Source organism: Delphinus delphis, chromosome 14 (genome assembly GCF_949987515.2).
Source record: "Delphinus delphis chromosome 14, mDelDel1.2, whole genome shotgun sequence".
NCBI classification, from domain to species: domain Eukaryota; kingdom Metazoa; phylum Chordata; class Mammalia; order Artiodactyla; family Delphinidae; genus Delphinus; species Delphinus delphis.
In genome coordinates, this window is record NC_082696.1 from 8379893 (window position 1) to 8451981 (window position 72089).

Consider the following 72089-nt stretch of genomic DNA (forward strand, 5'->3'; position numbering starts at 1 on the left):
GATTAGTTGGATGGGTGGACTTGGATTGGGGTCAGCCCTCCCTTGGGTGGGACAGGAACAAGACATTTTCCTTTACGGTGTCAAAGTTTTAGCAACATAACTAGGTCGACTAGGTTAGTTCTACTGAATTCAAAGACCAGAAAATGAGCATTATTTTATTATTGCCTTTAAAAGTCAAGCCTGAGATCCCACATGCCAAGGCAGAAACCCTTCGGTCTCAGGTGTTGCTGGTGCTCCCTCCATGCCCACCTCCCTTCTCTCCAGCCATTGAGGAGCCTCTTTGCTGCTTTAGGTCCCCACTTGCCCACGACACAGTCATCTGCTCTATTTGTCCCATTCACTTCCACCAGCTGACACCTGGTTACTGGCTTGTGTGTCTTCTGCCTGCTCCGCGAGGATACAGTCTCCACGAGGGCAGGGATCGTGTGTATTTTGGGCACCTTGCAGCCTGGAAAAGGGTCTAGAAGGATGTCCGGCATGTATTTTGGATTCAGTTGACATCTGCTTTGTGAAAGAGAGGCATGGTTGTCACTAATGCAGTGTCCACCACCCAGGCCTCCATGGCCCTGGAAGGCAGACACCCTCCTGCTTCCAGCCCCATGGGGTGGGATGGGCTCGGATGGGGTGAGCTGGAAGCCTCCCTTCACCCAGGTCCAGCCTCATCAGCTCCCCATGGTCCTCCTCACCCCGCTGTATTCCCAGGGAGATGGGGAGAGAGAGGTCTGTGGGGCCCTGCTCCTCCTAGAACCCCAACCAGCATCCTCCCCCTGTCTTGGGGGGATGTCTCCTGCACTGCTCTTACCCATCTTCCCCCCACTCCACAAAGACCCCATAATACCCACCTTCCTCCTCCCCCACCTCAAATAATCTCTTTATGTGTTTAGGCTTTTGAAAGAAAAGCCAGGGGAGAAAGTGGCCAGAGTCACCCTGAAACACCAAAGCCCCTTAAGCAAGGACCAGGAAGGCTCGGATGCCTTTGGAGCTGGGAGGGAAGATCCAGGTAGGAGATGGCTCAAGGACACGCTGTCACGTGCCGCCGAAAGATCACAACAGAAATAGCCTGACCAGTGTCCACAGGATGTAGCCACTAGGAGAGACCTGGGAGAGCTGAGCTGTGAGAGGCCAGGGTGTGGCTGTGTAAGAAATACAGGGGAGTGGGGGGTGAGGGGATGGAATGGGGGTGATTAATTCAGGAACTGAGCTCAAAGCCAGCACGGTGTGAAGGGAGTAGCTGAAGGGGACCACGGGTGTTGAAAAATTTTTTAATTCGAATTAAAAATTTTTTTAAATGAGAAGCACTAAGCACGTCTGAATGTTGGGGAAGGATCTTTCAAAAGGGAGACACTGCAGTTCCAGATCAGAGTCTGGTCCTGGGCCGGAGGGGGCAGCTCTTTGTGAGGACGGCAGGATGGACGCGGCTGCAGGTGCGTGGAGATCTGCCATCTGCCTGGTGGAGTGAGGTGGGGTCTCCCGAAGTGGGAGGGGAAGCGGATAGAGGTGAGTGGCGATGCGGGGTGGAGCGTGAAGACCATGGGCGTGGTCTGACAAACAGTTGCAGAAAACCACAGGGAGCTGAGAGGGACTCAGACGGCTTGGCAGTCTGGAGGGGTGCGTGTTTGTTCATTGACAGGGAGGCAAGAACAACTGCTCGCTCACCTCCACGACCTGGCAGCACCTCCTGCAAGTTATTCCCTGTCCTGAGACCACGTGGTCCAACCTCACTTAAACCCTTTCCTTAACACTTGAGGGCATTTCTGTTCTTGGCCAACAAACAATCTCTTCTTGAGAGAGAACTGCTTTCCCAATTTGGACCAAGGATTTTTTGTGTGTGTTAAATTTATCAGCCTCCATTTCTGTGTTGATTTTATTTCCCTTTTATCATAACTCCTTATGTGCTTAGCTCTCATCATGATTTTTTAAATGTGCACATTGATCATCTTACAATTAATATTTAAACTCGATCGCCATTCGTGACAAGTACACTTTGTATTTTCATACAGTTTTCCTGACTCAGCCTAATCTGAGAATGGGGACATGGGGTGATTGGGAAGATATTTTTAGACTCACTTCTTGTCTCCAACTGCAAGATAGTTACATCTTAAGGAGATGATTTTAAGGCACCTACAACCTGTATTCTGTTGCAGAAGTGTGGGCTGATTCTACTGGTGGAATTGTTTTACTGTTGTTGTTGTTTTAGAAGTTTGTAAGAAATACACTTGTGCTTTTCATTAAGGACGGATTTTTGCATTGTTTGAGTTTTACTTTTCTACCTGACTTTAGGATAACTATATATACTGAAAGGAACCATTCTGAAGCACAAGGCTCATTCTGGCCGGATCCACCCAGTCTGAGGCTGTGTATCCTTGAACAGTCCTTTTCTTCAGTTTCCTCATCTTTATTTTTTTGTTTGTTTTGTTTTGGTTGCGCTGCACAGCATGCGGGATCTAGTAGTTCCCCGACTAGGGATTGAACCCGTGTCCCCATCAGTGGAAGTGCAGAGTCCTAACCACTGGACCAACAGTGGGGTTATAATTATACATAGTGACTAAGATCTGTGTTCTGTGCAGAGAGGCAAACGTGTTTTAACCCCATTCATCACCACATTCTCAAATTCCCCACCCTCCTGAACTGACCAAGATATCTGGCTTGAATAGGTCAAAAAGGGGAAAAAAATAAGTCAAAACTCATCTGGTAAAAGCTGGAAATTATGTTCTAACCAAATGGTTATATTAAATATGCATGAAGTCCCCTAGAGACCATAATACTTCCCGAGACCACAGCACAGGGGGCTTGACCGACAGGAAACTGGGGGACCCGGATCAACCGCTCAACGCAGAGTTCAGATTTGCTAGTTAGATAATAAATATAACTCAAGTCAGAGAAGGGCCAACAAACATCTATTACGTAGCATGTGCTAGTTTTAAAATCTGGACTTTGCTAAAGCCTTCTTTAAACCTCAAGAAAACTCTTATCTACAGCTATACAGACTGTCTTATAGGGTAAATATTTTAGGCCTTGGAACCACACATGGTCTCCATTGCACATCATTGGTGTTTTTGCTTGGACTGTTTGTTTGTTTTGTTTACAACCCTTTAAATGCATAGAAAAACCATTCTGAGCTCATAGGCCAATTAAAAACAGGCTGAGGGCCTCAAATTGCAAGTTTAGACATTTCCAGCTATATTTAAGGTTTTTTAGCAATGAACAGCTCAGTATTTTCCAACAAGGCTCATTTGGTAATTAAACTCTTCTAACTTGACATGGAATGGTTTCCAGACCCTCTACTATCTTGAATGTCCCCTTCTTGGCATCCTGCTGCCAATGGAGTCCCTAAAACGTGTCCTCCAGGACCACACAGCACTAGAAACTTGATGTGACCACTGTGGTGGACTCATTTGAACTATTGCATAACCTAATTTGGCAAGAGTATTGAGAATACTATCACCTTTTTGTATAAATTCAGTGTTTTTGTTTCGGTTGTGCTATCATCTGGGATTTGCAGTAATTTCTATAAAGAACTGCAAACATCTCTTTGTAATCAAAGTTCAGCTTTCCAGAATCAAATACAGTCTAAGGTTCCAGGTGGGGCTCAAAAAACATTGCCTGAATGAACACCAGTGAAATCTTTGTATTTCTGGGAAGTAAGGATAAAATCCTTCTGAGGGAAACGTGTCCTTCTGTGTATGAAATGAGTGTAAAACCTTTCAGGGTGAGGCCGACAGGGAACACGACGTTTAATGTATGAAAGTGTGAATCACGGAGGAGAGATGCCTGCATCTCTATGCTGGACCTGATCCCCCATCTCTTCTGCATCTCTGTGCTGGACCTGATCCCCCATCTCTTCCGCGGGAGGCCCCAGAACAAAGATGGGTTTATTAGGAAAATTCACTTATATTTAAAGATCTTATCCTTGCTTGTTATTGTGAAGCATGTCTGAATGTTAGTGTGGAAAATAGGTGTTTTTTAGACACCCTTTAAAACAATTCCCCTTTTATGTACAAGAGCCCCAGAAACCCAGAAGATTCCTATCCTAGTATTTTCCCAGACTGTCAGAACGCCTGCATTTTCTTCACTGTCGTTTACCGTAGAAGAGGGAACTGTGGCCACTGGGGAAGATGTCAGCTCCCGCTGCCCCATCACAAAAATCCCGCAGTGACTTGTTTCCTGTTTTATCTCCAAACCTACTGGACACATCAGGCTTCACCTCAACACGCTGCTGGCACCGAAAATAACTGATTCCAGTTGGCGGAACACTTTCTGCCATTACATCATTTATGTAGTGGTACAGCCCCCGGGCCCCAGAAGTGTGTCTGCCTCTGGCTCGTTCCCACTACTGGTTCTTCTACCCTGAAGCTTAGGAAAGACAAACCCTCCGTTCCCCAGAGCTGCCTGAGGACGCGGAGGTGCCACTCACGTGGAAAGGACACCACGTTTTAAGAAGAATTAAAGTGTCATTAAATAAACCCTCTCATGCTGCAGCTGAGAGGGTTAAGATGCTTCTATTTCAAGGAGTAGATACTGAGCTAGGCGGCAAAGGCGAAAGAAGTCTTTTTAAACTGGATTTCAAAATCATCTGGGACCTAAAATCTTCATCTGGAAACTGACTGGATATGTCCACACAGAGACCACCAGTCCATTTCTCACACGAGGATGGAAGGTGGCAATCACGCAGTTTGCCACCGGCTCACAGCTAGCATCGCTGCATCCCAGTCATTTCCACAGCTCAGCAGCGCTCACAGAAAGAACACATGCCTTGCCGTTCTTGCCGTGTTATACAGAGTACCTGTTCTCTGGACCCTTCTAAAAAGATGTTAATATACAGCACCTCTGCTCCAAAAAGTCCCACACACATTTATCTAGTGAACAAGTACACACTTAGCAATTTTAATCAGTCTTTGCAGACAAGTGTAGATATGTATATGCATATATACATATATATATATATCAAAATTGAGAATTTACAAGTAAGATTTGACACAATTGGTCTAGTGGTGGGTTAAGTCCATAGAATAAATCTTAAGTAGGCTACATTTCCTTTGGTGGCATTTTTAGTAATTCAGTTCTACTGCATAGAAAGGGATCCAAAGCTTAAATTTAGCTACTTTTGGAGGGGTCCAGTGAGAAAAAAGAACATGGGTGGTGTTCCACAAAGCAAGCACAGCGTGTGTATGCTGATCCCTGGAGATACCAACGTGTCTGAACTTTGTGCCTAAAAAGTATGAAAATCACACCAGGCGTCCTGGTAGCTGCGCACGTCTGCCGTCTCTGGGATGAGCTATTACAAGCAAAACATGTGGAGAAGCAAAGTTAACAGCAACATTGAATCCTGTGTGTGGTCCAGGCCAAGAAGTAGGACTGAGCTCCAGACCAAAGATGCCTGAAGTGTCCGGTGTCCACCGTGTGGCCTTGCTGACACTGGGGACAGTGAAGCTTGGGACACCATCCCTTCTCCTGCTCACAGGCCCTAGTGCAGGTTAGTCGAGGGGGCCGGGCAGGACGAGCTTCCAGCACGACCGTCCTGTGGTTACCACTTCCCTGGGATGGAAACCCCACACTCATACCAGCCCACGTAGTAGTAGGGGGTTCCAAAACCTATGTTGCCAAAGCTGACTGGCTCCTGGCGGTACTGGCGATAGTAGCCTGGAAGGTAAAAGGAAAGAAAGGGAAAGAATAATCAGTAATATTGTGATTTATAATAGAAAATGTATATTAGGTCTTCATCTCCATTGTTGGCACAGAGCTCCTGAAGCCCTTGGAATTTCCCGAGTGACAAGAGCTGTAAAGCTGTGTGGAACATCATGATGTTCACAGTAAACCCTGTTCAACCACGCGGAGTTTATGCTAATGACGTGACTTTCGGAAAGCATCTAAGGATGAGGGCGGGTCGCCAGAGGAACCAACCGCGTGATTGTGGGGGGGAACCTTCGACCCCGCCCACAACTTGCAGGGAGGAGAGAGGGGCTGGAGATTGAGCTCAATCACCACTGGCCAATGATTTCGTCAATTGTGCCAATGTAATGAAGCCTCCAGAAAACCCCCAAAGGACAGGTTCGGAGAGCTTGCAGGCTGGCGAGCACATGGAGATTCAGGCAGAGTGGTGCTTCGAAGGGGCCTGGGTGCTCCCTGCCTTTCCCCATACCTTGCCCTAAGCATCTCCTCCGCCTGGCTCTTCCCAAGTTCCCTCCTTTTATAATAAACCGCAATTTAGTAAGTGAAATGTCTCTCCGAGTTTTGTGAGCCCCTCTGGCAAGTTAATCAAATCCAAAGAGGGGGTCATGGGAACCTCTGATTTATAGCCTGTCCTTATCAGAAGGACAGGTGACAAGGTGGACTTGTGATCGGCATCTAAAGTGCATGAAGGGGGGCAGTCTTGTAGGACTGAGGTCTGAAACTGCGGCATCTGATGGTATCTCTGGGTAAATGGTTTCAGTACAGATTTGAACTGTAGAGCAGCCGCTGGTGTTGGAGAATTGCCTGGTGGTGCGGGAAAAGAACCCACACTTGGAATTGGTGTCTGCATCGTAGCATCAAAAGCATCTGAACCAACTGGAAGAAGCCTCATCCTAACAACCTCCTTTCGGACAGAAGATTTCTGATAAGTTGTTCTTGTGACAAAAGTTACTTCCAAATAAATACGACCATTTTTGTGTGGAGTCACAACACCCACCCTCGGAGGTTTATCCCAAGGATGATTTGTGGGGATAATCCAGTCTCCACATGTGTGACGCCTCTCTCTCTCTCTCTCTCTCTCTCTCTCTCTCTCTCTCTCCACAGAGGAGGATCATTTTAGTCAATCACAATGGAGCACTCCCAGTAGGGCAGGCCCTGAGCTGGGCAAGCAACCTTAACCAAGATTCCCACAGAATCTGGGGCCCCTGACTTGCCTAGAACCGCAGGCCTCCAAGATTTACCTCTCGGAATCCGCGGTAGACTTTCAGATCTTTCAAGTAAACCTCTCAGAGGAAAGAATCCTGTAGCAGTTCTGACCACTTCTCCTTTCAAGAAGAAGTGATGCTCCAACCTCCTCAAAAAATGTTGGCAACCCAACAACTGCTCTCACCCCTTTGGCCCTGTGTCCTCTTGTACGATGAAAGGTTACCTGCCATTCCGCCAGTGAGTTTCTGATGAACCAGCACCTCTGTTCAGAGCCAAAACCATGACAACAGTCACAGAAACACAGTGAAATACAAATGATGCATTTAATACTAACCCTGGGGCACTGCAAGATCCTGAAACAATTAAGAGATGTGGTGTATTATGCATGTTTATTGTGATTGTTAATTTTCTATGTCAACTTGGCTAGGACATGGCGTCCAGCTATTTGGTCAAATATTATTCTAGGTGTTTCTGTGAAATTATTTTCTAGATGAGATTAACATTTCAATCAGCGGACTTTAAGTAAAGCAGATTACTCTCCACAATGTGGGTGGGCCTCACCCAATTAGTTGAAGGCCCTAGTAGGAAAGGACTGACTTTCCCTGAAGAGAGGGGTCTTCTGCCAGAAGCCTGCCTTTGGACTAACTGCAGCATTGGCTCTTCCCGGGGTCTCTAGCAGGCTTGCTGGCCCACCCTGTAGCCTTTGGACTTGCCAGCCTCCACAATCATAGAGCCAGTTCCTTAACATATATGTTGTTCTGTCTCTCTCTTTCCCTCTCTCCACCTCTGTCTCTTTCCCTCTCTCCATCTCCCGTTGGTTCTGTTTCTCTGGAGAACCCTGCCTAACATACTTGTTTTACTGTTTTGTGTATTTTAATGTATCTTAATTTTTTGAAAATGGGTAATCTTTGTACCACCTATGGTATTTTTTTCCAAACTGAAAAATGTTAAAGATCAGAGCATCTTATATCTTTAAAAAAATGCCAGGTCACTAAACTGCTGGACTTCATTCAGTTGTTCTGTTTGTTTATTTGGGGGCTTGGGGCAGTTAGTAATGTATTACATGTTGTTAACTTTGAGATTAATACACTTACTTTCACCTTGCAATGCCATCATGAAATAGCTGATACATGATCTCCTGAAGCATATCATGGTTGGTTTGTATTTGTTTATTTTTTCTTTCCCTGGACCCTTGTTCATGGCATTCTCCACCTGGAAGGCCCTCTAATCTTTGCATGTATTTTTATGACTCAGCTCAGACTCTGCCTCTTCTGAAAACCTTCCCTGGAAGCCTCAAGCGGCAGCCCCGCCCTTTTTTTTTTTTTGCGGTACACGGGCCTCTCACTGTTGTGGCCTCTCCTGTTGTGGAGCACAGGCTCCGGACGCGCAGGCTCAACGGCCATGGCTCACGGGCCCAGCCGCTCCACGGCATGTGGGATCTTCCCGGACCGGGGCACGAACCCGTGTCCCCTGCATCGGCAGGCGGACTCTCAACCACTGCGCCACCAGGGAAGCCCAGCCCCCACCCTTTGAACTCAGAGAGTAACTATAATCTGCACAATTACCTGACAATGCGACAATCATGTGACTTAACTCTTGTCATTATTTGTACTTTAAGTTGCTTGCTCTTAGTTACCTTTCACATATTTATCCTCCCTTCCCAATTACTGACCATGTTTCCTGAGGGTAGAGGTAAGGTCTAATATTCCTTTGTGTCCCTACCTCTCCAAGGCTCACCCTAAACCCAGCATGTGGTAGGAGTATTTTGTTTCTTCCTTATTTTTATGCTCCAAAATTCTGCTAATATCCATCTTCAAATGGTAAACCAAATGCAGAGCTACAGTGAATTTTCTCCTTATGTCAGCCCTCCTCTCCACCCCCCAGTATATTACACTGGGCCTTGGTTCACATTACCTTGAGTGGTAGGGAGGGCTTCTATGTAGGACTGAGGCCCCGTTCTTCCATCCAGGTGTGAATCCACAAATTGACAATGGTCTTCACCTCTTCCCCAACTGTCCCCAATGCTGTAGAATGTATCTGCGTAAAGGAAGGCGATGAGTCACTGGCTGCTCCAGAACCGCCGCGCTGGCTGAGGGATTTGCACAAGCTTTGAAGTGGGCGCGTGACTTCAGCTCTGTGTGTCGCACTTTCCATGTTTGAAAGATGGTGATAATGGCACCGGTTTCAAAGTGTTATAAGGATTCAGCAGGCTCGTGTGTGCTAAATACTTAGCAATTGTTCATTAAATGGAAACTACTAATATTATAGGCATTTTCAGCCCGTAGATGGGAGACCTTTCTACTCTTTGGTTTAAAAACAAGGAGGAAACTCTGATAGGCAGAGAACGTATCATGAAGTAATTATGAAAAGCATGACTACCTAGAAAAATAGAAGAAACTATTTTCGTACATAACTAGAAGTAGGGGGTGTGTCTGCAGCATGAGGCGCTGTCCTTGGTCCTGAACCAGAGCTGCACAGTAGGGCAAAGGTGTTTCTCTCAACCCTGGGATACCAGACATGGCTGTGTAGCCTCTCCCGGAGCAAAAGGACAGTGTGCAAGAGGGAAAAAAGAGCAGCAAGAAACGAACAGACTGGTTGTAGGGAGAGGCATGTACATGGAGAAATTGCAAGGGTGGGGGATAGTTGGGGAGATTTTGACATTATCTAGAAATGATGAGCAGCAGCAAGAAACAAAACAACAAAAAACCTGACGTCTGACAACATATAAACCAGCTGAGGGCAAGTTTTCTTTCTTTTTAAATGTATGTACTAGAAAAATTAAAAGTTGTGCAAATTTTGAAATACAAAACAATTTTGGGTAAGTGGGTGAGTTAAAACCAGCAGGGGAGAAATGGTACTTTGAAATGTTAGTAGTTCAAAGTAAATACTTATGTTATTCTTTGTTTTAATCCCCTACCATGATGAAAACAGTGTAAGTTTTGGACACAGAACAAATAGTGCACCTCATATATGTTTCACCATCCACACTGTTTCTCTGTAAAGTTGTTCCAATGGCAAAAATCGTAGGGGGTACTTCTCCTCAATACTTCCAGCTTACACTCATACCTTAAAGAAACTTAAAGGCCATTTTTCTTCATTGTTAATGTTATGGGATTAACAACAAAGAAAAACAGCCTTTAAGTTTCTAAGAGAATTTTGGATTTCATTCCTAAAAAGTAGTAGATTTAAAATATATACATATATTCCTGGGTACCTATGTAAATACTAGTCACTCCAGAATAGAGCCTGCAAAACTGGCTTGCACTTGAGCCAGACTGAGATGTGATGGGTCCATACCTCAAATGCATTCTGATGCACCTGCTATGTCAAGTTAGCATCTAATAAACTAAAAGCTTTCCACACCTTCCCATAGCACAGCATCCCTAAAGACCTACCTTTCAGGTTATCACTGAGGTAGATCTTATACCGCAGTGAATTACAAAGAACGACTCCCACAAACTTTCTGTACCACGTCCGCTTCACATACTGTCGGCCGTGGCAGTCCGTGTAGCCAGGGTCATGTTTGAAAGCAAATGGGATCCAGATGGGCTCACCACCTGGACGACACACAGCACACCTTCTAAGTCATGGCGTTTCACAGTGTTTATTCTTGTACAAAATACCGGAGAATTTGATTTATTCACTGGGACTTCCCCTTCTCTCAGGGCTTTTCTGAGCAGTTTTCCCACCTCCCGGTGGTCTCTCTCTCTCTCTGTCTTTTCTCTTCTTTCTTTGTACTGAAGTACAACTGGGGAGTTCCTTGTACCTGAATGCAGTTAACGTGTTTGCATTTCTATAAAGGATTCTCAGAGTAAGAAAAAGCCTAATTTAAGCCAAGGAACATAAGCTATGATGGCAAATTTGACCTTGCAGGGCACGTCACCCTACCTCCCCACCCCCAAAATCCCTCAGCACGGGCACCTCCTGTTCTTGTCACTCATAAGACCAGTCTTGAACTTAAGCAATAGGTCTTTCTTGGTTTATTTGAAAAACAAAGTAAAATTTTGTCGTACACTTAATGCATTTTGCTATCTTTTCAGCAATTTAAAATATTCAAAGGGGTTATGAAAATAAAGTTATCTATTTTCATAGATACTGGCCACCCATAATGGTTTTTATAGATATTGGCTGCTATGGCCCTATTTAAAAATTTCCAGAACATGCTTTTCCCTAGATTAGGATGATGGGTGCAAAGAAACCATAGAAGTTGTCAGAAAATTACGAAAATACAAAAGCGGTTCAGCGCGTCTACTTGTAACCATAACAATCTCATATTCAATATTCAACTTGATTACTAGAATGTCAAGTTTATCAAGAAGACAAACTTACCTGGTGGCCTCACAACAAGCAAAGGATTATCTGTAGAAGGAAAAAGAAATAATTGACTTCACTATTACATCACACAGCCATGCAACTGTTGAAATGGTTTTTTTTTTTTGTAATTAAAAGAACTACCCAAGCTAGAATAGATAAAGAAAGTATAAGATTCATTTGACAGATGCCAAGACATTCCCTTAGTTTTTACTTTCTAGGCATTTCCTTTCAAGAAATACTCTTTTCTATTTATATTGTCTTGTTATTTATATAGATGGTGTGGGTCCTTGACGATAATATTTTGACATTGGGTACCACAAAATAATTCAATACTCATTATGTTTTAAAATGTGTCCATCTTGGAGAAACAGTTCAGCGGTTTCTTAAAAAAGTAAAAACACACACCTACTATGCAATCCATCCATTCTACTCTTGCGTATTTACCCGAGAAATGAAAGCATATGTCCTTAAAAATACTTGTACATGAATGCTCATGGCAGATTTATTTGTAATAGTCCAAAAGTAGGAACAATCCAATGTCTATTAACAGGTGAATAGAGACAAACTGTGGCACATACAATGGAACACTGCTAAGTAATAAAAAAGAATGAACTACTTATAAATATGACAACATGGATGGATCTCAAAAGGATGCTACGTGAAAGAAGCCAGACGAAAGAACTCACACTGTATGATTCCACTGATACAAAATTCTAGAAGGTGCAAATGAATCCATAGTGACAGAGGCCCGTGAGTGGTTGTCTGCGAAGAGGGGAGAGGATGGGCACACGGGGAGGGAAGGGAGGGCTGGATTGTACAGCAGCAGGAAGAAACTGTCGGGGTGATGGAGCTGTGCACCAGCATGACTGCCGGGATGGCTCCAAGGGTATAAACATACCCCAAAACTTCCTCAGCTGTACGTCTTGAGGATGAACAGTTTACTGTGTGCCATTTCTACCTCAATAAAGCTGTTTTAAAACATGTCTATGTCTTAGCCCAAATAGTGCCACTTAATATGAAACTACATTATAAGGAATTCTGCTTTAGAAGAAGTTCATTTTTATAAAATACAGGCCAGGTAAACATGGGCCATCCTTTTTTTTTTTTTTTTTAATTATCACAGAGTAAAATTACTTTTTTAGGGTACACATCCTATGAATTTTTACCACACGTATAGACTCATGGAACTCCACCACGATCACACACAGAACATTTTCGTCCCCCCAGATCTGCTTTGTGCTGCCCCTTTGTACAGACCATTCATTCTGACATCATCTGCTATCTATAAAATAAAGTGACATACCATTAGCTGTAAGTGTAAATGCTTGTTTTACTCTCCTGCTCTTAGGAAATAATCTAACCAAATGGAAGCCACAGCCACGTTAGTGTGGAGCCGACCCAGCTGGGCTTCTGTAAGTGCCTATCTTGGGACCATGGGTACCAACTCTCCGGCCTGGCTTCCTACACAAGAAAGGCTGCCAACCCGGCACCTGCCACCATGGGCCAGCTCTGTGTGTACCGCCTCAGACCATGACCACGGGGACATTTCACTGAAGGGCTGGAGAGCTCTGCATACCAGCATCCCAAAGTAGGGACATCCTCTGAGTGATATTGCTTGCAAGATGGACAGTATTTTAATTAGACCCTCCATGTTAAGTAGAGACATTTTCATCTCCTAGTAAAGGAAGCAACTTAGAGATGTGACTAATTGAAAGAAGCAACGGTCCCTCAGGTCACATGACATTTATGCTCTTCAGCTGTTTGCAATTAAAAGAACAAAAGGAATTTATCTCTGTAACTAAATCTCTACAGATAGATTCAAACTTATCTTTCCCACATGGTTGAAAACTAGATTTTCTCCCCGCCTTTTGATTGGAACTTGACCTTTTCACTTCCCAGGCAGTTCCAGTGAAGATTACTTTAAATTTTATTATCCAACTTTTAGCTCAGCAGAAAGAAAATCATGTTTATCTTATAAAATGACATCCAATATGAACTGATTAAAGAGAAGAGGATTTCACTTCTTCAGTTTTTATTCTATTGTAGACATGATTTCAGACTATTTGTTTTCAAGAAAAGGAAAAAAACGAGGACATGAAGTCACCCATACCTGATTCTGTGACAAATGAGACCGAAGGGCTGATAGGTCCATAGCCGTGAGGATTTTTGGCTTGAACTTTAAAATAATACCTGAAATTGGAAGAAAACATTTTTTGAAAGAGAACCTTGTTTAATTTTTGTGTAATGAGACAAACACCCAAACTATTCAGCACCTACTCCGTGGCAGGGTTTGAGTCCTGTTTTTCACAGATGCATACACCACTGCTATTTCTTCATGTTATTTCTAAACTTTCTCATTTTCGAATAACTTTTCAAAACAATACATGTGACTAATGGGAACAGAGGGGCATACTGGGCAAACAGGCCACTTAGATTGTGTGTGTTATTTAGAGCATCAAGGGTTGAACTGCCCCGCGCAGGCCCGTCCTTGGATGCAATGGTCTCCTCTTGTCCCATCTTGAGTTCTACTGACTGGAGGGGGAAGATGGAGCGGTGAAACGCTTACCAAGCAGAATTCCAATTGTAACCTAATTCTAATCACTGGACTGTGTGTGAAAAAGCAGGATGTTTGACAGTGTGATGATGCAAACCCATTGTTGGCAGGGAGAAGGCTAAGCAGTCCTGAGGCCGGTCTCCTCGGGGGAACTAACACGACAGCAATGTTCTGGGTGCAGGACAAGTGCTATGCTTGGCTCTGGAGCCGTAAAGTCACTGAGTTTCCAGCTTCTGTGCCTCGAGGAAAGAGAAGCAAGTCCGGGAAGGGGAAGAGGAAAAGGCCTGGAGACGCTTTGCTGTGGATTAATCTTTTTCTTGGAACAGAGAATGTGCTAGAAAGCACATTGTCTGAATCAGCCTGTTCATCTAGAGGGAGAATGACAAGCAGGTAGATTGGGAGTCCCAGAGCATCTTACTTTGGACTCTGATGAGCTCTAGGACCAAAAGTGGTGATGAGAAAATACTGGAAACCAACACAGTTCAGACCCACTCTACCTACTGCGCCTCTCCGTGTTGTCCTCCCTTCTGGGATTCCAGGTGTCATCTGTGCTCTCTTAGCCCCTAACTATCAACACTTCCAGGTAAAGAAGGTGGGTAAAAAAATCCCTGTGCGGGGAAGCTCTCCACCACTTCAGAGAGTTCAGAAGGAGTCTTGGTTTCCAGCTAGCAGAAGCTACACTTCAATGTTACAAAATCCTGTATTTGATTGTCAGACACACAGATCACATGCATTAATTAAGACACCCTAAATTTTTAAAAGGAGAATTATTTACATTTAGAGAGCAAAGGCATGTGTCCGCGGCACCTCTGCCCTGGCACCAAGCCTCCTGAGTTTCTGAGCTTCTGAGAACCCCAAGGGAGCCTCTGGTCTCACAGTTACACAGAGATATTTGACTTGGGGTTTGATTAAACAGAGAGCAAAGAAAAGCCCATTCGGTAAAATCAAGTCTTCTTTTAAGCTTTCCAAGAAAGTATATTCACATCTCATTTAGGACAGAATCCTTTTTTAAATGTCATTTTTTTAAATAAAAAAGATATGCACAATTAAGAACATAGGAATTCCCAAATCTCAATTCACTCAGCATTCCGTGTTTTCTCAGTTGTGCGTACTTTTAACTTAGCGGTCGTGGAGTTAAAGGCAGACTTTGCTAGCAGTTCAAGCAGTGGGTTGGGCATACATCAATGATAACAGTCCAACTTTACAGATACTTTTTTTTCCTTAAAAAAATAGGAGGGCTTCCCTGGTGGCGCAGTGGTTGAGAGTCCGCCTGCCGATGCAGGGGACGTGGGTTCGTGCCCCGAGAGGCCCGCGTACCGCAAAAAAAAGAAAAAAAAAAAAAAAAAAAGGAAATCGAAACCTAGAGAGTGACACTGATATTCAGAGGCTACAGGGGACCTTTCTGTTGAATATTTCTCAAGCCATCCCTGGAGCCACGCTGCTACCTCTTCCCCAGACCCACAGAGGGAAACACCCTGTGCATTTGAGGAGATGGCAGAGGGATGACCAATTGCCTGAGAGACTATTCCGATTTCTTGGTTGTATCCATTTTGTTTTACCACTGAAACCTACGTATTCTCCAAATCTACCCTCCTGTCCACACAATAATTCCAGTGCTCCGCAAAGCCCACATGGCCCAGTTCTAAAGATGTGTTTCCACTTGAACTCGCCTAATATGTCAAAATAAGTTTAAATATGCTGAGCTGAAAAACAACATGGGATTATGAAAGGAGTAAAATTCCTATTTTTGAAAACCACATAAGACTTTTTCTACAGACTAAAATGTACATTTCATACCCTGAAGAGTCTCTGTCTCACCCAAGTAACAAAAGCAATCCATGCCTTGCCTTCTTCTACAAGCTTCTGGTGCCTTCCTTTCAACAGCCTCCATGGTGACAAATCTCTGTACTTTAGGTATGGACTTACAATATGAAGATTCCAGAAAGTGATTCAGGGCTGAGTTGGGTGAATAAGGTGGGCAATGCCCACTTAAACTTGTCAGAAAAGAAGATCCAGTTATAAAGAACCAAAGCCAGTTTTTACATCCTGTCTTCTCCTGGGCTGGACCGACTTCTGCGTCTCTTACGAGGACTCTGAAGGGGGTCCTGAGAAGCCCTGAGGACTGTGCAGAGGGTGGGGAGACGCAGCCTCCGTGGAATAAACACGTGGACACCCCAGTGAGCCCATCAGAGACGCCCTGCGTTAGGGGAAACGCGGGGAAAAATGAGCGTCCTTACATTGTGGCACGCTGCCCGGGCTGTAAAAGTTCAGCAGCTGTTGGGGGGTCGGAGGAAGCCTCTGTAGCAGGAAGCACACGCCCTGCTTTCCAGCCGGCCCACTCCCTCCGCAGGACGCACGAACCACGGGGCAGAGGCAGCTGCTGCTCCCAGCCTGTCTATCAGGGCGCTCAGTGTGGGTGGACGCAGGACTTGAGCCTCAGGGGACACTAGGGCCCTCTGGGACCGGCTGGTCCAGCCTCCAGCCTCCTCTCCTCCCCATTCCCCCCCCGCCCCCGACATCAGCCTCCTACTCTTCCTTAAGCCCACCGGCTTCCCAACACCCTTCCTGCCTGGAGCAACTTGACCTGCTCACCCACCTTCTCCAGGTGAAGTGCTGCTTATCTTCCCCTATGGAAGCTCACCTGACTGCACGCTAACCCCCAAGCTCAGGCAAAAAGCCCCCTATCGTACCCTCAGAGCACAGTGTACTTCTCCCTCACAACACTGGCCGGGGAAGGTTCATACTTATGCATCTATAAACTATCTGTCTCCACCAGGCTGTGCGAGCCATGAGGGGCCACGGTGTACTGTGCACCCCTGCCCCACGTCCTCCCCACGCCCACTGCTCTCTCCTGCGTGGAGCCCGGTGCCTGGCCTGAGCAGACACTCAGTAAGCACTTACCGGTGGATCGCGGACACTCAATCATACCTACTGAAAGAACGAATCAACCATCCTACGTAACCGGGCCCTGATATTATTCACAACTCAGCACCAGTTTGGTACCAAAAGTTGCTACAGGAACGCTGGACTGCGGAGGGTGCAGGGCACTGGGATTTGCAAGGAGCCATGCGGCCAAACATCCCAAGGCCTCTTTCAGCGGATACTGAGGCTGTGCTGTAAGAACATCCACTCTGCCCACAATAAAAAAAATGGGACGTTGACTTCGTTTTCTTTAGTTTTATTCTTTTTGCAATGAATCAACTTTTCGTTACTATCAGAGAAGAGCTAAGAAAAGTGCTCTCTCAGTTTCCTGTTTTTTACTTGCTGAATCTCAAAATTTATAACAGTTTATGAGAGCGCAGTCCAAGGGAGCCCAGGACATTAATAGGCCCTGAGGAAAGTTCTCCGCTAGTGCAGAAGTCTCTCAGTGCCCGAGGATACTGTCCAATTTCTATCCCTTTCAACACATTTCTGTTTAAGGAGAGTATTTTGTTCCAATCTCCTCTGTGTTCCTCTGACTCTATAAAAAAATGGGAGACCCTGGGTCCGAGTCACTCTCTTAGAACACTTTGCTATGGAAACACGGCGGCTTGACGTCCACGGTGTGCTAGGGCCGTTCTACAGGCTTCAGAGAGCCGATCGCTAACCGTCAGGCGTTCCGCAGAGCCAGGGTAGCCCAGAATTGGCCATGGTGGGAGAAACTGGCAAATACCATAAACCAGTTGTTATTGCTTTGATTTTTTTTTTCCCAGAGAGCCAGTTTACAAGCATACCACAGCTCGACCACTGTGTTCTTTCCTGATGGCTGTTACCAGCAAAACCAGATAGTATAAAAGAGGAAATGCACGCTCATGCTGTTTGTACCCTCGAAGCAAGTTCTGCGTATTTGACGCTGGGGGCTCACTCTCAGATGGCCCTCTGGCTAGCGAGCCACTGCCCCGACTAGGTTACACGCTTCTTGTAACCGTTATTAATGTGTAAAATACATCTTTCTTGAATGATCTGAACTTGTACAGTATAGAGTCTGAGTCATTGCTGCTCCATCCATGTCACGTACAAAGCTTGCGTTGCCTAAGCCACCATGGGGTGAGTACAAACAGATCGATCCCCTTTCAACACACAGAGCAACCTTTCCTTCCCCAATGGTGGGTAGCTTTAGTCTCCGGAAAAGAGGGAACAAAATAGAAATACAATAATCTAACAATTACGGTGCCCACAGTGCTTTCCCCTAAGAAAAATACATGACATATGGTGAGCATTCATTGACAGTCTATGAGAGCTAACTAGAGAACTCAAAAGAAACCAGAAAGACATTTTTGATTAATCCTTTTCTTTTCAACCTAAGGATATCCATGACCAGGCACATAGGTCTCGTTTTCTGTTTGTAAATGACTGACACATCATACCTTGTGTTTGGCTTCAGGTTCTCAATGGGCAGGTGAGTTACTGACGAAGCTTGGGTGGACCACTTGTTCCTGATGAAGTCTTCATAGGATGCACTGTAAACCAAGTAACCTACAAGTGGAAAGGAGGCAGAACCCAATGAGCATCAAGGAACCACATCACACCAGAGGCATAACCCAGGGGAGGATGACGGGAAGGAAACAGTGGCGTGGAGGCAGCTCTGTGCGAGAAGTCAAGAAGGGGAGTGTGTTGGGTCAGATGGGATAGGACGCTGGTACCCACTGGTGAAACCAGATGACAAAATTAAAGACACTTCCTGATGACGAGCTGGTTCCCTACTTCTCTTCCATGTCCTCATCTCCCACATTCCCTGGCCTTCCTCATCTCCTTAGAACCGGTAACATCTGTGAGCGCGCAGCAGAAGAAAGGAGCAGTGACCTCCACACAAGTATTTAAGAAGCTCCCGGTAAAGATATATACAATCGTCCTTCACGTGAAACGAAGAAACCGTGATGGTGAGTGCGTTGTGTGTGTGTGTGTGTGTGTGTGTGTGTGTGTGTGTGTCTGAAAGACCCCAGACTCACAGTGGGTGATCTCCTCACCTACTGCTATCAGCTCTCCTTTAGTTTCTAGCTGTTGAATAGCTCTGCCTGCCCTTGACCTCGATGTCTAGTGACAACAGTCAGGCAGCTCTTTTCTCTGCCTTATCTGCTGTTAATGGGCCTCAGCGGGTGGGCCCTCAGCCCTGACATCTGCCCAGCCTTCAAGGCTGCCTCGTTAGGCCAAGGGAAGCTCACGTCACAGCTTCACACATTCTTTACTTACGTTGGAAGGAAATCGTTGTCAAGTACTTTCTACGTGCCAAACGTCATGTCGAATCCTTTGGATTAAGTCTTACTTCGATGAATTCTCCTGGTCCTAGTACATGGGTTTCCCTGCCCTCATTCTGACACACGAGGAGACTGAGTCTTAGAGAGGGGGTAAAAATCCGGTCCAAGTTCACATTCGTTCATTCATTCAACAAACATTTACTGTGTGCCTTCTATGTGTCAGACCCTGCACTACGTGCTGGAGGTCAAACGGCGACTCGTTTTATCTAAAACTCCAGGAGCAGTAGGCCAGCAGACACACAGGATTACACAGCCGTGATGAGAACTGAGGAGCAGTCCACGTGCTGGGGGACAGGGGGCGGGCAGAGCTCCCCCAGGGCCCCGAAATGGGGCTGATGACTGAAGGAGGGGAAGCAGCTAAGATGCATGATAGGAGGTGGAGTGGATTCCAGGTAGAGGGAATTCCTGGGCAAAGATGCTGAAGAGGGAGGAGCCAGGAGAAGGCGGAGCCTCCGAGTGGCAGGGTGGGAGGAGGGGCGACAAGAAATGAAGCTGAGGAAGCACAAAATGGAAAAAATATGCAGGGCCCTTTGGTCACGAAGGCTTTTGCTTTTCATTCTAGAAGAAAGGGAACACGTTGAAGGGGTGACACAATAAGACTGTCTTCAGCGCATCTCTCTGGTGCAAAATGGAGGACCGACACGGTGTGGGGCATGGATGGGATGGTCTAGCTAGACAGCTGTCACAATATCCAGGTGAGAGGCGGTGACAACTCAGGTTCCGTGGTGTTAATGGAGGGAAATGGATGCATGCAAGAGAAACCTGAAAGGTGAAGCCGACAGGATTTAGTGATGAACTGAATATGGAGGGGAAATAAAAGGAGATTTTAAGATGACTCCAAACCTTCAAGCTTGCAAAAAATGGGTGGAAAAGTGAGGGCTCCTCTGAGATAGGAAGCCCAGGTGAGCAGGTTTGGGGCTCTGAAGGATCATGAGTTTGATTCTGGACACGCTGAGTCTGAGACGCTTTGGAGACATCCCGGTGACGATGTCAAGCAGACATAATTTTACTGTTTGAGGCTCAGAGGAGAGGCAGGCTGGGCCTTGAGCTATAAACCAATGACTCCCCTCCCAGATGAATTAAAACCGTGTGCGTGGGTAACATCCTGGAGCGAGAGAACGCAGAGTAAGAGGAAAAGAGAACTGAGGACCAAGCCCTCGGCAAGTCCGACCTTTAGTGTTTGGTCAAAGAGGGTGAGCCTGCGAGGGAGACTCGGGTTGAGAGAATTGGATCGCAGGTCAAGGAGGAAAAGATCAACAGCATCAAAAGCATCTAAGAGGCAAACGACTTCATTTAGCAACCTGTTCTCTCTGACTGCCTCCATTAAGACCTGTTCTGGTGATGGAAAGGGTAGATTAGAGTCACACAGCTAACTGCCGAGCGCACAGGGAGCAGAAGCAGAGGCACTGGGCTCTGAAGCCTTTCCACGCTGCTTTCTGGAGGAATTCGTTCTTCTCTTTTTTCAACAAATATTTCATGGCGACCTGGGAAGGGTTGCTGCTCTCGCCACAGGGTTCCCTCCTCCTCTGAGGACAGCCGCATCAAGCCACACATGCTGCATATAACAAAGGCACATCCGCACACATGTGCCCGAGGAGCCCCGTTGTGACGGGTCTGCCCGGCTAATCCGCCTTGAAATCAACTCCATCAGAACCCTGTGCTTCGTCCCACATGCTACGCGGGTTTCTCTGCTTATCCTTGGGTCTGAATTTTTATAATGTGCTATTTGAGCACGTGTAACTCCTGCTTTCTCTGTTCTTATCAAAACCTGTCCTGAAAAACTCAGAGGCCATCATGTGGGTGATTTCCTATGGAGTCACTCCCGATGGAGTAACTGCCTCATTCACTGGGACTGATCAGGGAAAGCAACGGGTTGCAGGCCTACTCACTCTGCAGGAGTTTCATATCGTTTGGATACCACCTGGTTACATGTTGACTCAATCGCCTGTGCAAGAGAGTACAGCTGGTGGAAACCAGCAGAGCGCTCCATATCTCATGGAGCTACCAGGACCCAAATGCCCTGCAGTGGGCCCAGAAGTGTGATGTTCTGTTTGGGTCTAGGAGGTATCTGTGTATCCACTTTGCCTCGCTGTTCTACAGCGAAAAGAGCTGGTGGTTGTTTCATTTGCTGATGAAGCGCTCCCACGATATTCTCTTTTAGCCTCTGGGGTCTAAACAGCCCTGCATATCGCAGGGCTGTCGTGCGCTGAACTATTCCACAGTAAACAGCTTCGCAGTACCAGCACAACCTTCTATCGGGAGTGCCCGAATCCCTATAAATACTTCAGCCATGTTATCTATGCTCGTGGCATGAGTACTCGTGATTAGGGCACTGCGGTTTGGTTTAGGGTTAGGTGTAGGGTATGTGTTGATGAGATGACCTCAAAGTCTCCAGGAAGGCTTGGGATGTGAAGTTAACAAGAGCATGTGTTTCAGAAGCACGCCCTCTATGGGATGATACAGGAACTGCTTCGGAGTTAAGCCCGGTGACATTTACCGGGAGTTCTCTGAAGGCTCCTCACGCGGCAGCCCTTGAGGCATGTCTAAGGTGGCTGGCGCTCTCATCCTGTATCCATCCTTCTGTTTTTCAGAAGCCCCGTGGCTCAGGGCACAGTGGTATATTTATTCTAAGTAACATCTGTTATGCAAGAGATCAAAAGCTAAATAGCTTAAGCTAAGGTTTTCCATTATTTTTTTTCTGTATGCTTACTTGCTTGCTTTTCAAAATTGCCATTCATAAAATCATATTCAGTTAATAAAAGGATTTTCTGGCTGCTTTGACTACAAGCTTTCCTCCTTCTGTTGATTTATTCGTTTTCTATTAGGAACATGCTGGACTTCACAGAAGCTGGCCTCTGCAGCCCATGCAGCTCACAGGCTGGGGGCGACCGTCACTTACAGTTAGACCAAGACTCCGCCCCCTCGATCTGTACCCTCGCTCTCCCCTGGCCCTTCCACCTTACCCGGCACAATACCCAGGCACTCTTTCCTGTGTTCCTTATCCTGGTTTTTGGGCTGCTGTGCAAACTCCATTAGAAAAGTTGCTCTTTGGATGTGCTTGGATATTTTCTTATCATTTTAAGAGATAATGTTGGGGACATAAAGCAAAAGCACTAAAAATTTTGAATTCGATGAACCACACTAGCATAATAGTGACAGATAATATGTCAAACTCTGACTTAACGGCACCATCCCCAGTCCCGAGTCACACACACACACATATGTTCCTTCCTCTTATATAACTAACTGACCCAAAAAGAATCATTTGCAAAAGAAGGGTCTATTCAAAACAACATTAATTCTTTACTGTAGGAACTTATCTCAACAAATTTATCCTCAAATATATCCTTGGCAGAATCAAATGAACTCATGAACATCTCACAGGCCAAGACCTAGGAGGAGGAAGATCCCTGGGCACTTTGCCATCACATCTGGGGCCCATCTAAGGAATTCAGGGACACGGAGACTGGTTTGGAAGCACCCAGCAGACATGGAAAGAAGGGAAGAGGCTATCACGACCCCAGGGTTGACTGTGACTCCGGGTAGCACACAGTAGGAGCTCTTTCATCACCCATGCTGTGGGATCTCATCTTACGTGTGGCTCTGTGGACTCCCTGGCTATTTGCAGGATTACAGAGTATAAGAGATGTAACGACATTTTGCATAGGAGGAAAGCAAGGTCCAGAGAGATGAGGTAGGTAGCTCAAAGTCATAAAAGCCAATTTGGGACTAGGATTCAGGACTTCTGACTTTCATCTAGTGCTCTTCATACTACCCCACAAGGCTTCCCACACTGCCTCTATTTCATCCTTTTAAAAGAAGACATCTGCGTTCATCCATCCAATTCATCCTCCAGTTCATGCATCTGTCCATCCATTTAACCTACCCATCCATCCTCACATCCATCCATCGTTCATTTATCCAGTCCATCCATCCTCACATCCATCCATCATTCATTTATCCAATCCATCCGTTCATGTATCCATCCATCCATCCATCCATTTTCCATCTATCCACTCATCCATCATCCATCCATCCCTTATTGTCTGTATTTCCCACCTGCTGGTTGACAGGAACTCTGAGCATCTGCCTTGGACACACCTGTTATCATATCTCCCGGGGCGGATTTGTCCCAGTCCACAATGACAAATGAGTGGCAGCCTTCCACGGCGACCACAGTGATGTTGCGGGGGGCATGCTGAGGAGGCAGGTCACTCTTCTTCAGGTCGTTCGGAATGATTTCATCCAGGCTGTCCACTTGGAAGTGATCCAGAGCGTCAGTCAGGGAGCACGGGGCAGACGGGTCTTTATTTAGGTACGTCACGTAAGGAGCTGGAAAAGAACAAAGATACCCAGTCGGATTGCTGAAGGCTTTCTCTGGAGGCAGAAACATGATGTCTGCTCCAGGAGGAGACCCCCTGATTCAGCCTCTTCCTACTAAGCATCCAGGGTCATCAGCCCTGACGCCAAACTCAGACGCGCATCCCTAGCCCTCTTGTATGGATCTATATATTTATATCTTTCAACATCATGGTGTCAAAAGAGCTTATCGCCCCATCAGCGTCAATGATTATGATCTTTTAACATCATGGTGTCAAAAGAGCTTATTGCCCCATCAACGTCAATGATTATGACCTCGGTGGTTTTGAAACATCTCTGAGCTACAATCTAGTATAACATAAGCCTGCAGCATTCTGCCATTCCTACGCCCCAAAACTTAGAAGGGTGTGAATCAGCCCAACTTAGAGTTCTCTCAACCTCAGTTCATTCCCTAGGCTGTCTTGGGACCAGAAAAAACCATACACTGATCAAGATACACAGCCTTAGCCTCAGTTCTGGGTGGCCTTCCCTGGGACTTCAGGGACTCACAAAACTACCTGCAATGTCTGCACAGGCCAGGCCTGAATACCCTTCTACAACATTACCACTCAGGACGATGATAGCTACCTCACATTTATGGATAGGCTCAAGCTTTCTCTATACACGTGATCTCAGTAGATACACGGGCCCCAGAATTAAGGCAGGACAAGAACTGATAACCCACACTCCAGCCGAGCCTACGGATGCTGACAGAGGCCCCCAGAGCAGCGGGCAAGCAGAAGCTTTTCCCTCTAGTCCACAGCTCTTCTTATTACATATGCTCTAGAAGTTAGAAAATCCAAGGAATTGGATTTGAGCTTGATACATTCAAGACCCCCAAGTGCTCCCAAGTAACAATTTCTAGAACTTTCTAAACGTTCCATTGCATCTTTTCGTACAGGTTCTCATTCTCAGTGGCTGTGAGGACTGAAAGCAATTTTTAGATCCCCTATATTCCAATACTCTGTATAAAATTAGGCCTTTCGAGCTCGTTCATGATCTCATCAGGAAGTTTGGGGGAGCCGTCTACTACGCTTTATAGAGTTATAGGCATATGAAAATAGCCAGACAATAGTAAGCCTTTCAGGCTTTTAAGAGTTCTTTGGAGCAGTTAATAATAGCACTGAAAGCATTTCTATTTCTGTCACGGAACCACAGAGAGAAAAGTCAGCACATTCGGGGGATTCAGCCAGGCTCCTGCGTGCCATGGCCCAGCATTACCATTTGTCTCAGGACTCCTCCTTCTAATTAAGATTCTTAAAATTCAAAAAAAGAAAAAAAGAAAGCACTTCAAACAGATAACACACACACACACACACACACACACACACACACACAAAGATTCTTGTTCTTCAAGTACGTGTGGTTCAGACACTCAGCACTACATCTTGGCTGGCAAGAGTTGTTCTCTGCTGATGCCAGAACATTTGTTTTGGAAACAGAAAAGTGTGATATTAGTTTAAGCTGTTGCCTGTCTCCACTCAGTAATAACTTATTGTTTTTCCACTTAGTAATATGTTAATCTGTCTTGTTAGCAAAGTTCATTAAGGGCATGGGAAAAGAAGACTCCCAAAGGGAATGAAACACAGTTTAGTGAAACAGAATATCCTCCTGAAATTGTTTTAATAATTGAGAAAGAAGAATAGAATCAGTTTCTAGGTCGCAAGTCCTTGAGGCTAACAAAAACTATAGGAAATAAACTGAAGGGCAAACGAACCTATTTACAAAACAGAAGTTGAGTCTCAGATGCAGAAAACAAAATTGTGGTTACTGGGGGGAAAGAAGAGGGAGGGATAAATTGGAAGATTGGGATTGACAAACACAGTACTATACAGAGAAAAGATAATAAGAACCTGTTGAATAGCACAGGGAGCTCTAGTCAATACTCTGTAATGACCTATATGGGAAAAGAATGTAAAAAAGAGTGGAAGAAAAAACTGAAGGAATGGGCTTCCCTGGTGACCACTAGTTAAGAATCCGCCTGCATATGCAGGGGACACGGGTTCGAGCCCTGGTCTGGGAAGATCCCACATGCCGCCGAGCAACTAAGCCCGTGCACCACAACTACTGAGCCTGCACTCTACAGCCCGTGAGCCACAACTACTGAGCCCGTGAGCCACAATACTGAAGCCCGCACCTAGAGCCCATGCTCCGCAACAAGAGAAGCCACCGCAATGAGAAGCCCGCGCACCACAACTAGAGAAAGCCCGCGCGCTGCCACGAAGACCCAACGCAGCCAACAATAAATAAATTAATTTAAAAAAAACTAAAGGAAAACAGCTTCAGCTCTTTGAAACTCTAAGTAGCCCAATTCAGTAAACCGCTCATCTTTTAGGAAGAAGTTAATGAAGTGCAGGCAAGGCCTAGTGGAAGTCTCATCTCAGAAAAGTTGGCTACAGTAAAAATACTCATACTCCCTGGACTGGTGATTATCGAAAGTGTTCCTTCCTCTTTGTCCACACAAGGCAGCCTCTCTGAACTCTGTTCTGTCGGATCCCAAACGTTCTCCTGCATTCATCCCCCTTCCCGACTTCTGCAGAAAGCAAGCTCATGTGCATCTAAACAGGAATGACTCGCTGAATCAGCCCAAATGGAAAATTCATCCGGGAAAATAAGCCACTGCTGCAAGTGCCTTGGCCAGTCCAAGGGATCAGCTGTGCTCTTCTTCAAGGAACGAAAGTTAAAACCCATGGCTCTCTGATTCAGGAAGTTCTATTTACCAACAAATCGTTTCTTTCCAGCCAGATCGAACTCTTCTTCAGGGTAGGAACTGATGGAGCCTTCCGGGGGGATGACAGCAGGAGTGGCAGCAGGGGTGGAGGGCTTGGTGGTGGCCGGCAGCCTTGAGGTCTCAACTTCATAATCTGAAACGATGCGATGGTTTTGTAATTGGGCACTTCCAGAAAAGGGGCACCGTGTACCCTCAAAAGAGACCTTCTTAAGATTGATCTCTACACGGAAGCACGTGTGCGCACGCAGCCCACCGCTCCGTGGAATAAACGCTATGCCTGAACAGACTTTGATGCTAACAAAACAGTATCTCCTCCCACTTCAGTCCTCCCGGAAAAGCAGCTCCTGGTGAAAGAAAGGAAGGAAGAAAAGAAACACGATGACCAGAAAAATGAGATTTTTAGAATCAAAGCTGGACAGAAACTTAGAATTCACCCCGTTTTGCAGGCTCCTGTTACCGGTCCAAGACCATTCTCTGCCTAAATAATTTTCCCTTCTAAAGCCATAAAAAATTCACATGAGAAAAGAAACTTGATTTTTTAAAAAATTTATCTTCTGTGTATGGGCTTTTCTCTGGGGAGGGGTGTAGGGTTAATCCTATTCAGAGAACTAATCCGTTAACAAAAATGAAAACTCTGCTCCCTTTCAACAGCTCCAAACCATAAGAAAGGTGCTATTTTCAAAGATGCTAAGAAAGCTTCCTTTGCTTTCTCACATCTGTTTTTCTTTTAAGTCCTTTTTTTTTTTTTTTTTTGAAAACTGGGGGATTATACCACTACATGGAACGATCGTGATGGCATCAAAGGTGACATTATTCCCACATTCGTGATTTAAGAGCCTTGGAACTACAGACAGCAGCAGGCAGGCAGAGCACAAAAATGGGGACAGACATCCCGAGTGTCAAAGGCCAGCACTGGGGTGGGGACAAGATTTCCACGTGAATTCCTTCAATTTCGGAGGCAACTTACAAAACACACAGAACCATCGCAGGGTCGTAAGTACAATGACAGGGTTAGTTACCATTGATGGAGTGAGTGTTCCAGGTGCCATGCAAGGCGTGTGTATTCTTTATCTTAGAAACTTACCTTGACATGAAAACAGGCTATGATAAAAAAAAAAAAACGAATCAGCACATCTAGAGCACTGCATCTTTTTATGTAATTAGAAAAGGAGAGGAAGGAAAGAATGAGAATGGGAAGAGTCAAGGCTGGAGGCCGAGACCTGGTTAAACCACGTCATTTTACTAACGGTGTGGATGGGGGACAGGAAGGCTCAGAATGAAGCAGCTCCAGGATCTCTAGAGGAAGGAGGGGCTGAGAGGGAGGGAAAGGGGGGCTCAGGGAACTGGTCTGCAAGCTGCATCTGTGTATCAAGAACACTGTTCTCCTTTAGGTTAACCTGTATTGGGGGGTAGCTTGGAGGGGGACGGTATAACCACCCTTCCCTAAGCATTGCCACCCACCCCTGAGTTCCGAAGGAAACGGAAATTGAAGTCATCCACTTAGTCATTAAAATAAGATTCTCCCATCAGAAAAGTACGTAAATAATGTGTTTAAAAACATTAGTACCTTCATCGTAGATCACGTACGCCTCTTCCGTGGGCACTGCCGTGTCAGTCTCCAATCCTGAGAACTCATCTAGTGAAGGAGGAGAGGGGAACGGTCAGCAAACGCCCCAGGGTTTCTTCTCAGCATCACGCCGAGGGCACAGTGATCCAGCCCCATGATGGTTCCAGGGGAGTAAGTGCCCCCTGCCAGGGGCTCCTCAGCTTCCTCAGAAGGAAGGGAGCTGGAACCCAGATTTTCTCTCCTTTGTACTCAGAAAAGGGCCCTGGGGCGCCCTCAAGGATCGAAACAAAGATGCCTCCCCAGCATCCCCGACCAGCTCAAGGGGCTGTTCCTGACCTTCCTCCCACCTCTGCGGCGCCCAGGCTCCCCCTGGCCCGGGATGTTGCAGGCCTGAGAACAGGCATTCTGGGAGAGCAGAGAGTGGCAGCTGGTACCCAGGATGGGGACAAAACCCCTTCTTCCGGGAGCTCCTTTGTTCATGGCACCCTCATTCTCTCCAACCCCTGGATCCTGCCACTCACATGTTCCAGAAGCAGGGTGACCTCCTGCCTCTCCTCTTTCCCAATCTGGCTTCACTGCCCCTCTAAGCTCCCAGCCTCCCTCACCGACTCAGGAGGTAAATCTGTACTGATTAGACTTCTTAACTTGCATATGAAGTTTGGAAATAATATTCCAATGACTACAAACTCCTTTACAAACGGGTAGGGCTCTATTTACAAAACCATGAGATCTATTGTGACTACAAAATTATCCTCTAAATGCAATTAATAGACTTTTATATGTGATTTTTTGATGTCTTCCAGAAAGCCCTAATTATAAGAACCATGGTTAAAATGACTATTATTAATGACTGAACTGATATCACGAGCATGGATGACAACTTGGTTAAGAAAGGTGAGTGAAAGCAAAAACCACATTTTTTGCGTCCACCATCTGGGTCCTTTCAGCAGAAGCTTTTTTGAGAAGGTGGGAGGAGATCAATATATTACTTCTCGACCTGTGGGAGGAAAACGCAGCTGCAAAAAGGAGACCGTTTCTTTGTAGCCGGTAAGATCTTGAGGCACCTTAAAAATTCAGAGGAATTCCTTTCTTCCTTTTGACCTGAAGCCACAGCAATTATACGGAACTCTCAATTCAAGGCACACTTAAAAGGCAGAGGGGGTGTGAGGGTACAGCAAGCAGGAACTAGGATTTATCACTTGCCTTCTGGGCATCAGGCACTGTCACATATATATTGTTCGAGTGAATCCTCACATAAGATAAATGGGGTTCATTACACCCACTTCTCATCCAAGGACACCAAGGATTTATACCATGCCTGGAGCCACACAGCTGGTAAAGGATAAAGCGCTGAAACAGACTTGGACTTGAAGGCCTCGGCTCCAAAGACTACGTTCTTCATACTTCATCACTGCTGCCACTGTTTAAAAGTTGGACTAACCAATCTTTTGCTTGTAAACCTTAAGGCACTTTATTAGAATCGTCATTCCGCAGCATAATGAAAGGGGAATTGAACTAGAAAGTATACCGACGCCCTTCACTCAAAATAGTACAGGCACCAATTTTGAATGGTTTTCTTGCTAGGAAATCACTGATCATTCCTGAGAGATACACCAATGTAATCATTCTACTAGCCTTGTCTGAGCCTACTTTGAATAACTTCAGGAGTGCGATGCTGCCGAAACAAACTCCACCAGCCGAGGACAGTGGCAACCTTGCCTCGCCTGTCTGGCCCCTCTGCGATGAAAAGCCCCACATACACCTGAGGCCCGTGACACGCCCCCCCACCTGCCTCACCATGGAGGTGGTGAGGCTGGGGATGTTCTGACAGGGCCAACGAAAGTCAACAAAGAGAAGTTGTAAATGATCTGCCTTTCAGGATGGGCATTTCGAGAAAAACGATTAGACGCGATGTTTTTTTAGGTCATTCCAATGTCAATATGTCTGGATCCAAGAGGAATGACTTCTGGGCTGGTTTCAATTAGACAGTTTTCAGGTTGACACCACCTAACGTTTGGAGTTACCTGGCTGTTGTGTCCCAGAAACCATCTTCCTCCCTGTGTCCATTTAACTTTCAAGAACGTAGTCTTGTTTCACCTCATTATCAGCTCAGGTTCATTTCCTTTCATTATTATTCTTGCTCAGGTCAAAATGAATAAACTGTACAATGTTTGCCTCCCGGAGTGAACGAGAAAAGGGGAAACTATAGGGTTTCTTTCATGGACTCCTGATACTAAATACAATTCCTTGAGGAGCTGAAACACTCTGGTCCAGCACCAGGCCACAGACACGATGCCTTTCACCTGCGAACTTGGATCACTTCTTGAGATGAGTGACAGTTAAGTCTTCTGGCAAAAGTAAACATCCTACTGAGTGATTTAGTGCTCCTTTTTTTGTTTTAAGACCAAATGAAGTCAGGCATAATTTTTCTAAAAGAGCACCATCTTGATTCCAAGTAAAAGAAACTTGCAGATGTAATGAAACAGTTTTACAATTTTGGGGGAAAAGCTGACCCTCAGAATTTGCCCCACCTGAATGCCATTTTGAAGCATTTGGAGCTACATAAAACTGGATGTTTTATAAGCCAACCCAGAATCAATGTCAAAAGCTTCCACCTCTTCGTATAAAAGTAGGTGCCAGCCACCAACCATGTGGTCCTCAAGGTTATTTTCTGAGTAGTTTATCCAAACAGTCATGAAAAAAAATGAGCGTAAGATGTTCGGGTCTTAGCTCCAGAGATATATTTTTTAAACTATAAAAAAGATTCTCATTAGAAGTTTAGAGAGAAGGTAAATTCCAGCCGTTTGAAACCCAAGGATATTTGCAAATTATTTGGTTGAATTTGAAGTGAATTTTCAAGTGAATTTTCAATTCCAGCTCAAGTGAAATTTTCAATTTCCAGCTCAAGTGAATTTTCAATTTCCAGCTCAAGTGAATTTTCAATTATTCTGTGTGTATTTTCTGTCTCGAGAGTGAGCTGTGGCAGGAGGGAACTGTTTTCCACGATGACTGATGGTCTTCTAAAACATGCCCCAAGGTCACGTTACAAATTGTTGAAGACGTTCAGCTGGCTCGTAACATTTCCAGACACACACGATACCATCAGATCTGCTGTCGAAACGGAACCTGAAAAACAAGGATCGCTGGTAAAAGACTTCTCAGTAGAAAACAGAGAATGCCTATGGCTTGGGGTATGGTGTAGATATCCAAAGCCGCATAATTAGGTACCACGAGGAATCTGAGATGAAGCAGAGGACGCTATCTCTACTGCAAGGAGTTTATTATTTAATAGAGAAGTCATAGCAAGCAAAAAAGTGTGTGTGTGTGTGTGTGTGTGTAAGAGAGAGAAAGAACACCAATACGCTGGAAACAAGCATATAATATGCATCTATGCTTACAGGAATATGCAAACAATATGGCCTCTATAACAAATGCTTAAATGACTGGAATGATTTAATGACACAAGGTTATTCCCAAAACACTATTTTAAAGCAGTGTTTTCAAGGGAAAGAGGGACATGATTTAACCAGGGGAGCCGAGACTAAGAGACGTGAAAAGATGATTTTAAAATTGGAGGGCTAGAAACAAAATGTTAGGACTTTGCCAATGGAAGATAATGACAAATGGTCGGCTATATGGGGGTTGAAGAGGGGACTCTTGGAAGGGGAGGTATTCTCTCAGGGATCACAACACAGGTTCTAAATCATCATCCCTACAACAGCAATTTCAGGTCACTAGGTTGCAAAGTGCCATGGCCACAATTTGCCTGGTAAATAAACATTGGTTGTAAGCACATGGAGCCCCAGCACTTGTGGGTGTGCATTATAAACCGAACTACAGTCGTCCCTAGATGTACACTGGGACTTGGTCCAGGAGCCCCTGTGAATACCAAAATCTGTGGATGTTCAAGTCCTTTTTATAAAATAGAGTAGTACAAGGAATCCAAGTTTGGTTGAATCCGTGGATGTGAAACCCACGGTACAGAGGGCCCACTGTACACCGAATACAACAAAAAAAGTACTGGAGAGAAAACACGAACACGAGAGCAGAGCAAGAAGCAGGGAGACACGGTACAGGTGGTACTGGGAGTGAAGTGTGAGGGGGAGAGTTGGGACTGTCGCTCTGCTGACATCAGCACCTGTCCTGAGTCTCACTGTCCCATTTACAGGATGTGTTTTTGCAGGTCGAGGCCACTGGAACGTGTTCAACTAAGAAATGGCAAACTCTACTGTACTTTAGAGATAATACAGAGGGTTTTCGTGAACAATTTTGACTGTGATTTTCTAATTACAAGCCGTCTTTAGAAGCCAATTCCCCCTTAAGATGCTCCCTTCCCCCTCTACCTCTCTCCAGGATTAGCCCTGACAGTTGCATTCCAGTGGTGGAGGAAGCGGGGACAGCGCTCTCTATTTCTGAGGCAAGTGCAGGGCTTGGCTGAGTCACGTTCAAGGAATGTGTGTCGAGCTGCACATCTGGGTAGGAGGCACACGGAGGCTGGTGTAAGGAAGCCCAGTAAGGAGGAATCATTTGAGTGTTGGGCCAATAGGGTCAGCCTAGCAATGGAGGTATGAAGTCTAAGAAATGTGACGGAGGAAGAATCGGTGGGAACTGATGAGACCTGACAACAGAGATGACAGAACCAAAGGAGACACGAGACACCAAAGCCTCAGGCCTGCAGAAACGGATCTTTATCCCATCTTGCTCTGCCGTAAACAACTTGGTTTCCTAATGAGAGGGAGCTGTTTCTATCTACTGTAATTTCAGGTAGATTGTGCATTAGATTGTGAGGTTTCAGAGGCACAGCTACGTCACCGACTTTTCTATGTTTCCCACAGAACCCAACCCATGTGGAGTAGATGATTAATGATCATTTGCTGACATTATTTTCCAAAGTTATGAATGAAGCCAGAAAAACAAAAACAAGAGCTACTCCATCCTCTTCAAATTACCACACGGGCTTTCTCATAATGAAATCACGGTACACTGATAAAGAAACATTTATCAAATGAATTCCCTAAATCAGGGTTTATCTAGACACAAGACTTAATCATGCTCACTTTCAATTTCAGAACCTATACACAGAAAGTATAAAAAATAGCTATGTCAACATCATTAGTTATTAGGGAACTACGAATCTAAACCACAATGAGGTACCACTTCACACCCGCTGTGAATGAAAAAGACAGATAGTAACAGGTGTTGGTGAAGATGGAGAGAAACTGGACACCTCATACATTACTGGTGGGAATAAAAATGGTGCAGCTGCGATGGAAAACAGTTTGGTCGTTCCTCAAAAAGCTAAACAGAGAGTTACCATTTGACACAGCAACTCTACACAAGAGAATTAAAACCAGGAATTCAAAAAAAAAAAACAAACCTGTACGTGAATGTTCATAGCGGCACTAGTCATAATAGACAAAAGGTGTTAACAACGCAAATGTCCATCAACTGATAAATGGGCAAAATGTGGTCTCTCCACACAACGGAATATTAATCAGCAATAAAAGGAATGAGGTACAGACATGTTCTACAATGTGGAGGAAACCTGAAAACAAATTATGCTAACTGAAAGAAGCCAGACACAAAAGGACACATTTCACATGATTCCATTTACATGAAATGTCCAGAACAGGCAACTATAGAGGCAGAAAGTAGATGAGTGGTTTCCCGGAGTTGGGAGGAGCAGAGAATGGGGAGTGACTACTAATGAGTCTAGGGTTCGTTTTGGAGGGTGATGAAGATGTTCTGGAATTTGATAGTGCTGCTTGTTGCACAGCTCTATGAATCTGCTAAAAACTGTACACTTTAAAAGGGAGAACTTGATGGTATGTGATTTCTGTCTCGAGAAAGCTATTATTAAAGATGTTTTTTAATAAAAACAATTATGATTGGAAATGATACTAGGAAGAAAATGTTTAATGAAGTTGTTAGTGGAGCAGCAGAAATAAACAAGGAAGGTAAGCCATACAGAAGTATTTTTAAAATCATAAATTATAGTACATTATGATATTGTTTGAGGATGATAGGTTGCTCTCCCCAAATTTAATTGCTTTTCCAAGACTTTGTACTTATTTTCGAAATGCTGTCTAGAGATGAATTGTTACTTTTTTTTTTTACTACCATTGCATTTCTTTTTTATTTCTTTTTATTTTTTTATTTTTATTGGAGTCTAGTTGCTTTTAGAGATATATTATTATTAACACTTGGACACTAATTTGGCTTGGGCTAGGCTATCAGACGAATGGACAGGAGTGAAGTAAAAAATACACATCTCTAGCATGATCTGCAAAGAAAAGAAGAAACAAAAATACCAAGAAAAATATGGACCTTCATGCCAACTAAAAAGCCCCGAAATACAACGGAAATGCAAAGAACATGCAATAAAGCCTACATCAGAGGAGACAAAAGAAAATGTAAAATATTAATAATAGTAGTAGTAGTAATTAGAACCAAATCCAAAATAGTCACTCTTCTGTTTACAACCAGTTATTAAACAAATACCTGTTCTAATTATACTTCAATTAAAAAAATGAAACACATCAACGTACGCAGAAGTAAGGAAGATACATAATATTTTCATACCGGAAACCCAAAGGTAAATTCCAATTTGTACTCACTGGGTTAGCTGGTAGTGTGAGAATTTTCTTCCCAATCGTCCTCTTCTTCAGTGTGTTCCTTGTTCTTTGGTGTGAATTTTTCAGATATGTCAAATGTTCCTGTTTCTTCAGAACTTGTCCATGGAAAGACTAACTTCAAACAGAATTCCCAGTTTGGAGACAGCATTCATGTTCAAACTGATTGGGTTTATCAGGTCAATGATGCTATGTAAGAGTTCGGGGCATGAGTGTGATTTCCTGAAATGAAGGGTCTTCACTCTGCGTTAGCTTAAAAAGACAGAAGCTTTACAGTCTGCATTGCAATTCATTTCAACCCGAGGGAAGGGGGTGAATTTGCCTTCTCGAGCCTGAGGCAAATACAGGATGACACAGCAGGGGCGCAGGACAGCCCTGGCTGGGTGTCCCAGAGCAGGGAAAGGGCTCAGTCTTAGCCAGTGGACGGCCCCTGCTGCCACGCAAGGATAAGCGTTTTCCAAAGGGACTGCTGATCAAACATGCTTGGGAAATGCTACTTTACTTGAAAATTCACAATGAGACTATTCAACAGTTAGAGTCCAACAGGAAGAAATTCCTTTAACCTTGTTTACATCACACAGGTAATCACAGAACCTTTTTTAAAAAATTACTATATAATAATAATTATTATTATATTTTAATTATTATTATAACCAGTACTAATCTACTAATACCCAGTGGGACACACTTTGGGAAGCACACTGGTCCAAACTAACAACGCCCCATGTTTCAGCCAGATTTTTGACTTGGGTGGTGACAAAGGTTGCCAGATAAAACAGAGGATGCCCACCTAGATTTGAATTGTAGAGAAGCTTTCATATAAGCACGTCCCACGCAATGTTTTTGTTTGCTGAGTCTGACCATCCTAGTTGTGACACAGCGCGGTCAGTAAACCCCGTGAGCTGTAAGTGCCTGCCGCTGCCTCTCCACTGTGCAACCCCACTCCCCGCCCCGCTGTCTCTGCGGCCCTAGTCGGCAACGCAGCGCGCCATCACACGAGTTACCGGCACAACGAAGACGGTTACCTTCCTCGGGGTGGCACTCCGGGATCCCATCTGAGCCCACGACGAGGTTGCCATCCTCGTCATGTCGCTCCAGGGTCCCGGGGCGACAGGTGGGGATGCGAGCGGCGGGCTCGGGGGCGGTGGTAGTGGTGGTTGACTGCGTAGTGGTTCGGGTGGTCGCTGGGCGCGTGGTGCTGGTCGTGGTGGGCTGAGGGGGCGTGGTGGTCGGGGGTCGCGTGCTGGCGGTGGAGGAACTGGTGGTTGTCTTGACGACCCCCAAGCCCACCAGGGGCTTCCCTCCGAGGCTCAAAATGGGCTTATCCTGGGGACTGGCCAAGGGTTTGCCATATCGCCCCTGCCCGAAGAGGGGGAGGCCATCGGGGCTCACCACGGGGGTCCCTCCCAGATCTGAAACAAAAATCAAACAAAATCTGTGCAACAAGGTGAAAGGACACAGGGAAAGCAAAAAGCAAGTGGAAAATGTCTTCTCAGAGGCTTCTATCTTCATCAGTAAAAGGCAAAGAAATAATGAAAGGGACATCAGGTGAGGGAGCAGTATCTGCTGCTATCCAGAAATTTCTAGGCTATTTATATTATCCATTACTCTGTACTACCTTATATAAATATATAAATATTTCATTGTTATGCCCCATTACCTGCAATAACTCGAAGCCTCCAGTAAGGAAAGTAATTCTTTCCCCCTCTTCATTCCTACCCCTAAAGACTTCAGTGTTACTGTGGACAGTAAGGTGGCAAACTTACTCTGTAAAGGGCCAGAGAGTAAGTATTTTAAGCTTTATGACGCCACTACTCAACTTTGCCACTACAGGGCAAAAAAGCCACGGACAGTACACCAGCAAATGCATGTTTCCATGCTCCACTGAAACTTTGTGTGTGGATGGTGAAATGTGAATTTAATATACTATTCACATGTCACAAATGTTATCATTCCAGGATTTTCTGGCAGACATTTAAAAATGTAAAAACGATTCTGAGCTCCCAGGCTGTATAACAACAGGCAGCAGACAGGGTTTGGCTTCAGAAGCTGCTTTGCTGACTCCTGCTCTCGGCTGCCCAATCCCAAGAATGAAGTCAAGAGCCACCTTTTCTAGAGGGTGGAGAGTCTGTAAGAAGACAGTTGGATCAGGGAAGAAGCTAAGTTCTGCCCCCTTCTGAGGCACCTCCTTTCCACATGGCTCAAGGGCCCCCATTAAAAATGAGTAGGGGGCTTCCCTGGTGGCGCAGTGGTTGGGAGCCCGCCTGCCGATGCAGGGGACACGGGTTCATGCCCCGGTCCGGGAGGATCCCACATGCCGCGGAGCAGCTGGGCCCGTGAGCCGTGGTCGCTGAGACTGCGCATCCGGAGCCTGTGCTCCGCAACGGGAGAGGCCACAACAGTGAGAGGCCCGCGTACCGCAAAAAATAAAAAAAATTTTTAAAAAATGAGTAGGAGGAGAAAGAGAGAAGTTGTCACTCTACAGCTAAGTCAGGACACTTTTGCTCCTTAAAAAACACTCTCACTTACCCACAATGGTTCGACCATCTCCTCCTAGTTTAACTCGAAGGGGATTTCCTTGTGAATCCTGGAGGTGCCTTCCTTCTCCGTTCAATACTAACCCACGATCAAGATCCACGACCTAAATCCATGACACAGATTAAAAGATATATTGAACGTTTCAAAATGTTCACCTTAATCCAACTGCATGAACATATGTGAAGAGCAAACATTATTTTTGTCAGCATCATTCATAAGGTTTAGTAAGGATAAAGTACGAAACAGTCACATTTCATATTATAATTGCTTATCTATATAATATGTAAATTGTTTTAAGTTTCTCAAATATTCAAAAGATGTTCAAAATACTTTTACCATTTAATATGTTGTAGTATGTAAAAAGTAGGAAACAACCTAAGTGTTCATCAACAGAGGAAAGAGATTAAATAAACTATGGCCCATCCATCCAGTGAAATACTATGCAGCCCATGAAAGGGATTCGGAAATTCTATATTTATTGACATATCCTGATGCAGACTTAGATTATAGGACCGATTATGTTGCAAAACTAAAATGTATTCATTTGTGTATATAAACTTAAAAGTGCAGAGAGAAAATTCTGGACAGATTATATCCCAAACTGTTAACAGGGGTTATTTCTAAGAAGTGGTTTGGGATGCGTATTATCTTTTTCATATATTTCTGAATTGTTTTAACTTCTTGCCATGAACATGACATGTTTCTATTTAGCTGTGAGTGTTAAAAATCCAAGCTGCTATAACAAAACCAATTTAATTTGTAATTAAATTGCCTAATACAGTATGCATGCAAAATGTTCATATTCTAAGGAATTATAAAACTTGAACAAAAGGTATTATTACCTCTGTTAAGAAACAACTCATGCTCTACACTGTTGGTTCTCCAAGTGTGGTCCTGGACCAGCTGCCCCAGCCTCACCTGGGAACTTGTCGGATATGAGAATTACCTGGCCCTACCCAGACCGCACTGGCAAGCCCCCCAGGGATTCCGATGCTCACCAATGTTTGCAAACCATGACTCTGCACAATCAGGCCATTGGAGGAGCCCCTGCAAGCAGGCCACTTTGTTGGGTGCTGTCTCAGTAATTAAAATAAAACTTATTTATATAAACCCTCCTTTTGAAATCTACTCCACACCGTTTCAATTCAAAATTGTTTACAATGACGCTTCGCTTTAATATGCATCCTTCCTTCCATAAATTTCTGTTCCTTTGAGAAATGATAAAATGGATCTTTAGGTCACCTGTGACTGAAAATTCTTCGAAGTTCTTCAGTACGTTTTCCTAAACCTTATTGTTTTAAATGGGAAGTTTTGACTGGGAATTCTACTATAAATAATTTTTTGACTCTCTGAAAAAATATTTTAAAACTCTGAACATTGTAAGGTGTTCTGCCTGTCACCCCCAACCCACCAAAAACTCCTAAACATTTATCTTAACCCCAGGAAGTTAAAGTCATTTAGCTTAAACATACATAAAGCGCTAATACTTATTTTTTATTTTGGTCAAATTGTTGGAAGATTCAAAAGGTGATCTGATTAAAAACTGCCTATTTGATTCCGGGATTTTTGGCTTGTTCAATTGTTTTTACCCTGCTTCCTTTTACAAAGGATTTGAGACAATTTACAGAAAATATGTATACTCTTTAATCGAACAATAACAAGAAATAAAATAAAGCTATCAGGCAGGAGTGGGAAAACAGAAGTTCATTTGAGAGGCTGGGCCTCAGGTTTTCTGTAACTGTTTGGCCCAAACATTTGTGTGACCTTCCTAACCTATCAAAGCAAATGGGAACAAAGGCCCATGTCTGACCTAATTAGTTATGAGAAGAAAGCAAACTCGTTACTCAGGAGAATCAGGGATTTTTCTGAGCACTGGAAGAAACAATATAGTATAAGTATGTCGACACACAAGTGGTTAAAACTAGAGAAGAAAAAAAAAGACCGCTTCGTTTTTTATTATACAATGCCCACCATTTTTCTCTTCCCAACAGCATGAAAATAACCAGTATGTGTAAAGAAGTTTACCCTACCCACTTTGTTCCTTGAGGACCATTGATAATTCTTTGTCCACTTGGTTTTCCATTACTACCAGGAAGTACTCTCCCTTCTGCATTTGGTCTTCCATTATAACCTACACAATACAAAAAAAAAAAAAAAAAACCAAAAAAACAACAAAAAACAAAACAGAAACAAAAAAAAAATCCAACAACAGAACCTGGTAAATTCAACATTCCTGGAAAGTTGGCTTCATACCAAACTATATCTAGTAACACATCTTTTCAAACAGGAACACTAAACAGAATTTTAAACCAATAGCTCAAATATATTAGATAATGATAGTCTTAAATTGTGACTTGTACATGACACATATGAATGCCTATGAAAAGTATGGTAAAGTCACAGTTTTCTGACATTACTGGGGGAATAAGTGTGCTCAGCATAAGTAAATTTTCCAGATAAGGCTTAAGACCTTAAAGCTAGTAGCTGTAGCTTTATTTTAGCCAGTTGGAAGGGAGAGGGAAGGAGAGTCGGAACGATGGGGAAAATTCTCTCTAAAGTGTACGAGATGCTGTCCTGCTCTCCTCCACAGAGTATACTTAACACGCTCACTATTTCTAGCTGACTTGGGTCCCGCTCATCAATTGCAGAGCATAAACCCAGAGCTGACTCAAAGCTCGACTTCAGTGGGGCTGCTTGGGTAGTATTTGTTCAGAGAGGAAGTGGCAGGCCCAGTTGGCTGGCCTTAGTTGCTGTCTGTCTGCTCCTGGCACCTGCCCTCTCTCTTCACCTCACACCCTTTCTGATCAGCTGCAGTTTGGTTGAGGCCTCCACTGGGAGCATTCTGCTCCAGCCTGGCCCACCAGATAAAGTGCTTGGGCTTCCTGACAGCTATCTGCAGGTCAGAGACATTTCTCTCGCTCAAATAGTTAACGAAAAATTAAAATTTATTGAGTTTTTTCTACGTACAAGGGAATGTGGGTTTTACTTCTATTGTCAGGGTCTTAGGTTTGTGTAAAAGAGTCCGTTTTAATGGAAAACTGAACTCCACGTGGGGTACTGTTCTATGTCTTTAAGCTGGGCTAAATTAACAACATATTGCACAGATTAACAAATATTAATACATTCATTCAAAAGTGTTCTAGTAAGCCCTGATTCCATGCAAGGAGAGGGTAAGGCACCAGTTAACTGAATGCAGATTTCAGGTAAATACCTCAGGTCCTGCCCTGGGGTCCATGTAGACTCCAGTTCACAGCTGCCTACATTCTGTCCTCAACCTAAGTCACACATCGGCCTGCTACTCCGCTGTGTGACATTCATCTTCAACATGCCTTTTCTGGAGGTTTGAAGCAACATTCACTGATTGCAATGTCTGAGCAATCTTCACCCAAGACATTTGAGTTTGTCCCGGGGTATTTTCAGCTGAGGGTTTTATATGCAGAACAACAAGCACACGATCCAGCCCACACAGGGAGGTACTCCTTCCTGTGGACTCCTTAATATGCCCTGGCACAGGGACAGGTAAAAATAACGTAAAACACAGGAACCTGAGTTTGGCATCATGGCTACGACATATTTTCAGATTTAGAGCATATGTTAAGGAACTCAAAGAAGCAGTATGGGATAGCGGAATGGCCGAGAGCTGTGGAGTTAGTGTTTGGGAATGGAATTGCAGCTCAGCCACTTCACAGCTGTCTGGCCTCCAGCAAACCACTCAGACCCCTAAGCACTGGTTTCCTCATCTGAAGACCAGGAGAAGCAATGCAAACCCAGGCGATGGTTATGAGTATGCGCTCATGTTACATCTGCAAAGCTCCTGACACAACGCTTGGACAGAGCAGATGCTCGATAAAATAAAAGGCTCTCAGGAATTTCTACGAACCCTGCTGAGAACCGTGAAGAAAACGTTAAGTTAAAAACAAATTACCTTGTCTGGAAGGGGGTCTCACAGGCGGACGTGAGAAAGGGTTCCGGAATCTTGAGTTCATCATGCGCTGGCGCAAGGAGAGCATAGGGGTGGTGGACGAGTAGATGGCAGGGGCGCGCGTGGTGAACCGCGGCGGGGAGGGGGGGGCCTCCGTGGGACTTGGGGTGGCAGGGCTGCGAGGGGGGTGTCTGGGCGGGAGGTGCGTGGCTCTCGGGGAGCTGCCCGGAGGTGGAGGAAGAGGACGCTTCACTGGGGTGGCGTTCTTGTCCTGCGGGGAGCTCACTCTGGGAGGCGCAAGCACGATAGCAGGCTCTGTCTCCCCCTTAGCGATGTTCCCATCCACGTGCTTGCCGCCCCTGGGGATGAAGGAGGAGGGCCACTTTGGAACAGAGGAAGACAGTGGGTCCTTGTCCTTTCCTCCGTTAAAAAACATCATGTCTTCATCTTCCTCCTCGGCCGAGACCGACTGCTGCGATTTTGACGGCAGGGGCTCCCTTTTGGGTGGCGTGGCCTGGGACGCACCGTCCTTCTTCCCCACCGCCTGGGGCCCTGCTCTGCCGGGGACCCTGGGGCGGGCTTGGGGGTGGAGGCTGCCGGGCCTGCCTAAGGGTCTGCGGAGGTGACTGTCGCCGGCGCTTCTTGCCTGAGCCTCCACCTGGCGGTGCTTGGGAAGGGACGGGGCGGCGACCTTGGCAGCCGCCGAGTATGCGGGCGCCCGGATGCCCCTGGTCTCCGCTTCTGAGCTGTCGTCGGAATCCTCGCTCTGATTCTGGGGAGACGCGGGAAGCCCCCCCTGGGAGCTCGCCGTGAGGGAGGACTGCCTGCCTCTGGACGAGTAAGGGTCTGAGAAGGAGGCGCTTTCCTGCGACGTGGGGTGGGGACGCCCGGCCTGGGGATTGAAAGGCGGACGCCCTTCTTCCTTGCTCTGCGGGCCGCGGGGCTGCTGCTGGGACGCGGAGACGGCCGATGAAGGCTGCTTTTCCGGAGCGGCGGACCCGGCACCCATCCTTCGGGGCACGCGGGTCCCGCGGTGGTGCTGCGAGCGAGGCGCAGGAGACAGCTGCGTTTGGGAAGAGCCGCCCTCCACGCCCGCGTCGGTGCTCTGTTGAACATCCTGCGCCTTAGAGGGCGGAGATTTGGCCTGAGGATGCGCCCCTGCCCAGGTCCCCGCGGATTTGGGGTTCTCTTCGAGGGGCTCCTTCCGCTGCGGGCTCGCCGCTCTCTGAGGGCCTCTTCTCAGGTGGTCCGCACCCCGGGAGACAAGCTGCCCGGAGGAGGAAGACGCGTGGTCATTCGCCACGGTGGCCGGGAGCGGCTGTTCGTCCCCTGCCTCTTCTTCGCTGTCTTCATGGCCGCCCAAGCCTCGCCTGTGGTCAGAAGCTGGGTGAGAATTCACCCTCGAGTGAACCCGGGGGTCCACGGTGGACGGCGGGGAGCTGGAGGGCCGTAACCGGGGTCCTCGGCCGCCGCCAAACCTGTGTGGATATCTGCCGGGGGCAGCGAAGGGCCTGTTCCTGAGCGCACTGGAATGTCCAGAGACAGGCGCCCGGGACCGAAATGTCGGGGCCGTGGCTTCAGCCTGCTTCCCTTTCTCTTCAGCATCCTTGTCACCGCCGCCGTCCGAGTCATCTGCGCCTTCAGAGGCCTGTGTCCTTGAGGAGAGACGAGAGGAGGCCGAGGAGGGCTGGGTAGCCCGTAACGGCGCGGTGGACTTGGCGGCTGGGGCCTCGTGACCATCCTTCCAGCCCCTGGAGAGCGGGGGCCCGGGCTGTGGTTGGGTGGGCAGCAGCCGAGATGGCCCCCCGTGGGATGGAGACAGTCTCGCGGGTGGGCCTGAAGCCCTGGAATTTTCCTCCCCATCCTCAGAGTGGGGCGCCCTCCGAGAGGGCAAGGCTGGTTTTATGCCGTGGTTCGCGGAGCCTCCGTCGCGCAGGGCGCCCCAGGCTGGGTGCCGGCCGGGCGCCAGGGCGGGCCGGGCGTGCGCTGCGCTCCGGGGAGGCGGCTGCGGGGAGCCTGCGGCTGGCCCTTCCTCCTCTTGGTCCACGGAGTCATTGTCATCAGAGCTGGAAGGGCGGTGAGCGGGGCCCTCGGGGGGTGTGGCTGGGACCGAAGAGGCGGAGGGGGGCGCCCCTGGGCGAGGGTGAGAGGCGGGCGACGAGCCACGCTTGTCCGCGCCGTCCTTCCGCGGCAGCCCCGGCGTTCGGGCTCTCCCCGGAGCCCGCCCCGCAGGGAGGACCGGGTGGACAGGTCTACTTGGTGGTCTCTGCTGGGGCTTCTGGCCTTGGGTCTCCGAGGGCGAGGTTGGCGGGTGCCCTCGGGAATCCAGCACTTCCTCCTCGGTGATTTCTGTCGACTGAGGATCCACCCCTTCACTCTTCCGAGGGGGAAGCTGGGGTTTCCTGGGCAGCCCACCATTAGCCAATATTTTGTTCTTCAAGTCAAGAAGCAGGTTCTTGACGTTTCTCCCTTGGGGAGAAACAGGCAAACGAGTGTGTTTTGAGGAAGCTGGAGCTTTGGGCGAAGATGAGGACGGCTCGGGCTTTTCAGGCTCGTGAGGATCTTCCGTGTCTGCTTTCTGCTGAACATCAGACTCACTGGTAGGGGCTGTAATAGATTTTAAAGAGTTTGATGTCAAAGAAGAAATATGAAAGATATGCAACGGAAAATGAGTAAGATGGCAGTATGGAGGTGTTTAAAATTAGTAATAATAATCGATGACTTCTCCTCCTTTAGACCTGACACTTGCTTTCCCAGTTACAGCAAATCTCTTTTAAAGTTCTATTTTGCTGTAAGTAATATAGTCCTAGAGAATATGTGTATTGAGTTTCTATAAATTGAATCAGGCTATGTATGCCACGTCTTATTTGAAGCCGGGCTTTTCAGGCTTGTGATGAGTACTTGGAAGTAATTGAAATGAGTACTTGGAAGTAATTCATTGATTTTGTAAGCACAAAATCTTATATAGGACTTTCTTAATATAACTGTCAAGATATTACAAGTGCATTATAGCCATTCTTGACAATGTAGGCAAGAAATACACACAAGCCTGGCACAAAATGTTGAATGATCTATACTGAAAGCTATACGGAGATGTGTCGTGTATACTTTGCAAATGACTGGGGCGAGCTACAAATTTGTAATTTTTGAGGCATTACAAAGAGTCCCCTATTCCGCATAACATGTCCTTACTTGCTTTTTTCTTGCTTAAAATCCTTTTTATGATGGATACATTTGTAATCCCACAATAAAGCCTAAAATAAAAAGACCCCTGGGGTAGGCAAAACATTATATTATGTGTACCCTATAATTTACCCTTTATTGAGAGCAGGATGGAATGCAGGAAGGGATGCTGTAAGGGGAGAAGGACTTGTATAGCAATGGGGGATCCAGAGAGAGCAAACTTCATCTATTTCAGGTTTTTTTAATGATAGAACTGTGTAATATTGCAGTATACTGTGGGTCCTCACAGCATATAATGAAGGAGAAAGCTCCCAATATCTGGTGCAAATGCAGACAAGCAGGAAAGAAAACACAGTCCAGAAACACCCCGCTCCAATTTTGGTTTTTGTTAACCTGCTGGGGTTTGATACTGAGCAGATAAACAAGGTAACTGAAATTCTTCTGAGTAAGGCTGCACCCCAGAATAATGGCATACAAACTATAAAAATTTTATGTGCCATTTATTCATTAAAATGAACTAAAAATGTCACATTCTGCCTCTAAAAATGTTCTTTCCCTGTCATCGTAAACCCCAAATTACACAGTGATATAAGATGAATCACATAATGAATATATTAGTCACATAATTACTACATAATTCATAATTACTATTATAATAGTAATTAATGCTGTTAGCCATCAATAACATTTTAGCGTTTGGGGAGACCAATTTCTAAAGGGACCACAAAAATATTACAGACATCAATATGGTACCTTAACCCCAAAATTCATCCACAGAGCAGTTCTAAACCCAAGAGCATGATTCAAAGTAACACACCACAATTAGCAGTAATGAAGAGAGAGAAAAAGAGAGCCACAAATACACAATGTCTACTTACTTGCTGGCAGAGCGACAATGAAGGCTTTGGAATGAGGCCCCATTCCTCTCCTGTTTGCGGCCCGGATTTTGAAAAGATAGCGTTCCCCAGGCTGCAGACCATCCACTAGGGCAGAAGTAGTCTCTCCAGGATAGGTGAGGGACTTTGCTCCAAATGGTTTGAGAGCCGGGGCGTATGAAAGAATGTATTCTGAAATGATTTGGCAGACGGTTGGAAGGAGGAAACTGAAAACAGTCCTGTGTCCAGTAGACAGACTGTATGGGCAGGATGAATTAGAACGTGCATTACTAAAATTAATTCTCTAGCGATGCACGCCAAGTCAGTAGCTGGAGCATAAAGACACAGTAGAAGGCGAACTGACAAGTCAATCAGGCTACCAGACGGGCCTACGGAGTCAGTCAGCTAGCAACCTTCCGTTTACAGCAAACTAAATACATGGACCCCGGGAGGCCAGTCTTCATACACTTACCAAAAATATTTACCCTTGTGTTTGGGTTTTTTCTTCATTGTGTTTATTTACTAATTTACTGTGACAGACTGTATGCAGAAGACAAGAAACCACAGGGAGAAAAATGACAATTCCTAGGAACTGATTCTGAAGAGCTGCTGACACCTTTAAGAGTTCCATTTTATTAATCTGGGCTATCTGCATTTGTGCATTAAGCCAGATAAATTCCATATTTGGAATATAATTTCACTTTTGTAGGAATTATGAAAGTTCTTAATATATTCGGATAAAGATTTTTCACAGTATTTAAAACTGTGAGGAAAAGTTGCTGAGTCATGGATTTATGTGATGTTTAATGTCTCCATCCTTAATTGGCTATATCTATAAATATATAATGCCCTGGGCCTTTGAAAATCATAGCAAATTCAGTCCAAGGGACTAATATATCTCTATGCTTATATGGAAATGCAACATAAGGAAGCCACATTTTAAAGCATAATTTTCACCCTCAACTAAAAACTGTCATGCCTATTTTCCTGCCAATGAACTCAAGATTTACAAAACTTATCAAATTAATATGAGTAGGAGGTAACCAAGAAAAATAATTTAAATTACAGAATGACCAAGCAATTATCATACTTCCTAGGGGAGCCTGGATGATCTGTCCTTTTCCCTAAGCTCTAATCTTTAAAAAGTACATTTGTCTGAAAAACAAAAAAACCCAGCATTCTTTTCTCATTGAAAATGAACAAAAACTAGTCATTTGTGGTGGTCAAAAGTAAGAATTAAAAGAACCCACTGTCTACAAAATTTTGTAATTCTGTTTTTTTTTTGTGTGTGGATTCAATTCATCTGGAAAAAATTTAACCATGTCAAAGTATATTCTTTTATTATGTTTTCTATTTCTCAGGCATAAAAAAATGCCCCAGGATAATTATGAATTTACAATCCCACCACCACACCTTTAGGTTAGTGAGGTACATGAGTTCTTTCGGACATAAAAACTCAGTAGCTATTTATTACTTCTGGCAATATTTAATTGACTACCAGGGAGCTTCTTTTGCCAAAGAGCTATAAATATAAACTAAGATGTGGGAGAGGGGAAAAAAATAAGTGGCATGGTAGGTAATAAGGTCACCAAAGGAGCAATAACTGATTTATTTTTAATAACTTCATAACTTTTTTTTATAAAAAGGTAGTCAGCTAAAACATGTCTTTATTCAAGTTTCAGAAGTCTTTTCAGCATCACAATAATGATACAGAAGCCAATGTTCAAACTGTCATAAAAAGAACGATTAAAAACGGGGTATCCTAACTATTTTTTCTCTTCATTTGTTTCTGATTTATTCCACTGAAAAAATGAACAAGAATAGTACAATATATTCTTTCAAAACGTGGGAAGTGAGAAAGCATTAAGTTTAGAAAATACTGTCCTACCTCCACCTTCCGTAATTTCTACCGTTCAGTGAAAAGATATCCTTATAGGTCAGAAGAGATAACTTACAGTTGACTATAAAACAGAACCACCCAATTTCTTCAATTAAGAAATTCTCAAAGAAGATCAGTGATAATTTTCTGAATTTTCTTAAGCTTACACAAACTTTCCATATTATAGTTTTCTTCCAAAATCAAGCAACAATAAAAAGTAGCCTTAGAGTACATTTGTATAGGTGATGTCAGGGGAACCCTCAACACCACCCTTTTAAGTGTCTCCAGATAGACTTCCAAAAGGTTCTTGAATGTTTTTACATTAAAAAGAAATTATCTGTGCTTTTATTTAATGTTCTCAACAGACCATTTTAAAATTTAACTAGTTGTGGATATTCTATGCTATTTTCATTTTTTTAAATCTACAGTATTTTTTTCTATTTTAAGGTCATATTTTCCTCAACCAGCCCTCCCCCACCCAAAATCAATTGTTCAAAATGCTGACAAACAGGGAAAAAGTCTATTTAACATTTTATTTTATTACTTGATTTTCAAGCCCATTAAATATTTATAGTCCCATGGGATTTCTGCTTACTCCTACCTGCCATGATCTTACTGGCACCACGAAAAGGCCCACAGCGTGAAAAACAGGGTGTCCTTTTGTTTGGTTAAAGGTTGTGATGTCACATCCATACAATTAAAAACAGCCCTCTCGATAATAGCATCAAAATCCCTGCATAGAGGCAAGATGAAAAGTCATCTTCACGATGACCTGGGTCTTACTGACAATGAAAACCCCTCATGAAACATCCTTGTCCATTGCCTCAGCACCCCTGATAGGTACGTTGCTTCCCTGTTGCTTGTGCAGTCACCAAGCCTGCGATTAGAACCAGTTTTTATCAGAGTCAATGTACACAGCTCCCTTTGGGGTATTTCACGCCCACGTGCTTCTTATACCTTAAGTAATGAGGTTCCTACCTTTCACTTTCCCCTCCGTCTCTAGCAGTGCATCCCAAGCTACCGTGACAGCCGTAGGTTTGCCATTGACTGGCCAGACGGTTAAATTTTCAGGCGCTGTGGTAGGAGCTACAAAAGGACAAGGATCCAAGGTTTAAAAGTGCCCTCATGGGTATTCTAAAAGGAAATGACATGTGGTCCCTACATACACACTTTTTATTGCAGAGCTGCTGTGTTAACTTTCATTACACACGAGAGAAAACTTTCATTACACACTTGCTCTTGGCGTGATTTATATCAGTTTTCCCAACTCATATAGTAAGGTTAGACATACACAGGGAAATGCTTTTAGGAATTCAGAATTTCCCTCGTTGCTGAATATCGAAATATACAAAGAAGATGAAAATCCAGTTTCAACTTCTTTTGAATAAGGTTTCTAAAGACACAGTTTAAAAGAAAATCATTGTAGTCTTAAATATAGAACAAATTTCTCCCCCAAAAGCAAACATGACCTCAGCCTTAAAAAAGAAGAGTCTCTCCTCTATTCTAGAGCCATGTGTTGTCCAGGGGCATTCACACATACAGTGGGGATTTATGGAGGCCCCCCGTGGTTTTAATGTGCTCCACGTGTCAGAATAACATGCTCATGAAAAGTGAAGGATACAACATGGACCCAAGGAAACTTCTTTGTGTTCATACATAGAAACGCTTCCAAAATTTAGGGTTAATGTTACTTTGAAAAATGCCACTGCTGGCCTTTATCGCTACTGGCTTCTTAAACTGTCTTTAAATCTTCTTTTAGTGGTAATTCCCAAGTTGAAAGTCCAAAGGCCATTTTGAATACAGACCAGATTCTGGTGTTCTCTGGAAGACAGATGTACTCCATTTGCCGTCTCGTTCACCCTGTGAGATGCGGACTGCAAACTCATACATGGTGTCTGGAATCAGGTCCTCTATCAGCACTCGTCTGTTGGAGACCTGCTTGTAATCCCACCTTGCGGACTCCCCCTTTTCTCGGTAGCGCACAGTGTACTGTCTGTAAGAAAACGCAAGGCAACAGCACACCCCTCTGACCAATTCTCTGCACCTGAACACTGGATTCCTTGACGTTTTCCCTTCCCCACAAGTGATGACTTTTGGAGGTAAGTAGAGAAATCAAAGAGGAGAAAATTCTAAACTTTTGACTTTGTTATTGGCTCAAAGGATCTACTTAAGTTCCAGGAAGATGTGTCTAAAATAGCCCAGAGGAGATGGACCTTATTGTCCTTTCAACACCAAAATGTCTTATTGTTCAAAAGGTCAAGCAGCGATTAAAAGGAAGGGATAGAAGGGAGACTGTTTTTCTGAGGCAAGGGCCTTATTAGGGGGGTGTGTGTGTGTGTGTGTGTGTGTACGTTGTGTGGAAGAGGCGATATTAAGAACCAGAACCGGCCCGAAGTACCTTGGCTCTCCAGAAAAGAAAGACAAGAAGACTCATTTCATGCCAAAGCAGGCATGTTTTCTATAACGAAAGGCACCATGTGGTTTTGAGTAGACTTATTACCATGAGATGGAACAAAAATGTGTAACAGAGCAGGAGAGAGGCGCTTATGAAAGGAACTCTGCTGTGCGATTATCAGGCAGAGAAGTACGGTGTGACCCAACATGGTCATACTGGGCAAGCCCCGACCTAAGACATCCTCAACACTTGACATTTAAGAGTTGCAAATGCCATTTACTGGACTGCTTTTCCAAGAAGTTTTCTTTGTGGCCACTTTACAGTAGAAAGCATTTGATGCATTAAAAGTGTGCTGTTCATTACGATATTTAATTAGTTAGGATAAGACTTCAGTTGCAGACACAGCACACCAATTCGCAATAAAAGTTCTGCTAAGAAAACTCAAGCCCTTTTGTTTCCATCAAGATGTTGGAAATCAAAGTCCAGTGGTAATCAGGAACACTTCATGTTGGGGGAGGCCCTATGGCTTGGGAGAGAATCACTATGCATTTTCTGAGGTCTTTGACAAGAAGCAGATGTCTTTTTTTACTAGCAGACAGTGACAGAAGCTCTATCTAGTACAAATAATATATCTAATATATATCTAATGTATACTACATATATAATATATATCATATATATATATATATGTACACACACACACACACTCAGCATTATATTCCATTCATCTTCTAAAGTATAATCACTTTTCCTGGTTGCAAATAGGTTCAAAAGTTAATACACAGTGACTAGACCAAATCTTTGGCTCTCTGTGGGCTATGTACACTACTTAGTCATTTAACACACAAAATTTTTGTGACTCTATTAATCTACCACTAACTAGAAATGGCATTCACCAGTGGCCTTTTTAGCACCAAAATTGTTTTAACCTTATGGTTTTTCCTCCATCGCTATTGCAAATGAATGTAAAAACCAGAATAGCATAAGATCGTGGCTTAGGACAAAATACGTGCACTTTGTTACACACAGAGGAGCTGGACAGGAAGCAGTGCAGTGTCTAAAGAAGAACCACTGTGTGCAAGGCATCAGGCAAACGTCCACCACTCTACATGGGACCCTTCCTGCTGCCACTCTTCCTGGATAACAGGAAGATGGTAAGACTCTTCCCAAGGTGGACCCACGTCCCCTGTGCGTGAACAGAACATTCATGAGACAAAGCAAAACACAACTGGGGGCAAAGAAAGAAACAGAATCTAGGAAAATTCCAAACACAAGTTAAGACTTTGAACAGATGAGAGGTGAGGTCCTACTGTGTGTCTTACACAAATCTGATTTGTGGGCAATGTGTACCACACTCGAGATTAGCTAGACTGTCATGCAACAGTCTACCCGTCAGCTACAAAAGAGGTCAGTGTTCACATACGTCCAAAAATACAATCGTTCAAATAAATACACATCTCTTCAGGGCCGGAAAAACCATGTCTCTCATATAGAAAATAACGACAAAGAAAGAAGGAAAGGTACCTTGATGTGACAACTTTCTTCTGTTTTTCCAAAACAGGATCCACCCAGGCTACCAGCACAGATTGGGATGATATTACCCGGACATTGATGTCTTCAGGTACATCCAGTTCATCCTCTTCTGCAATGACAGTTGTGCACATGGAAAGGCTGTCCCCAACAGTAGGCTCTGCCCCGAGTCCCTCTGGTCCCCAGAGTTTATTTTTTTAATTGCTTATGCTTGAGGTAGATAAAACGAAATGAATAGAAAGTCAAGCAATTATTTGACTGGTCAATGCAGAAAACCCAAAATCCCCACTCTTCCTCTTCTTAAACACATTCTAAGCTGCCTAACCCAATCGACATAAGAACAGTAGCACAAAAAGAGGTGCTTTGCCCTTGGTCAGAGATACTCCAAATCACTCAGCGTTTTCTCAATATACACCATGAGTTTCTGGGAAATAATGCAATTTTTACAGGAGGCAAAAGTTTAGGGGAAGAAAGGGTCAATTCAGAGCATTTCCTGGGCAATCATGGCATGAAATAAAAATTCTAGCTCAACGATTGCACAAGTCATATTGAGTCCAAGGTCCTTACAATTTAGAATCTGTGATTCCAAGGCAGATTAAAAGTAATATTCAGACAGAAAAGAGAATTCAGTTTGCCAGTTTCCAATGGAATACAGTAACGTCACAAAGTTTATAGTTTTTGTTCAATCTGTAACACCGAGACTCACAAGATGTCTTCAGTTTTGCTTTTAGTCTCTTGGAATTTTGGGGGGTTTTTGTCTGTTTTGTGTTTTTCTTTTCATCTTTCAGGGATCATGTTTCAAAAGGATGTGGCTTTCACTACAAGTAGGGGAAGGTGGAAATATGGAGTCTGTTAGAAAAGTGATACAGGGACTTCTTCTAGAGCAGCAATTAAAGAATTTAAACAGTGAAACAACACACATGTGGGATTTTTCTTATACAACGTACCATTCTAATAATTATCAGTATAAAAGGATAATATATAGATATATGCTATATTATATAATTCAAATAAATTGTGAATTCATGAAAATCATTATGCTGTAGGTTCCCTCTTTAAATTAAGGCACGTGAATCAGAAAAGGTATATTTAATTTGTTACTATATGATTGATATAAAAAATATCTGTTGAATGGATGTGGAAAAAAGTATCCCTTAGTAAGTAACCAATGATCAGGCTACCAGCAAGACACTATTACAATTTTTCTCACTCTTCTCAATGCTACTTTTAGGCAATTTTAGCTGAAATAAAGTTTGAGTGCGTCTCTTGCACGCTGCCCCCTCCACACCTACTCGTCCTTCTCTCCCTTTGTTCCCAGTCTCTCACCAAGGGCAGCTTATGCATGGAGCAGACTGTGCCTGTTAAACGGAGTAAATGCTCGGCACTCCTATCATGACAGATCTGAAGCCATTCAAATATACACAGAGATAGATTTCATCACAAGAACACTCTAGCCTCTGAGTAGAAAAGAAACACACATGCTTCCAAAATGTGACCAAGTCTGCCCTGCTGTTTCCTTTTATACTCAACAAAAGCCATGTGCATTGTCGCTCAGCCAGCATCATTCAGAAAGAAACAAGCCCTAGACCATGGCTTGACCAGACGCGTCCTTGGAGACATACCTGAAATCTTCCGCTTTGTTAGGGCAGCCCTGTAGACCGGCTGACTCTGCCCCCGGGAGTTCAGGGACTGCAGTGAGACCACGTACACTGACTCGGAGGCTGTGGACCAACAAGCAAGAGATGAGGTTCTGCAGCTGGTTTTCTGGAAAGCACACCCCTGCTCGTCTGTGTTCCTCTCCTCTTACCTTCTCATCTCTCTTGGGCATTCCTACTTATTCAGGAAAACTACAGGTGAGACCAAGAACTGTAAGGAACTAAACTCAAAAAGAACACGATTTATGTCAGGAAATGTGGAAGGGATTTTTACCTATGATTCCTGGAAAATGGGTTTCTAGCTCATTAGCATCAAAGAAAGAAGAACAATGTTTAAAAAAGAAATGAACGGAATATTTACCCACACAATTCCCTAAAATTTTTTTACCTCCAAATATAGAGGAGGGAATGACTGTTTTTATTTGTCATCAAAAAGAAGGGAGAGAGACAAGAAGAGCCAGTGCACCAGGCTTGCAGCCCGGATGGGATGCTGTGCCCTTCGAACTAAAATCCTCAGAACGGGGTCTCTGAAGATTAGCTAAGGGCAAATGGAAGAGTAAATTCATCCTTTATTTCTGGATTGTTCTTTCAGTTAGTTCACCTCCACCCCACCCCCCAAATTGTGCATTGGGCCCACTAATGTCCAACTTACCCGAAACTTGAAAACTTTATTTGGAAACAAATTACAATAATGAACTAAAACTTACAACTCTCAAATGCTATGGAATCACGGAGTCTGAGACCCCAGTGAAACCTTGGCTAGCTTCCAATTTGACCTTCTTAGTTTACAAATAAGGACGTAAAGCCATAAACATGGATTGATTTGCCCAAGGTCACACCCCTAAAAGGACTAATAATCTTCCCTAAATCTAGTTGCTAATGCCCAACTCCAGGTTCTAGCGACCTAGTTTCCTGTAGCAGCCTTGATCAATTCAAGAATAAAAATGAGGCAACCTGACATACTTCTAACGCCCATTAACAAGACGGCACTGAGACCCTAAAGGAAACTTCTAACACTGGTGTCCTGCCTGCAGGAATTGCAAACTTCCATATGGCAGTGGGAAAATAAACCTGTCGTTTTTACAAACAGCACGTCAAGTTAAACATAAAAGGAGACTCGTGCTCAGAAACACTCACACTGAGAGCCCTGTTTATGTAAAGTAAACGTCTGAAGTCTAATCACATTTCAAGGGAAGGGGCAATACTGGACAACCTGCTCCCTCCCGTGTGTGTGTGTGTGTGTGTGTGTGTGTGTGTGTGTGTGAATACACACGCACATAGGGCAGGTGAAACTCATACTGTCACATGAATTTTTAGACTGAGGCTCTCACATCTTATTCTGTCAGAGAATTTTGAAGTATATGTTTTACAAAAGGGAAGAATCAAGTTTGTAACACTTGAATTCATAGAACATCCAACTAAACTTCTCAACATTGGAGTCCTTTCAGGTCTGTTCATTTCTTGCTGCTACTGGCAAGTACACCAAATGTCAACAAAGAAAACACTCTGCCATTCAACCTCACAATCCGGGAACATGTACAAATAACTAAATGTGAAAAGCAGTGGCTTATCTTTTATCAGGAACCACCAAGAAAAGAATAATTTCCCACAATTGACTTTTTTACATATCTGCGATGCACCTCTTCAAGTTCTTGGATTTGCTGAACGCCCAGGTTCTTGATTTGCTGTGCTCTCCAAGTCAGCTTGGCCCGAGATGATCTCAAAGGAACAGTCTACACTGCAGTAAACTGTAACAATGGTTTCACACGTACTGGGTCTAGTCTCTGTGCCGCGTTAAGCATTGCACATCAATTCTTCATTTAGTGCCGACAAAGCCCCACGAGGAAGCTACTCTCATTGTCTCCTTTTCACAGATGAGGAACCAGCTCAGTGGAGTGAACTGACCCCAGGGTCATGGCCTAAATGCAGGACTGGTCTCACACCCAGCTCTGTGTGGCTCCAAACCCCAGGCTCTTACTAATGCAGGTGAGGAAGGGGCAGGGCCCAGGGCTCACCGGGCACTGACCCCGGGCCTGAGAAAGCACCTGACAGCTGGGTATGCACCAGTCCGTCTCTTTTTCATAGAAATATAATAAAAACACAGTGATAGAAAAGCACACGTCTTTCTGTGCTCCTGATTATTGAATAAAGGGTAGAAATAAAATCTCCAAATGACTGCAGCATCACCAGCCCAGGGACCACAGGACCCCAAGCCCCAACCCTCCCTGTCAGAGCCACCGTTTTCCCTCACTTCCCAACCTCGGCGTAATGTGGCAGAAACTACTTCTGAAGGTCCGTGGAAACGTTCTGAAGGACTCCAAATGTACACCTGCTCATTCTTCGTTACTGTCCGGCTCCCACCTCACCTGGGCTGGCTACCTCCTCTCCCTCTGTATTCCCATGCCCCCAGGGACTCCTTTGACCACAGGATTCAACCCTGGTGCCCTCCCTCCCCCCGCAAAAGGCCCCGAGCTTCTTGCCTCCGGTGCCTGCTTTTCCCTCTCCAGCTGCTTTCACAACAGTGAGCACTAAGCACTCTGGGTACCGTCGGCCCTTGTGAGGGACCGCCGGGCAGCTGGTACCCAGCATGGTGCCTGACATGGAAGATGCCCAGGAGGACGTGTTTAATGAATGACTCCAAGGACCGCAGGCCCGGCACTTTTCTCCAAGTTTCCTTAACGTTTGGCCATTCCTTGCAGTACCACACTTTCAATGGCATCTCGGTCATCAATGGAATTAAAATCCTATGCGGGATAAAATAAGGAGACAGGCATCCCCTAACATAGCGGGCCACGCCGACATCCACAGGAATTCTTCACATCATTCCATCCTCCTGGCCAGGATGGAGCAAGTGTCCAGTGAGACCTCCTCCTCGAGGTGACCACTTAGATCGTTCACAATGGCAAGTCCAATGCTTTTTTTTTTTTTTTCCCAACGCTTTTTATTTGTTGAAAATTCCTAAGCTAGCAGGTGGTATTGGAAGCCTCAGAGTCCTGAGCTGTCAGTTCAGGCCAGGATCAGGGCCCACCACTGACCTCAGTTCCAACATTTGCTCAAGTTCAGGAAGCAAAACAAACAAACAAACAAAAATCCTTCTGCTACACTCAGGCGAGCCAGGGGTTCACTACTGAGAAAACAAAGTTAACAGAACCAGTCAGATGAAAAATTTGTTGACACCGAAGGACATTTTAATGTGTGGTGTCTATGAAAGATGCAGCACAATGAAAACTTTCCACTTACAAAATGCTCTCTCTACAGTATCAGAAATGCAAAACTAGTGACTACTTATCTGCTGATATCCTGGGTAGAATTTGGCCTGAATCACCAAAACAGAGCCACTTAACCTGCACAGTACAACCACTCAAGGCAAGGGGTAGGCCCAGGAATGAATGAATGAATGAATGAAGAGCCCCCAGATTATTCTGTGGCTCCAGGTGTGGAGCCTCTAGCTCTGGGTCTCGCTGCTAATCCTGCAGCCAGGCTTCACGAAGCATGCACAGCTCGGGTTTCTCCATTCGCTCCCACGATCCCTCTTGTTTTCGTGCGGCTTTGAAGCAGACAGGTAGCTAGTCTCTTCGGGCTGGAAAAAGTCTGGAGTCTATTCTGAGGCTTCAATGCCATGCCTGGCTCACCGCTGCCTGTGCCACCACGTGGAGACCCCGTGAAGCCCACAGAACGCCAGGCTGACCCTGTGCCATGAGCACCCAACAGACTTTTCCAGCAGTGGGTGTGTGAGCAGAGCAGGGAAGGTAACTTCCGAGAATCTTCCAGGGAGCGAGTCCAGCCTGGCTTCCGCTCGGTGTCTCCACCAGCTGAAATCTGCCCAGGTCAGTCTCTAGCCCCTCACTGCGTAGGCTGGGAGCCAAGCCACGCCTGATGAGCGTCGTGAAGGACCCTCGTTCCCACTGGAGCCTTGGGGAGGCCCAATAAATCACACCCTCTTCCTTGCCTGAGCACTGATCTAATTAGAAAGTGAACAAGAATAAGCAGTGGAGGCCACAATATCCATGGCTCGTACAAACTAAGCTGGAGAACACGGGGCAGGTGTACGTTCTAACAGCAAAGCCCAGAGTCGGACAGACCTTGCTGCCCCAGGAGCCTGGGCCCTCCACGACTCGGGCACAGAGAGGCAGAACAGAATGTGTACTCTGCAGCCTGGCTTCCCCCAGAGGAGGCGGTAGGGAGGGGCCGAGCCACGCTTGCCCAGCGCCTCCTGCGAAACTCATCACGTAGGTAAGGGGGCATGAGGGAAGGGAGAAAAGCAGAAGTGTTGCACGAGTGTTGCAGTGTCTCCACCCCCAAGGAAGCGCCAGGCGTGAGGGATCGTTGCTGTGCCCCTGGGAGCGTGGTCCGGGTCCACTGTCCAGGCCTACCAAGGAGCAAGGCCAGCAGAGATCAGGCCTGGAACCAAGCAACCAAGCACGTAACCTCTCCCGGTCACAGCCTCCACGGCCTGTGCTTTGATGCTTCCTACACCCGATGAGGGTTTGCAAAGAGGAAGGAGGGTTTGCGGGCTGGGTCCGCAGCCTCCATCAGCTGCCACCACATTTCATCTCGATGGGATGCAAGGTCCAGTAGCCCAGGATCTAAGATGCAGCTTAGAGAGCAAAACGATGAGAGCAGAGCCGAGATGGAAAAGCATTAGCCCCGCCCCCTCACATCCAGAAAAATGACCCAGTGCAACTGGGTCAGGAAGCCGCTGAAGGGCACTTGTTGGGCAGCCTTGTCCCACCACTAACAGAAGGTGGAAAGAATGGAGGCATGGACGGAGGATAGAACAGAGAATGAGGTTTTGAATAACTGTAATACCTGGAAAATGAACGTTACAACTGAAATACGACGTTCTGTCACGAACAGGCTTCAAAATCTTGAAATGACAGCCAACATCATTAAAACATCGAATAGCAATGAACATGAAACTCACCTAGCTTTTTAATTTCGTGTGTTCGCTCATCCCTCGTCAGTGGAACATAATTCATCTTCCGGCCACTTTCTCCGTAGCCCAGAAGGAAGCCCCGTGATCTGCGTGGACTCTTAGCTCCAGACAGGTGAGGCGCCTTCCACGCCACGGACAGCTGGTCGTTGGAGGAGCGGACTCGGACCCGCAAGGGCTTGTTGGGCACGTCCTTTTCTTAAAGAGGACATGACACAGAGACCATTAAACAGCAAACCCTGGAGCTCACCATCAAGGATGGAAAGCGTATCCAAAGACTGACCACCACAATTAGCAGTTGGGCTTAAAACATCCATTTTTGGTTACCAGTTCTAGTAAGAACATCCTTCCCCCAAGGGCACTTCGACGCTCCGTGTCCACGTTCCTCCCCACACTGCACACGGAGAGATCTCAAGGACTTAAAGTGAAAACATACTGTGTGTGAGACTGCCAGCCAGAAATCTTGGATGTTTTACAATGTTCCTTTTCATCTATTTCCTCTTGCCCCCTTAAGGCCAAAACTATATATCTTCTATTAAAGCAAAAGGTCAGCGTGAAATATAGCAAACACTTTCATGCTATTTTTAACTGTCCTCCTGGAAGCTTTTCCACTATACAGTTGAAAAAAAAATGGGCTTTCCTTGTCTTTATGGCGAATCACTAAGAACTAAATACCGCTCTCTGGTCTTGATCTTAATTTCTCTTACATGTCCAAGTCTTGCCCCTTCAGACAAACCCAGCTGCTATTCCCCATGTCTGTTGTTGCCTTCCTGCTAAATGAATCCATTTAGAGAACTCTTCTTACTAAACTGAAAATCTCAAGAATCGCTCTAGGGACCTCCCTGGTGGCTCAGTGGTTCAGACTCCGTGCTCCCAATGCAGGAGGCCCGGGTTTGACCCCTGGTCAGGGGACTATATTCCACAGGCATGCCGCAAGTGAGGCTCAGCACAACCAAATTAAAAAAAAAAAAAAAAAAGAATCTTTCTCATTGTTAACATTCTCAAGGCAAGGCATTCCAGTGGCCAATACTTAGTGTTCAACGTTTTGTTTTTACATCAATTTAGAGCTGATAAACTTGGGAACAAGGGCTGTGGACCATGTGACAACTACACTGCCTGGTTCTGACAGTGGGCCACATTCTAGCCCTTTCTGGGGATCCAGTTATCTAATGAGTTTCTGTATATCAACCCCGCCATCAGTTCTGACTAATTTTATTAAACTGGCAAATTCCCACCTAAGCTAACAGTTCAACACTAAGACAAAATACAAAAACAAATGTCATGAGTTAGTGAGTTTCAACAGCACAGTAAATAGCCATTGGAGATGGTTATTCCGAAAACCCAGACACCTGGCTCCAATGTCTTGAATCGAACCAAAAGGAATATCCTTTTGAATATTAGCTGGAACTATCTAATCAGTCACTGGGCACTGCCATTCCTAAAGGCTACTGAGAGAATACCGTATAATGGTTCAACAAGTATTTTCCCCAGTTCACAAAGTAGAGATTACTGAGATGTTTTTTGTTTTTAATCCAATAATGTAGTCAATGAACTAACTATACAAAACTTGGTCTTGCACCCTGGTGATGTGAGTGTAACCACTTTCGCTGGGGTTATACTACAATTTCAATGTTATTCCAAGTTCAGGGGTGGGCTCTCCATTTCAAGGTCTAGCCTCTATAAAGATTAGGGACCTCCAAGCAACTACAGAAATGACAAATATGCTTATCGCTCTAATTCAAAAGAAAATAATTTGCCCAAAGTGTTCAGTACCAATAGTCCAAGTCATTAACGCCACAGCATTGAGGAATCGAATGAGTTCCTGTATTAATCCTATGAGTTGATTAGTCTTATGCGTTCCTAGTGGGAATCTCTTGTTACATACTCATGACAACGTGACATCCAGTGTTTCTAGAAAGGTACAGGCTGGCAAATCTTGTTAAGTGTTGTGGGTGACTGTGGACATGGATTTTCTCCATCAGCATGTGTCACTGCTGAACAGACTTTGTGTGGGGCGAGGGTAAGAATAGTTTTTTAAACATAAATAGGGAAAATATCTTGTAAAAACCGTTTATGGAAAGCAAAATCTGGAAAAGGAGGAGCATGTTTAGTCTCAGTGAAGCTTTGGTTTGGTTTTTGAAGTTAGCACATTTTTGGAGGACATTCCTCAGAACAAAATACACAACCGAGTTTAACTTTTCAGGGATGGAGTTTGTGTCATTTTCAGATTTATGCAAAGTTATGAAATAAACTTGACATGAGCCATAAGCAGGGGGCTAGAGGTCGAGAGAAGAAATTTTAAAGGAAGCAAAAAACCTTGCTTCATTCTCTTTACATCTTCTAAGTCATATTTTACTCCGTGCGCCCCCAATACAAACTATCACCACCCACAAAACTGAAGCCCCTCTCACGAGTGATGCCACGGCCCCTCCGAGGTGAACCCCTCGCGGCTGGTGTTTGGTTCCAGAGTGTCCAGCTTTGGGCAGGGGTCAGGGCTATGTTTTTTAAAAAGTCTATAAGGTGAAAACGATCTCTGCCAACAACATACGATGCTTACTTTACTTTTAAGAAAAGCTCATACCTCCTCGAGGGAACCTCAGTGACGCGGGGGTGAGAAATGACTCCTGTTCAGGCTGCCACAGGCCATTGGCTCTGCTCGCTTTCCCAGTGGGACTGGCAGCTTCCCCCCAACCCACCTGGCTACCACAGCCTATCTCCCCAGCGGCAGCAGTAAACGTGGTGGGTGTCCACGCTGCTGTCACCGACTTGACCGGCCTCAGGGCTGCCCTCCACGGCTCTTATGCTAAAGCCCCGTGGGACACAACCACGCTCCCGTCCTTTGCGTTAGGCAGCACATCAGCGTGGGACTTCCGGGATGATCTCCAGCAAAATGGGCAAAGCTACCGAAAACACACGCATGGGTCTCGCAGGAGTCAGCTGAAAAATAAATTACTGACCAGAGATGGCATTTCCCGCTCTGCGGCTCTGCCCCTGTCCTGGGACCCTTCCAGCCTCCTATTTTACGGTGGAACCAGCATCCTTGGAGAGCGCACTTTTACGGGGGGACCTTGGGGAGTGTTGTAGGGCTGGGCTCCAGGACAAACAGCCCCTGACACTCAAGAGCAAAATTCTGAACAAACAGTAATAAGGAAAAAGACCACTGGAATGCCCCCAAATGACAGGGTCCCTGAGGAGGAGAAAGGCGTGTTTCCAGGAACAAGGAGCTCGGTCCCAGACGGCACAGGTTTTTGCCTGAGGCCCTGACCCATGCCAGGCCCACTGAACGTCGGCCATGCCACCCCCTCGGACTGTGCAGGCTTTCCCCCAGGCTCCGGCCTGCTGTCTAACCCTCCACTCCAGGGTTCGAGGACGAGGCGAGGCCTGCGAGCAAGCTCTGGGGACAGGGCTGAGGCTATAGTGCAACCAGCCACACCGACTACCCTCTGCACAACCTCCCAGTTTGTCACGAGCTCTTGCGTGGCTCACTTTAATTGTCCTTCCAACAGTTCCCAGGTGAGTAGGATCGATGTCATAATCCCCACAAGAAAACTGAGGTTCGAGAGGTGAAGTAACAGACCCAAGGCCACACGGCTAAGTGCCAAGCAGCGACCTGAATTCAGCCACTGAGGCCAAGTTCCCTTCTTGTCCACCTACGCCCCTTCCATTCATGCTCTCCCCTTACCCACGAGCCATCCCACCAAACACCCAACCTCTTCTGCTAATGAATGTGGGACAAGGGTTCTGAGCTGGACAGGCCCCCTTCCGAGTGAGAGCATAATGCCTTGCACAGTAGGCATTACACGTGCATGTATGCGTTTTTTTTTGATGGATCAGACAGTATACTCAGCAGGTAGCTAAGGAACCAGACAAGGCCCCTCCCCCAAGACTGTCCCAGACAACTGCCCCCAGACTGCGCAGAGGCCGCTGACTCTGGAAACCTGAGTGAGATGACAGTGTCATCCCTCAACACACAGCCCTCCATCCTTCAAATCTCTGAGTTTAGAAAAGCCAACCACAATTTTTTTCAAGTACTCTCAAATTTTCCTTCCTTTAAAATTCTGGTGATACATACTTTCAACAGCTTTTATAGATCTTTTATAGATCATCTGGGAGTCCTCTTTTAAGCTGATGCGCACATGAAGAAAAACTATTCATATGGTTCAAATTCACTTGCAAGGAGATTATCTGTTTTCTCTAAACCGTATGTGATAGCCTCACAGAAGCCTTCTGAAATTTTTCTAATAAATCCCTGTAAATCTTTTATCTTGAAAACAGGAAGTCACAATTGCCAAGAGTAGTCAAGTTCACATCCACTAGTGCCGAGTGTATTTTAAACTTGGCAGGACAGGCTCCGTCCATCACTCTGGGTACCACATAACCACGTAGATGTTGCACAGACGGGTCGATCACAGAAGACCTACAGTGATTACACACCGTACACGAGGCAGGTCAGCTGGGTGAAACAGTTGCCATGTAGATTATGATAAGTATCCAAAAGCCAGGCACAATTAGGACGTCCCTCCCAGGACTTCCACGGTGGCGCAGTGGTTAAGAATCCGCCTGCCAATGCAGGGGACACAGGTTCTAGCCCTGGTCCGGGAAGATCCCACATCCCGCGGAGCAACTAAGCCCATGCGCCACAGCTACTGAGCCTGTGCTCTACAGCCCGCGAGCCGCAACTACTGAGTCCACACACCACAACTTCTGAGGCCTGTGCACCTAGAGCCCATGCTCCGCAACAAGAGAAGCCACAGTAATGAGAGGCCCGCGCAGCGCAACGAAGAGTAGCCCCCGCTCACCACAACCAGAGAAAGGCCGCGCGCAGCAACGAAGACCCAACACAGCCATAAATAAATGTATGTATAAAAATAAATAAATAGAAGAATGTCTCTCCCGATTTGTATCGCCAGCTATGCAAACTGGCAAGAATTCTGAAATTGGAGGGAATTAAAATCTGTTTTATCACAAAGAAAAAAATCCAAAATTCAACATGACGCTTTGCCCGTTTACAATTCAAGGCTTCGTTAAACGTGTCGTTTCTGAATTGGGCTTCCACAGGCCCCGAAGTAGGGGTCTGAATCTGAGTGTACCTCTCACTGCCTGTGTGATTTTGAGAATCCTCCCCGAAGCTCAATTTCCTCCTCTGTAAACTAGTGTCCAGCACACTGGGTTTTGTAATCGAGTCCACGTAAAGCATTTCACATCGTACTGGCATCTATCAAGCACACAGTGCCTGTTGTGTTTGTGGTCGCGATAAAAATGAAATCGCCCATTTATCAGATTCAGTGGATGGGTGGGTGGCTCCTTCCGGAAAGTGAGCTGTGGGTGTATCACAAAGCCTTTCGTGATGCCTGACACACAGTGGGCACTAAAAAAATGGGTTCCAAAGAACCAGACGTGAGCAAAAGAGATGGACTTACTGCCAAAGCCTCTAAAATATGAGGCTGTCTCCATCCAGGTGACTTTTTTGCACCATAAATAGAAAGCACTGTTCATTGCCCTCATCAGCATCTCAGTTACCAATCACTCTGAGCAGATGCCTCCTCTTCGTTGGCATAAAAGTACACGGCCACCGCTGTCTGGGACCGCTTTCCCCAGCCTGGTCTCAGCTAGCAGGACATTCTCGTTTTCCAGGAGAATGTGAGGGATCACTCAGTCTAGAGCTTCGCAGAGTAAGTGGTCTGTCCCACTTACGGACCAACCTGACTCCCACTGTGCTGACCTCCAAGCTTTGAGAAGATGGCCCTCATCCTCATGCCGGGGTGCCCACTGGCCTTCCACTTGCCCAGCCTCTGCCCCAGGCAGCCTCCCCGGCCTCCCCAAGCAGCAGACCTCAAGGCCACCAGAGACACTGGTCGGAGGGTGGGCAGGATTCCGGCCGCGAGGCGCCGTCCTCAGGCTGCATTGTGCATCAGAACACCTGAGGGCTTGTGAAAACACCCCCCCCCCCACGTCTATCTGTCTGGGTGAGATTCCAGAGCTTGTATGTGCTTTTGATGAATAAGCATGATTAGGAAGCGGAGAGGGGGCAGGAGAGGGGGAGGGAAGATGCGTTAGAGGGGGTGACATGAGCTGTCTCAGCCGGAGGAGAGAGACACGTGCTTTGCTGCCCTCAATGTGAGTCTGGGTCCCCTGCCCCCCCCCCCGACACGGGGGCGGGTCAGCAACACCTCACAGCCTCTGTCTGCCAAGGGCTCCTTCTTCCTGGCTGAATTCTGACATAATCCTCCTGCAACACCTCTGATGAGTCCCAAAGCTCTGCAGGACCTCAGTACATTGAACGACATACCGACTTGTTGTCTATTCGGACAGGCCCAGCTGTTTAACAAGGAGAAAGGAAATCTCGTGGCTTCATTTTGGAATAGCGTCTGTCAGAGCATCACCAACCTTCCTAATCTATCGGATCCCTACGACGTAAGTCATTTGACAAGCACCCTCACAATAACCCAATAAACACCCCACTGACAGACAATAAAACCGAGGTTCAGGAAGATTAAGGGAGAATCTTGAAGCCAGGCAGCAAGAGGCACTAAGCTGGCATCGGAGCCCAGGTCTGTCGGAGTTGTTGCCCTGGTTCCCTGCACTGTTATTCCGAAACTCACGGCGGCTGCAGGGCTGGCGTCGCCAGCAGCACGCTGTGGCATAAGCGTGGCGCCCGTCCGGGACGAGGGCCCCCTTGGTGCTTCTCAGACACCTCTGGTGAAGGACGGGTCTGCAGAGGCAGGCATCACCACCTAAGACTTTCATGCCGTGGGTACCCCTGCTTCAGAAGATGCCAGCCAAGCTCCTTCCCAAGGGCCTGGCTGCTCTTCAGGGAAGTTGGGTCCATCTGTTCCGTCAGGATCCACTCATCACACTAGTCCCCTTACATTCATCCGTGTTTCCGTCTCCGAGGAGCGACCATCTGACGAAAAGCCAAGTACTTGGTCAGCTACCCCAGTGGCCTGGCTGCCTGACTCATCCCGGGAGGCACTGTGGACACCAAGGGGAGAATGCGTGTGACAGGCACGCATCTCAGCGTCCTTCAGAGACACCAGAGCAGCACCCCTAAACCATCGTCTGGAGTCAGTCCATCGCTGCTGCTTTTTGAGGGGTTGGGAGAAGAGAGAAGGTCTTGAAAGGAAAAAAAAAACCAAAAAACCTTGATCTCCCCCGAGCTGATCAATGTCAATTACGAATCATGTTAAGGATTGGGGAAGCCTTTTATAAAGCATTTAAAACTAACTTTCAATACAGACAAACCCAAGTGCCCTCGGTTTAAGATTTCTGCCGCCCCCCGTCCAGGTTTCACAGAGACTCCTCTTTCCTGCTTCCTAGGACCACGCGGGGACAGCCAGGCTGTCCCCAGATGAGGAAGCCACAGGGAATCCTACTCAACATCGGGTATAGAAAGGGACGGTGCAGTTAGAGGCCAACCCCACAGGCCAGTGGGGTCCACAAAATCCAGCAGGACTGTCTCAGAAACAAAGCAAATGCTTCAGCCAACCCGGGACCGCTCCACTCCAACCATGTTGTTTTGTTCGGCTGTTTGTTTCACAAAAGTGCTGGCTCACTTTACCACTGAACAGAGCTCCTCAGATGCTTCACCAAGGTTTATGTAACAGCAGAGAAAATGAGCTCAACCCCCAGAAGCCTGGAGCGTGGCAATTCAGCCCCAATCTCGGTTTTATCCCAAAATTGCATTTGAATTTTATAGACTACTCTATAATATTTTGGTGTCTGTTTTAAAGTCAAAAATAACATTTTAAATAACCGGCCATCAAGAAACCACTAGCCGTCGGATCTGCATCGTTTACCTCATGCCTTCCTGGACTCCTGGCAGTGCCACGTTCTCCCGAGTTCTGAGAACCCAGTTTGAGAAGCCCCAAGAATGACCAGTACGTCAGCAGCTTCAGGATGTCATCCAAAAATGCCAATCAGTGGCTGACTCTGACCCCAGTGGTGCTATGAATATCAGTGAAAATTACACCATCAATGTCACCGCACAGGACTGAGGCTGCAAAGGCCAGGTCGCCCCACGATGGCAGCCAGCAGGACATTAACGACACAGGCAAACTCTGCACAAGTTGGCGACGAAGCCGTGCTCTACGACCAGAACAAGAAATCAGCAGTCCTATAACTGTTTGCATGGACACATCCCTCAGTCTTACAGATCATAAGCCCTTTGAGGGGCATCTCTCCCTACGTTAAACCAATAATTTTTCTCCACCACCACGAAGGCAGAGCTAAGGTCTCTGTGTCCTGCTCAGGGCAGTGGCTCAACTACAAGCCTGGAACAGTGACACAGTTGCCGATGTGCTCAGCCACCTGCCTGGGCCCAGCTCACTCACTCCCCATCCCTGGCCCAGCCTCACCTGACTCAGGGTGGAAGGAAGGACGGGGACCTCCTGCAGGTGACCCGCTGCAAAGCTTCCTCCACGAGGGATGTGAAAACACATCATTAGAAGCATCTGCTGGGCCCATCTGGTGGTGCTTCAGTTCTCAGCCACACTTCCTGAGGACTCAAGAGGGCCACAGAAAGCAAAGGAGGCAATCATCCTCTCCTGAGCTCCTTAACGGCTGAAATGTGGACACCTAGCATTTCCTCACCTCACAGAGGACACAGAGCCTGCTGGTCGATGTAAGCTAAGAGGAAGGGGTGTTAAAAATTCTAAGAAAAATTATTCAAAGCTTTTTTCTGGTTTGGTTTGTTTTAGTCTAAAGCTCTTCTTCATTTGTTTCATTTGGGAGTAGGATACTCAGCAATGCAGTTGTTTCCTGGATGTGAAAGACCTTTTTCCTATTCATTATTTCAATTTTTAGCACTCTCCAACATGCAAATGAAAGATCCCGTTACAATATATGAATAGGTTGGCAACTGAGATAAGAAAGTGCTTTCCTTCAGGACTGACAGCTTCCTTTGCAGGGAGCCTGTATGAGAAGCTGCAACCCTCTTCAGTGATGTCACTGCCCCTCCCACCCTCTTTTTCACTCAGACGTCGAAAGAAAAGCCGGTGACAGATAAGCAGTCAGAAAGTGGCATCCAGCCCCCAAGACGCTGGCCTTATCGGGCCGGTAGGTTTATTAACTACTGCAGGTTCCTCTAAGACTTGACGGCAAGGACGGCCGACATTCCATTCAAGGCCACACACGTGGGGACAGTGGGGACAGTTCATCTCCCCAGCTGTCCACAGCCCCTGCCCCACCCACTCGAAGCAGCCACTCACGAGCCTCTGAAATACGCGCCCGTCCATGGGGGGAAGGGCCTCGCTCACAGTCGCTGGTTTCCTAACAGTTCACTGAAGGGAAAATCTGTGCACAGATATTGACACTCATCAGTGTAGACATGGAGATGAAACACCGCAAAATGTGGGTTTCAGCCCTGCTGTCCTGGAAGGCTGCTCACCACTGCTGCCTCTTCCGGGCAGCTGGCCGGCGCTGAGTCCTTCCCATGGCATTCTTGTTTGGGCTGAGACTCCCGAGTTCCCACCCAAGAACGTCTGGCTAAATGACGTTCAACAGCTCTGCACACAAGCCTCTACTGCCTACTTTTTATGATTAAAGAACAACCTCTAAGGCTGGTGAAGTCTAACCATTCTGATGTGAGAGGCGGCTTTGAAACAGGCCCTCACATAGAGGCCTGAGCCCCAGGATGAACGTGGAGAGAGGTAACCCCGCAGCAGGTGGATCTGACTGTGTCTTCACAGAGCAGCCAGCCCTGAGGAACTCCAATCTCCAAATGCATTCAACGCCATCCTTCCCCCAGGCCCCGCCAAGAAACGGGGCGGGGGGGGGGGGGGCAAAGAACTAGGATCTCTGACTAATGACAGCACCGCAAAGTGACGGCAAAGTGGCCTGCCCGGGGCCAGCCCCAGAGCCAGCAGCTAAACGGGGCGGGGGTGCCCGACCTCCTGACACACTGCACGTCCTCCAGAGCACAGGTGTGGAGAAGACGCAGCCTCCAAATTCACTTCACTCGACAAACATGTCTTGAGCACATACTGTGCGCTTGGCCCAGGCTCTGGAGATACAAAGATGAGTAAATCATTTTGCCCTGCCCCAGAAGAGCTCACCACCCAGACCAGGAACCACAAACCAGGTCTGCCCTGTGCACTGCACACTTAAAAAAACACTAATAATTGCATGAGAGAGCTACTGAAAATATAATGTCACAGACAGTATTAATTCCCTGTGGGCCAAAGAATTGTTAAATTGAAACCAGTGCGTGCAAAGAGGACAGTCTTTGATTCATAATTAAAAAGTTTGAACTGGGCTACACTTAAAGCTCAAGTCCAACGCTCAGCAGCCCCGGGATCTGGCTCCAGGATTATCTGACGACCGCCCAGGGCGGCAGTGCTGCCTGTGGTTCGCCTATTGCTGCGCCACCCAGGCTACTCTCTCCCAGAGTCATACACACACACATCAGTTTAAGTGAGTTACCACGACCGTCTCCTTGGCTCACTTGGCAGAACGCCTGCCATTTGCAGCCAGAGAAGGGGAGGGCGCCACTTCCAGCGTATCACTGGAGACAGTTCTTTATCCTGGGCACCCTTGTGCATTCAGTCACCACCCCAACACCCAGAAACTATAATTCAGTGTTTCTTCCTTGGCTAATACGCTTCCTGGATTTGCTGACCTAAGACACTCCAAGTAGGGTGGAGACTAAGGGAAACAGCCATTTCTCAGGAATGCTTCCCAACTGCTTGCAGAGCTTAGGATCACTCATTCAAAGTGCCTTAGTGTCATTAATTCATGACATTTCAAAGCTGAAAGGAACCCTAGAACCTTAGAAGGAAGCTTAGAACCCGAGAAGCTTCTTAGAACAGAGCCTGGAGCCTTCCTGGGGAGCCCCATCACTGTATGTCTGAGGGGCTCAGAAGGTCAGCTCTCACTGTTGGCTGAGCCTGAGTCTGGGCTGCAACAGTGCAGTGGAGACGATTACGGTTTGATGGGTTAATTATGCTCTAAGTTAAGAGATTAGGGAAGGAGCCCATCTCAAGACAATGGGTTAGAATTTTCAAATTCCACATCAGTCACATCTATATAAACAAACTAGCAAGAAAATGCACCTGGAGATGGGTGCTCATTTTGATGAACTACTGATAGAAAAGACCAAAACGCATGCTCGGGGCATGCCCTCCTGATATGTCCACAGACATTTCCTATGAAAGGAGTGCCAGGGAAGAAAGGGAAGAGGCCAAGCTTTGGTTTTCGGGGTTTCATAGTTTCACTGTTTCAGCGTCGAATAATTTGACACCTGTTCCAATCAGCTTTTGAGCCAGCTCCTATGGGGGAGGGGAGGCTCCAAAGTTGAATCCGACCCCAGAACAGCCCTCGGGTCTAACCACGCTTGCAAAGAAGCTTTCCGTGTCTCAAGTCAGCCTGAAAGAGAACAGCAAACTTTCCTCAGAGCCAGGAGGAGGGAAGGGAGCCGTGAAGGCTTAGAAGTCAAGAGGGGGAAGACAAGAGATGTCACCCTGATGACCTTTACTTCCCAGGGAGGCAGGAAACAAGGTTACTTGCTAGAAGTGATAGGAAGGCAGGTGGGGTAAGGAGCCTGAAGAAAGTGGCCAAATTTTGGACTAGCCACTGTGAGAGAAAGAAAGGAAACTGAGTAAGGACAAATCATTGCCGAGCAGAGCCGAGGGCCCAGATGAAGTTAGAAAACCAGCTATAAGAAGCTGTCACAATGCATACCAGCTTAGCTCTTTATTTCTCCCACAAGGCTCAGCAGTTAGCACGCAGGAGGGAAAACCAGAGAGCTGGGGGGAGGGGGTGTCTGGCATATGGCCACGCTGACACGAGTGCGGCTGAAATGCTGGGGACCCAGATAAACTAAGCAAGAAAGGAGCCAGGAGACGGCTTCTGGACTCTGGAAAGGGGAAGGGTCTACAGACCCAAAGCCTGATTGGATCTGAAACAAGCTTCTGACATGAGGGCACTGAAGAAGTGAGATGATGGGGAATTTCATGACTCTAGATTGTGGAGGGGAGCAACTTCATCTTCAGTGACAGGAGTGAGACTATCAAAGGGACCATTGTCACGGAGGTGGATGCAGTCCAGGACATAGGTGTGGCAAGGCGCACAATAAGCTAAGTGCCCTCAAGCTATCTGGATTCAGGGAGCAACCTGGGGATCAGGGGGTGACTGTGATGAGGAAAGCAATGGCTGGACCACAGGTATCATGCCAGTGTTGGTTGGAAATGGCCTAAGAGAATTGTGAACTCTGTGCTGAACTTGACTCTGAGCTATAATTTAACTGTAAAAAAAAAAAAAAAGGTAAGCTTCATGAACTAAGTATAATGTAAAGAAAATATGAGGCATCAGTATGACTTCTATTTTATGTCTAGTTTGGGCACCAGAGCTTAAGGAAAGCACAAAGGACTAGGTTGTTAGAAAACCATAACATTATTAAAAATACATGTGATCCTACTGAGAGCTAAAATTTCCCAGCTGAAGAGCTAGTGAGAGCAGATGAATTGTCCTCTGAGGCCCCGGGCTGGCTGGAAGCAGAGGTGGACCGTGGTCCTCATCCTGGACCGTGGTCCTCATTCTGACTCCCAGTGCCTGGTTCTGCACAGAGCAGATTACCCAGATCCCGTCACAGGAAAAAAGCTAAAACAACTTCAGAAAAGTCTGCAGGAAAACTAAATAATAGGATTCCAATAAGTGAAGGGACTTGCAGCATCTCTTCCCTGGGACAAAGCAAAGGCAGGTGGGTTTACAACTCAACAGGAGAGATTTCACATTTACATACTAAGAACACTTTCTAACAAAAAGATATGCGATGAGCTACCCGAAGAGGAAGTCTAAACTTCTGCCCTAGAGTTGCAGTTTTGCTTGGTCCTATCATTTTCTGAGTCCTGAGAGTGTCCACATTTGCTTGAGTGACCATCTGAGAACCACTCAGGTCCAGCCCACCTCCAGGACTCCCTGCACGCTTTTCCTCCCCTCTTGTGGCTTCTCAGACAGTCCTCATAGGCTCTCAGCCACCTTCTGGCACCCCCCAGGCTCCGCCACCCTGCTTGTCCTATTTCACAGCGCTGCTGGTTTTTCAAAGAATTTATGATTATGCTACGGGCTAAATTTTGTGTCTCCCCACCCCCCAAATTTTTATGTTTAAGACCTAAACCCTAGTTACCTCAGAATGTGACTGTGTTTGGAGACTGGGCCTATTAAGAAGTGATCAAGTTAAAATGAGGTTATTACTCAGGTGGCCCTGATCCCATCTGACTGGTGTCCTTAGAAGGAGCAAAAATTTGGACAAAGATACCCAGGATGCATGCCCACAGAGGGAAGATCAGCCAGAGAGAGACAAATCCGCTGACACATGAGGAGAAATCAAATCTGCTGACACCTTGATCTTGGACTTCCAGACTCTGGAACTGTGAGAAGATAAATACCTATTGTTTAAGGTAACCAGTCAGCGATATTTTGTTATGGCATCCCTACCAAACTCATACAGGTTGTATGCGTTACTTTTTGCTTATAGGTTTACTGTCTTTCTTTCCCACTAGAACGCAGTCTTCGTTAAGGCCATTAAGGCCCTTGTCTATCTTATTCACTGTGGCGTCTTTTGCACCCAGAACTCTGCCTGGAAAGCCGCAGGCCCTGAATGAATGAATTAAATAATTAAAGTCCTGTTTTTAAGTAAAGACCATGAGGTGAAGATAGATTCCAGCCAGCAAAGGAGGCCTTCTGAAATCTGAACTGAAACCACTGTTTCCAGCAGAATAAAAGAACGGATTTTCCTCTGGTTTCAAATAAACACCGGAAGAACGTGAGGTATTACTGATCAAAGCACTAGAGCCAACCCCTGGGGCCTCACACCAGGTGCAGATGCTAATGTCTGCGTTTCTAGGACAAATCCCTTCCTTTGCATGAAGATACCTGGAATTCAGAATAGTACTTCTTTTGTTTAACAGGATTATCATATATTAACAATTTCCTCAGAAAAATAGCATAGCATATTTCCCAGGCCATATTAAAAAAGGTACAGATGCATGTTGATCCCTTATTGATAATTTCCCATAAATTATTTTTTTTTTCATTAACAATGAAATGTAATTCTTTTCTGGAGCACTGTAACCAAGTCTATGCATTCTGTATATGCATTTTTTTTAAGTTCTGCTTTGTATCATATACTGCAAAAGGTTTTGGCTAGCAATTTCTTCCAGCACCTTTATTAACATAATGTATGGCAAATACAGTGTTATGTATTATAGCAGAGCGTTCTTTGGCAACTAGGGCCTACAGAGGCTCCTGCAGAGACAGGTTAAAGGATCTCACAGTCCATAAAACCAAGAGTGAGCTGGGGCATGATTGTCTGTGGTTCCCAGTTCCCAGGGTTTCTGTCACATGTGCTTACTCAGAAAGGACACACACACCCACTCTCACACACACACCTGTTTCTATGAAAGAAGGCATAAGAAATTAGCTACTTAAGAAAAAGTAAGGAAATTGCTTGCTCTAAAACTGCCCTTCAGAAAACTCTCTCAGGAAGATGATAAAAATAAAACGGTTATTTAAATACAAAGTATAAAATTCAAATACAAGGCACAGTACATCTGTCAGTAAAAGGTTTATGTGTGCCTGTGAATGTTTACACGTGTATCTTTAGGGGAAGACAACCTCTGAAATAAACATCCTTTCCTATTTTGCACATTTTCTAGGTGTACTACTACCTTCTTGACTCTTGTACTGTCAATGTCTTCCAAGGTTTGATCCTTGGCTTCTACTCTTGTCTCTCCTAATTCTCACCCACTCATCACTCTCCCTGCTTTAGTTCTCCCTCTACAGCTTGACTCCTAAACCCATACCTACCTCTTGCTTCTCTCTTCCAATTTTCAGGCCCTCATCTCCAATCACCTATAAGACATCGCCACTACATCCCCTCACATCCAACGTATTTAAACAAGAACATATCACCTTTC

At 45.7% G+C, this 72089-nt stretch overlaps 1 protein-coding gene across 1 annotated transcript; it reads right to left on the reverse strand.

Moving 5' to 3' along the window:
• Nucleotides 1-4857: 4857 nt before the first annotated feature.
• FNDC1 (fibronectin type III domain containing 1) lies at nt 4858-50723 on the reverse strand. The gene is made up of 17 exons (XM_060030482.1): nt 50584-50723; nt 48470-48657; nt 47643-47750; nt 44789-44977; nt 40731-43334; nt 38836-38936; nt 36797-36908; nt 35293-35679; nt 27636-27704; nt 26058-26201; nt 23080-23310; nt 18091-18199; nt 13301-13380; nt 11206-11235; nt 10272-10433; nt 8791-8913; nt 4858-5640 (listed from the first exon to the last, which is right to left on the reverse strand). Exons 1-17 carry the CDS (start codon nt 50721-50723, stop codon nt 5525-5527), a joined length of 4893 nt encoding a protein of 1630 aa, XP_059886465.1. The 3' UTR covers nt 4858-5524.
• Between the last annotated feature and the right edge of the window lie 21366 nt (nt 50724-72089).

Excerpts from the sequence above, each read along its gene's own strand:
- FNDC1 (XM_060030482.1), bottom strand. The coding sequence starts at position 50,723 with ATGTGCACAACTGTCATTGCAGAAGAGGATGAACTGGATGTACCTGAA. Across the intron at positions 43,335-44,788 it reads CATTGTCGCTCTGCCAGCAA|CCCCTACCAGTGAGTCTGAT; the intron begins GTAAGTAGACAT and ends AATCTATTACAG. Across the intron at positions 10,434-11,205 it reads GCTTGTTGTGAGGCCACCAG|GTGGTGAGCCCATCTGGATC; the intron begins GTAAGTTTGTCT and ends TGTGTCGTCCAG.